Source organism: Dermacentor variabilis, chromosome 1, assembly GCF_050947875.1.
Source record: "Dermacentor variabilis isolate Ectoservices chromosome 1, ASM5094787v1, whole genome shotgun sequence".
Taxonomy (NCBI): domain Eukaryota; kingdom Metazoa; phylum Arthropoda; class Arachnida; order Ixodida; family Ixodidae; genus Dermacentor; species Dermacentor variabilis.
This window is the reverse complement of record NC_134568.1, coordinates 43,796,596-43,857,543: the sequence shown is the minus strand read 5'-3', so window position 1 is coordinate 43,857,543 and position 60,948 is coordinate 43,796,596. Positions and strand designations below refer to the sequence as shown.

The window sequence follows — 60,948 nt, the reverse complement described above, 5'->3', positions numbered from 1 at the left end:
TAACCGGATCAAAAGGACGGTGCTGGCGTCTGTGATTGGTCCGCTTTCCCTTACTTAGCTTGTGGTGGCTGGTCGAAAATCGCGGCGGCATGCAACGGAAGCTTAAGAATGACGCTGAAACGGATCCTCAGCAAAGAAGAGTTGGCAGAATGAGGGCGTAAACGTGCTGAAAGTGCTCGAAAACGTTACACGGCCACAAAAAAAAGTTGCTTTATACAAAAATAAACCCATGCTCTCCAGCAGGTGCGAGTCGCCAGTTCCTGAGCGATTGGCGGCAGCCATCTTTTATTTCCTTCTGAACGGGGTTGCTTGCGGCTATTCAGAAGAAAATTCAGTTTTGTTCGGCATATTAATGCATCTTTAACGCGTACACGTCAGTTTGACGCAGTGAGTTTTTGCGGTTTTGCGACGTCGCGTGACAGGCAGATGAAGTGGGCGCAGCCCACTTCACCTTGGGACCTATAGCCGAGGGCTAATGGCGAAAACGGGTCAAATCAGAAATAACTTTTTTTCTTTTGTTCGGTCAAATCATGTATAATAAGTGTGTGCACGTTATATCAGATGGGGAGCTATCACGGTTTTCGTGACGTCGCGTGACAGACAGGAGAAGTAGGGCTGGTCCAAAAAAGCTTTTGACCGATTGCGGTGGGCTGATTGCAGAATTGGAATAGAAAAGTTTGGAATAGTTTTAAGTTTTACGGACGTTTAGTTTTACGTTTTAATAGGACTCGCGGGTCATTATTAGCGACTCGCGAGGGGCCTGAAGAAACATCGAAAGAGGCTTTATTCCCTATTTTGCGTACCGCATACTTCAAGGCAGCAATTATCTCGGGGTCTCCGCGTACCGCACGATAATTTGGATTCTCGCGGACGAGGGTCTCGAGGGCAACGAAGCGGCCGACGCCGCTGCCCGAGCGCTCACTCTCCGGGCATCGCCCTCGCCTCCCCTCGATGTGGACTCCGACCCCATTCCGGCATATACCTTTAAGGAAGTCACCCAACATTACCAATACGGCCATGCAACCTTACCTAAGCCCTGTAAGGGCCTCACGAAGGCGTAGGTGCGTTTACTCCTTCGCCTCTATACTAAAACACTGTTGTGCCCGGCAGTCCTAAAGCATTTCGACCCTGCGTGCACAGAGAAGTTCCGCACTGTGAGGAAAAATCTTTGGACATTTTCCACATGTTGTGGTCATGCCAATCAACCCCGCACCTTTCCTCTATACCCAACCCTACCCTGGAGGACTGGGAGGCGGCCCTGCTCGGCTGCTCCGACGTGGCGAGCCTGAAGGTCCTCGTCGGCTGTGCCCGAGCCGCGGCTACAGCCAATGGGCTCCTGTAATGAGGAGCCCACCTACTCTTTATAAGGAACGGCCCTTTGAGGACTGCTCCACCCCCTCAGTCGGTTTGAGATGAGGGACTTGACCTTGCTGTTATTTTGTGGCCCAGTTTAGGCGACTACAGCAAAGCGCAGGACGAGCTCACACCTGCTGTATCATCCAATAACCGGAAACGAAGCACGCATGTGGGTTCCACGAAGAGTGCAAGCGGGAAGCACTCACGCGTGAAGAGAAAACGGATTAGTGGTGCACCGTAGAAAAGGCACTAGATCTGCACCCTCGATCGGAACAAAAGGGTAGACTGCCCGAGCTTTCGGGGAGCTTTCGGGGAGACGGGCGTGAAGATGAAAGTTGGGGGGTGCTTGAGGTCACCGCCACCGCTAATGCGCATGCGCTTCCCAAATGTCCCGTCGACCGTCTCGGTCACGGAAATTGGGCCAGGCGACGCTGCCCAGCCGGTTTGATGTTTGGCATCCACGTGCACCTTCTAAGAATGCCCGTGAAACCGGCGGTAGCTTTAAACCACTTAGCCGGCTACGACCGATGGATGCTTTTGTGTGCGATCGCCATCGGGTCCCAATTACGGTGTTTGGATTTCAAGCGAACCGGCACACAGCTGCACGGGAGACAGCTTTCTCAGTACTGGCAGGGTATCCCGCTGTCCGGCAGATATGCAGTCAATAAGCCGTAGTTTCATGGAAAAGTTCTCGCAGCTTGCATGGCGGCCGCTTGCAGGTGAAAAGACGAGGACATCAGGGGCCGATACTCGCAGCCCAACGTAGGGGAGAGGGAGGTGGCACGTGTCTTTGAAAAATCCTATCCCCTGGCGGGTTGTAAAGAGTGCCACTGTTTCCACCAATGCCGTGTGCGTCACGAAGATGATTGTGCTATTGGTTACAATGATGTGAACTCGCATGTGTGATTGGCTGGTTTGCGACTCCTTTGTGCAACTGAGGGCTTGAAAAGTCATGTTTGGTTGTGTGAAGAGAGCGGAGCTTCGTGCTTGGATTCGGACAGACGCCTTGGCGTTTGAATAAAGCGTCACTTTATAGGACAACGGCTCTTCCTTCGTGCTGTCACCGTGCACTCGAATCATCGAGGGTCGCCGACTTCGGATCTTCAACACCTTCCCTCCTTGACTAGTTTTGAACCTACCAGAGGACAAAGTGAAAGGAAATTAACTCCCTCCCTGTAAGTACTTCGACCAATAAAGTTTTTGTCAGTCAGTCGGTGCTTCAACGCGCGTGGCGTTTCCCTCTAAAAAAATTGCCTTCAGTGAAGTGCACTCTGTCTCATAAGCAGCGTTTGACAGAGCCAAGGCTGCAAGTTACGGGAACGCAGGCGCTTGCACAAGGTGAATATAATTCGTATATCAGCTACCACGCCTCATTTCCGTATTGTTGCGCAACGACGTACGCTGCGGACACTTAGTACGCCACAGGCGTCGGTAGCAGGTGACAAAATGCGGATGGAAACATTTTGATGTGTTAGCCTTCCTCATTGTCCGAAGCGCCAGTAGCTTGCACAGAGCTGGAAGGCGCTTATTACATTATTACGGCGCCGGTTTTTTTTTTTTTATGCCAGCTGCCGTATCACACTCTAAAACGTCGTCCTATGTCTTGGCTACGACTACGCCTTTTCTTCCGGCGAAAATCCGGCGACATATTTAGCGCATGCGCACTAGATTTGAACCTTTTGCATTATATTAAATATGTGAAACCTCTAGCCATTTAGCAGGTCACATGCAAGCAATGAACCAATTACAGACTCGAATGGCGTAGAAAAGAGAGAGTTAGCACGAGGTAAAGGAGGACGGCGCAAAGAACAATGAGTGTTGCTACCTTGTAAATTTGTTTTATCTAGGGACCTTAGGCGCGTTAGCCAGCAGCCACGTGATAGTTTTTTTTTTTAATTTTGGGCAGTTTAAAGAAAAGCTGGAACAATATTAAACAAGGCAGTTAGCACAGATGAAATAATCCGATGTTTATGAACGAGAGCTAGAACTTTCGTGTTGAAGATTTTTCGCTACGATTACTATTTAAAATGTAATTAAGTAATATTTGTTAATTAACCAGCTTGGCGGATTGGAAAAAAAAAATGTCGTGAGGTGCTCCATATGGCTCAGAAGAATACTGCGCCGATTCGGTATGCACAGTGCCTATGTTTTTCTTTTTTAATACTTGGCCCAAGTTAGTCCCTGTATGTCTAACTTACGCTACAACTGGTGAGAGTCTTACTGTCTAATTATGCAAATCGTGCTCGCTCCCTATTCGTAGTGTGCCTCTTTCTTTAGCAGAGCGTGTTCGGGTACTAAGGTGAAGAAATAACCCCCATCCTGGCGGCACCCGAGTCAACCTTGCGCCGCTATAGAGCCGACCGCTCTCGTAGATGGTTGAGTCTCCCGAGTTTGCGTTACTCTCTTGTGTTTGCGCTCCCTACAAAGGCGGGCACGCTCCACCTTGGTCAAAGGGGTCATATATTCCGGTGCCTTGCTGCCCGAGTCTCCTTACGCCATTTAGAAAGCGCACATGTCGATCGCAGGGTTGGTATAACCGAGCAAGCGCGAAATTTGTGCAAGAAATTGCTCACGTCTACTATATATATAGAGCACGAGGTCGCGGGATCGAATCCCGGCCACGGCGGCCGCATTTCGATGGGGGCGAAATGCGAAAACACCCGTGTGCTTAGATTTAGGTGCACGTTAAAGAACCCCAGGTGGTCAAAAATTTCCGGAGTCCTCCACTACGGCGTGCCTCATAATCAGAAAGTGGTTTTGGCACGTAAAACCCCAAATATTATTATTATTATTATTATTATTGTTATTATTACTATATATATATATATATATATATATATATATACCTCCTGACTAGCATCATCTAAAGTTTGATAAATCGTAGTTACTATTTAATGGTAAACACTCTCAAATGCGAACATTCCCTCTTGCTCGGTCAAACGTACTGCCGCGTTACGCCTCTCTGAAAGCCGTCCGTGAGGCTAAACTTGGTGTCTAATGCGTCATGCGTGGCTCGACAACGATGCCGTCTGCGCACGCAAAATATGCAGAATCGATTAGTGGCTTCTGTCCTCTACGCAATGATACCAAAGTAAAGCACATGACATCTATTCGCGCACTAGAAAGTTCGCATGTTCAACTTATCCTAGAGCCATTCCACAGAAAACTATTCGCGCACTAGTGCAGTTCTTCCTTTCTTTTTTAGGAACACCGGCCTAGCGATTGTAGCACTGCTGTGCGTCTTGTTCGCACTACTCATTCTCACTTTCTCTCCCTCTTATACTCTTTCTACTTCCCACTTTTTCTTACCCTTAGTGTATGGTAACGAAGCAGGCGTTCGTTTGGTTGACGTCCCTGCCTTTCATTTTCTTGGCTTTCTATCTCTATCTCTCTCTAGTGGGGGTCTTACGGTGTAATCTTGCATTCGTGCTCGCTATCTAGTCGTAGTTGACCCACCTCGTCAAAGGTAGTGGGCGCAAACTGGCATCCCTCTGTCAAGCTGCCCGAGTCTCTTCACGTCATTTGTGGACTCAGCGTGTCGAACGCGGCGACGCCGTAGCCGAGCAAACGCGAAATGTCGGCAAGAAATTGTGCAAGTCCAGGTCTTATAACCGCTGGTAAGCACAGCTCGCAGTTTGATTTATTATAGCTGTTATGGCTGAGTGAGCTCTCTCAAATGCGACCACCACTCCCGCTCGGAGTGGCAAACGTACTGCCGAGCTATGTCTCTTTGAAAGCCGACCGAGAGCCTAAATTTAGCTCCGATTGCGTCAAGCGTGGCGTGCCGACGGCGGCATGCGTTCACGCGGCGCATGCACGAGTCAATAATGACTTCTTTCCACTACACAAAGATGTCAAGGTAAGGCGCGTGGGTATAGTACAGTTACAAAGATGTAAACGATAATCCTATGGCATCTTTTAGTTACATGCGGTTTTAGCAAGCCACTCCCCTCTGACAGATTTTACAGACGTCTCACGTCAAAAGAGGAGCGAAAAAACTTTGCTGTCAGGTTAGCATATCATCTTCTTTCCGCGCTGCAACGCAGCCTTCGGAATTCTCCGTGACGTAGTGCCATGCGCATCGAGCGTCGAAGCAGTGTCAGTTTCGCAGACGAAGTCAAGCGATCTCTCCCCCACTAATCGCACGTAACGACGTTCCGGTTGCGCGGCGTTGGATAAGCGGTTCTTCCACGCTATTTCTGGGCAGCCGCAGGGACGTTGGACGTTCCGCGACGCAATCGAGGGGAAACGCATGGCGTCGTTTCCAAAGCGCTCGCGTGAAGTCAGCGTAGCGATTCCTAATCGACTGCATGCACCCAATTCGCTCGCGCGCGTATGAACGGCGCAATGACCTTCGGAAGCGCTCTCTCTTGCCCGGCCGCCACAAGCGGGAAACGCGCTCGGCGGCGCTCGCGGCCTTGCGGCGCCGCTGCAGCGCATTGTGAAAGCGTCCAGGAAAGAATGCGGCGCGTCGCAATCGAAGCAAGGAACAAGTTTCGTGAATCGCACCGGGTTGCGGCCCGTATACGCCTGGCGCCAGCATTTGCGGAAAAAAATTACGCCCTAACCACTAGGACCCGTCCTAAATCATGTTAGGCTTTTCGCCGTGGTGTCTCAACAATCTGGGCGCTAGACGTTGCGCTCTGGGACCTCATTACCGCACACTTTCGTTCCACGTTCTTCTTCCAGTTGTGTTTTGCGCAGCCTGCAACGGTGGGGCTGACCTGTTTAACGCTGCGGACACCACTCACCCTTGTCCACTTGTGTGAGTAAACGGGCTGGGCTTCTAGCTCCATGTAACGAACCGGACAATTTTTTCTTTCTTTCTTTCTTTCTTTCTTTCTTTCTTTCTTTCTTTCTTTCTTTCTTTATTACGCGATGAAGGATGGAAGCAATGAAGCGGGGTTAACTCGCAGTCATCACAATCCTTTCACTATTGCTGATAATACACTGGGGACCTTCTCTTCCATATAGTACACAGAAACTCAATCCTGTATGCGTGACTTCCTGCAAAACGATTGGTATTGTGTGCCGTAACTGTTTTTCGCATTACACCCTCACTAACAGACAGAGCTTCATTCCAAGCAGCTACGACTATGGTAGTAGTTAGTATAGTAACATAGTAGTAATAGTAGTAGTAGTAGCAGTAGTAGTAGTAGTAGAAGTAGCAGTAGTAGTAGTAGTAGTAGTAGTGGTGGTGGTCTGTATTAAAGGAAACTGTGTCCCGTGTTCGTATCCACTACAGGTGGGAGCCTACACCGACTTAAAGATAAGGAATAATTTAACATAAATTCAAGGAAAACTTATGTAAAAGACTAAATAAAATCAAAATGCCTATTGTCGTTTGTTAACGTCATGGTCTTCCTCTTTAGTGCATAAATTACTTTAACTATGAGAAAAGAACGTAAATCAGCTTAAAGCACTTTACTTTAATACGTATGCACGCTTGTTATTTAGTAGGCCAATTAAAAGACTGTGGCAAAAGGATATTTTGTTTTAGCCAAGTATACTAGCTGTCCCAGAATAAAGCGTCTTGAAGCAAGCTTATTTATTTTTGTAATACTCCACAACTAAATTTGGGTACCTGCTGCAAGTACCCAAATTCATGAAATTCGGGAATAAGAACAAGAATAAATGCATCAGACAGGGAATGGGCTGTCTGGGTAAGAACAAACGCTCAAAAAAGCAATAATAATGTTACAGTAAATTAACACCACAATATATCAGTAAGCAAGACTATAGAATGCGACAAACACTAACAGAAAAACAGGAATGGCTATTCAACAGCAGTAATGCAGATTAGGACGTTATTCGATTGTGCGTTGTCCAAGAATCAGGCCCATGGAAAAGGTTTGTGGAAAAAATACAGCACTGCCTACTTATCTGCATCATTGTACCAAATAGGTTATAAATCCAACTTCGTTATGAGCCAGAGGCAGAATTCGCAAAGCTTTTAGTTCGTAAGTGCCACTTTCCATTAGCCAGCCACCTTCGTTAACATATCTAGCATCATTATTGGCTAAAATTTTTGCTTAGGAATACTTCTAGCGTTAAGGTATTTTGTGAATGCGGGCCCAAAGCCTAATTTGCATCAAATGAGCAGCCACGGAATGCGTGCTTTGGAGCTGGACTGCTATCGCCGACTGGGACGTGTCTCTAATGATGAGATGCTTTCAGAATACGTTCACGGCAACATAACGAGTGTCACCAAAGACTGACAACCGTAAATACCCGCCAAAGTAGCTGAGCGACTATGGCGTTGCCCTGCTGAGTTCAAGGTCGCGAGTTCTACCTTGGCAACGTCGGTCGCATTTCGTTCAGGGCACAATGGGAAAATGTTGATGTGCTGAGCGTTGGGGGCAAATTAGAAACACCCAAGGGGGTGAAAATTATTCCCCCATCCCCCACTAAAAATCAGACGGTGGTTTTGGTACAAAGAAACCCCTAGAAATAACTTCAACAACCATAAAGTACACCTAACTCATACTCTTTGGAATACTCGACTGGCTGACGTGATTCCAATTTGTAAAATCGTAAATCTAGTAAACGAATATGCTGGCTCTCCTGTAATCTACCGCAAAGCAGATTGGTTCGAGTAATTAGGACGATTATTCACAGCGATCTCACAACCATCTCACCGCCATCCGCGATGCGCCAGACGCTGCCGACCTGGTCACGGAGTGTGGCGCCATCTCTCTAAGGAGGCGGCAAAAAACACGCGCCGCGGAACTCGCGGACCGCTGGCGTTGGGAAGATCACAGGCAACCCTGTATCAGCGCCAAAAGATGACAATCACGTGTATGGTGCACTGCATCTGACTTTTGAATGCCGCTATTGGAAATGATAAATTCAACTCCAGCGTACAAGAAGTTACAGCTTGAGTGTTATTGTGAACAAACATTAGGAAGAACTTGGAAGCGATATTTTTTTAAAACTTATTTGGGCAGTAACTACCGTATGTAATGTGTTCCTGTACAAGGGGTTGGGGGCCAGAGAACTCGTTTTCTGAAGTTTTGACTGGTTGCCCGGATGATCTCGTTTTGCTCTCGCAAAGGTGCCCAGATGTTCTCCTTTCGTTCTCGTCACGTTCTCGTCTTCAGTTCCTGAGTAACTGGCTCGCGATTTCGACTCACGGTCTCTTGAAGGTCGCCGACAAAGGGAGCTAAAAGCAGTTTATGCTTAAAATTCACGCAGGTGCTGAACTTCTATAAGTGTATAAAAAGGGCAACCGTGCTCCAATCTCTGCGGGGCCCCCAGTCAACGGACTTCGTGATTGCGGCACACGGGATTCCAGCCAGACTGGTAAGCTGACAATTTAAAAAGTACACGGACACTTAAGTCTCTTTACGTGCATTAAATGCGAAAGCAGTATGGCTCTTCCACGCGATACTTTTCACTAGGTCATGTGCTCGAATAGCGCAAGTCAATTTTGAGGGTGGGCCACCCAAATTGGGGGGGGGGGGGGGGGGTGAACCAAGTCAATTCTGGGAGCGGGCCAGGTTGATATTGAACTTGGGTCAACTGAATTGTCGAATTGGGCAAAGTAAATTTTGGGGTGGGCCACCGGAATAGTGGTTGTGGGCCAAGTCAATTTTGGGAGAGTGGTTTTGAACGTGGTTCAACTCATTTTTCTCGTATTCGGCAAAGTTAGTTCTGGGGGTGGGCCATCAAAATTTTCGGGGGGGGGGGGTCCAAGTCAATCTTGGGAGTAGACCAGGTCGACTGTGAACATGGGCTACTCAGTTTTCGAACTGGGCAAAGTAAAATAAATTTTTTTGCGTGTGGACCATGGCGTTCATCCGAAGCCCTTTGGAATTTCGCAGTGCGAGCCGCAGCAGGTCCAGCAGCCTTGAACGTGACGCTATCATTTGGCCACTTTCGTTTTGGTATCATCGGACGTTAACACCGAACGCCGAATTTTCCCCCTTGCGGGGAATATAATGTAGCATTAAGTTCTGGGGTTTTACGTGCCGCAACAGCTATCTGATCATGAGGCACGCCGTAGTGGGAGAGCCTGCTCTCATTTTGACTACTCCGAGTTCCTTACGGTTCCCCTAATGCCCGGTATCGCCGAGCCTTTTCGCATTCCGCCCTCATCGGAATGCAGCCGCCGCGGCTTCGTGACGTACGCGCGACTTCGTGCTCAGCAGCAGAACGCCGCAGCCGCTCACCATCGTGGCGGGTTCGCCGCGTATTTATTGCTGCCTGCGTGTTGAGCATTCCGCAAAGCTTGCGCTGAAGGCACCGGTGGCATAGCTTCATTAAACATGCATTTGCGGTGAAAGAGGTTTCTTTTAATAGACAGCAGCCGTCGACCTTCTCGCTTTCGCTGCCTCCTATCGTCTGCAGCAGGAGCACGGGTGGCTAGTCACACTGTATACACTCGAGGCGCCGAGCAACGCTGACAGCGGTGCTCTCGATTTTGAATATTTTCAACAAGCATCAAAATTGCACTGAAAGGTGACTTCTTCTGTTCCTTTAACATCTGGAGTCCCCCAGGGCAGCGTCCTCGGTCCCCTACTTTTCTTAATTTTCATTAATGATCTACCCAAATGTGTCTCATCTCGAATTCGATTATTCGCAGATGATTGTGTTATATATCGTAATATTAGTAATGACGCTGACCGACTTTCCTTACAAACTGATCTTGATTCTGTGAGCGCTTGGTGCTCTTCGTGGTTCATGTCTTTAAATACATCTAAAACCAAGCTAATATCATTTACCAACCATTCCACTCGACTTCCTACCACCTACTTTCTCAATATTGCTAGAGTAGAACTTGCGCCAACTTACAAGTATCTTGGCCTTCATCTTCAGTCTGACTTAACTTGACATTACCATATTAACACCGTCTTAGCATCAGCTAACCGAGCACTCGGTCTTCTTAAACGTAACCTCAAGCACGCACCTTCTCACTTAAAAAAACTTGCTTATATCACGCTGATCCGCCCAAAAATTGAATATGCTTCTGCCATATGGGATCCCGATCAAGCATACATAATCAACAACATTGAATCTTTGCAAAACCGTGCTGTTCGCTTCATCTTTTCCGATTATTCACGCTTCACCAGCGTCACATCGTTAAAACTACGTGCCGAGTTGGAATCACTATCACGTCGACGCCAGTTTGCTCGCCTAACCTTATTTCATAAACTTTATCACCATTCCACGCTTCACGAAGACTTCTTTTCACCACCCCCTGCAGTTTTCCCGCGCCGTGCCCACGCTAACAAAGTAAAACGCATAATGTGCCGCTCGTCGCTCTACGCAAAATCATTTATTCCTCGCACAATAATAGAATGGAATAACCTACCATCACGCACAGCTACTGAAGTTAGCCTACCATCTTTCCAAACTTTGTTGCAAGAAAACGGTTAGTGGTAGCAGATTAGATATTACTTATGCCTATATGCACATATTAACATATTATGTAAAATGTTCTTGTGTTTTCATGACTAAGTGCATTTACCCCTTGTTCATATCTATATATTTTATGTTCCTTGTGTGTATGTTTATTTTATGTAGTTTTATTTCTTGTGTATATTTCATGTTTGTACCCCCCCCCCTATGTAATGCCCTCATGTGAGGGCCCTTAGGGGTAATGTAAATAAAATGTAAATAGAAAGTGTGTCTGCGCTCATTAATCCTCTGCAACCCAAGCATTGCCCCACCAAAATGATGTAGCGGCGAATATTTACAATCCTATTTGATAGAAGAAGTTGACTAAACCGAACACCCGAAAAAAGCAAGACACCTCGTTGCTAACGATGCCTTTACACGCATAGACCTCGCGCGACGTTTGTTCTTCGGGCGCGCACTTACGCTCACGCACTGCGAATGCTTCCAACATTTTGTGCGTTACAAATGCAGTGCAGTGTTCTACAGCTTATTCTTATTCTGCAGCTTATTCTGCGATGCGAAAATAACTCGACAACTTCGGTTGAAAACATAAGAATAGTTTATTTACAATTTATGTACAGAGCGCAACGCGCATGGTTCTATGGAAAATAAATAGGTCCACATATGGCAAAATGCAACATGCCGACATTGTGAAAGTGATGCGTGCAATTTGAAGGTTTTCCATGAAAACAACAAATATTCCCGAAGTCGTCATTCATGCACAAGCTTTTTTCTCTACACACAACTTTCAACCTGAGCGAACGTGAAATTATGCTGACCAACCACTCTGCCTTTTTTCTGGATATGCACAGTCGGAGAAAGCGCGATAACTTTAATAGGACATTATTGCATTGTTCTAAATCATAGAGCGGTAGGTGTAGCCAACTGTTTCTACAAGGCTGCTTTTACGTATAGCAGAATCTCAACTCAAACCCTTTGCCCCGTACGGCATTCTTCTTGCAATTCATTGTATCTCATTAAATAGCTACGGGCTGCCGGAATGAGCAGTCACATTTTTCCTGCATAGATGAAGCCACCGAACACGATGCACAAAATAAAAACTGTTTTCGTATGTAGCACCCGTATATAGCTCTGACCCATCGGCAGACACGTACGTGAATTTAGTGTTTAACAATTGTGTGGTGCAATCAGTGATATTATCACGCATTTAAACCTTCCACTCGACCACTTCTGCGTCCTCTAAATAGAGAAAGCGTAGTGACTCAACGTGCTCCCATTGCAAATGGCGTGTAGCACTGACGTCAGCAAAAAAAAAAAAAAAGCAGCTTCAAAAACTTGGCACCGCCTTCACCGGCGAGAGTTCTTCGCGCGGTAACCCTGTTCAAGCACGGCGTAATTCTTTCCAGCACAAAGTTGCGCATCTGCGCACGCAATGGTGCCGATCACGCAAACCTATGTATTGTCTTTTTTTTTTCTCCGATAACGCTCGGCTCTCTGGTGGGGGCGCGCAGAAGCATCAATCGGTGGACGATTGCCACGCCTCGTACAGAGTGTCCAACAACGCTTCTTGGCGCGGTTTCACATCACAAGCGACAACTCTTGTCGATGCAGCATCCGTCATCGAGGCCCGTTCCTCCTAGACAAGGAGGCACTGCTCCGGAGAAATAATTCTTGATCGGGCCCTCCTCGATGATGCCGACGGGCAAGTCCTTGGCGTTGTTGTTGCTGTTATGCTGGACGCCATTAGCCGCGACGCCCACCCGCGACGGTTCCTTTCGCCGCTCGGGCATGAACACCAACTTCTCGAGGTGTCCCGTCGGAGCGTCGCAGGCGATGAAGAGAAAGTAGCTGAGGATGTAGCTCCAAACTATGACGGCGAAACACTGGGACACCTGCAAATTCGGGTAACAATTAACGTGGAACACCGTCACAAGGAACTGGTTATTCTTTTATTAAATATATAACTCGATACGTTTTGAACTCAATAGTAGTTAAATAAGAATGAACGAACGTTGCCGTCGTGAAAGGCTTGAATTTACTGCTAGGACTATCCTTTTTTGCAGAAATGTTGGCAGCCCTAAGCGAACAGCATTTACGCCAGTTGTGAAAGTGGGTTATAAGTGGCACTTGGATCGCAACATGGCTGAATTGGTGCTATGTTTTGGTGCTTTGTACTATTGAATAAAAGGAAGTCTGTGGCCACGCTCAGACAAATACGTTTTGTGAGACTTCATAGATAGCCTCGCAAAACAGGATTCCGTCTCACTGTATGCATTCCTGCTATTATCAAAGGTATGGCTACAATGCCATCACGCAGCCAATACTTCAGTAACAACAATAACGCACGAAAGCTGTGTCCATGTGGCTCCTCAAAGTTAATCAAAACGAGTGTGCTAGTCGACTAGGGGGGAGGCACACGTCCTAATTGACCGCTACACCTGTTTTAACGAACTTCGCTGTGGAAAAAGGCTGTTTCACATTATCGCTGGTGCACCGCGAAACTTTCAATACTAAAAGCGTGGCCTAATCCATCGCTCTCTTCTGGACCACCTTCAGGTTTCAGGGCTCTGTCTCCGAAGTCAATTGTCCCTTTCGCTCATAAGCGTTCTTTTACGTCATTTCAGCTTGGGCGCTATAACGTAAAACTATTCCAACTTTTCTATTCCAATTCTGCTATCAGCCCTCCACGATTGTTCAAAAAGTTTTTTCGACCACGCCCACTTCACCTGCCTGTCATGCGACGTCACGAAAACCGCGATACCTCCCCATCTGATATGATGTGTACACACTGATTTTGCAGGATTTGATAGAAAAAAGAAAAACAGTTATTTCTGATTCGACCCCTTTTCGCTATTAGCCCTCGGCTATTGGTAAAAAGTTTTCGGGCTGCACCCACTTCCCCTGCCTGTCACGCGACGTCACAAAACCGCAAAAACTCACCGCGTCAAAGTGACGTGTAGGCGGTAAAGATGCAATAATATGCCGAACAAGACTGAATTTTCTTCCGAATAGCCGCAGTCTGCCCCGTTCCGAAAGGAATAAAAGATGGCTGCCGCCGATCGCTGAGACGCTGGCTACTCGCACCTGCCGGAGAGCATGGGTGCATTTGCGTATAATAAAACTTCTTGCATGGCCGTGTAACGTTTTCGAGCCCTTTCGGCACGTTTACCACCTTATTCTGCCAACTCTTCTTTGCTGAGGGTCAGTTTTAGCGTCATTCTTAAGCTTCCGTTGCATGCCATCGTGATTTTCGACAAGCCACCACAAGCTAAGTAAGGCAAAGCCGACCAATCGCACACCCCGGCACCACCGTCTTCATACGGTTATCGATTTTCAGTGCACTGGCTTTGCCCCAGTGAATCCCTCTCCACTTGAGCGTTCTCCTCGCCTCTTGTCAGCCAATTAGATTCGACAAGCCCCTCAGTTTAGGCAACGTTATTCGTTCTTCTAACAAACAAAAGTGACCTCCTATGAGCGAGGAGAGCGTTTGATTGGTCTGTTCAGACAATCCAGCGGTTGAGCGCCCGGTGCTTGCGTCGGTGGTTACGTAAATTTGGCGTCAGGAGATTGGAATAGAAACACATTGGAATAGTTTTACGTTATAGGGCCCCTTGTATCTTAGCCTAAGACACGTGATAAATTCACTTACGAAAGAGCGCGCTGTGTTTCACGAGCTGATTAAATGAGAATTCCTGGCCGCTTGACTACATTACGACCAAAATAAAAGCAATTTTATAGAGTCGCCTTTTCAACCTACCAGCAAGGGAGGCATAAATCAGATACCATGTTCGGCCCCAGGATCTTTCAAATCTTATTAAGCGGCCTAATATGTACGGAAAAAAAAGTCGTATCATGTCAGTAAATTGCGTCGTGTGTATTTGTCCACCAAAAGAACACCAGACTTGATCTTTTAATGCCAATGATGTAATGTCTAATTACCCGATTGAACTCACGTGTCGAAGCGAAAGCAGAACAACCCATTTAACAAAAGTTAAATCCGTTCAGATGCGTAAGTAATTATTCGCGCTGCCAATATCGGAGCGCTACATAGAGCTAACCATAACTGGAACACAAGAAGAGTGCCCACTGGACTCACGAGAGTGAAGTGCGAGAAGAAAACACGTTCCCTGGCGATGTGGTACATGAGTATGTAGAACGGCGAGTGGATGAGGTACACGCCAAACGACAGCCGGCTCAGTGGCACGAACCCATTCCAGGACAGGAAGCGGTTTACGATTCCTGCGTTAGTTCGGAGTCAAAAAGAGAGAGAGAGGGAGTGAAAACGCGTAACACAGTTGAACGGGTGGACAAGAAGTCGAGTTGGAGTATAAGTTCATTCCGTTGGTCATTCCAAGTTTGAACAACTGGGATTGGTTTCATCAAAAATAAAAACAGGCATTCTTGTCCACCATACTTGGCACCATGCTTCGACTAGTTCACTTGTCGCAAGTATCTGTATTGACGTTCGCTTCAGATCAAAATCAATCCAAACTTATTTTTTGTTTGGCAGGAGAGGCTCTCCAATGGCTAATGACAGTGTGGCGACGATTTAGCGCTTCCACTCTTGTAAAAATTTATACGGGTTTCTTACCCGGCCGTAAAACCTACCTCCTCTGCCAGTAGCGCACGTGAAGACGAACCATGCCACACAGATGGACCAGAAAATGCGGTCGGTGAAGGCGTAAAACATTCGCTTCGTCTCGGAAGCCCGCTCGCTGCTTCGGTACCACTCGATCTTCATGAACAGACAGTATAGGCCACAGAACAGGCAGATGCACCACAGTGAGGCCTGGATCATCTGCGCAGAGGCACCAGAGACGGAATTAGTCACAAGAAAAATACGAGTGATAATTGGGATGGGGGAGGGGGGGGGCGGAGCGCAGGCGGGCAACGACGCATCTACATTATATTTGACAAAGAGGAATACTCGTTTCCTATTTCCTGCGCAGCCAGTTGGAAAAACATAATCTATTATTCATCGGGGCCACTGACATCGGCAATCTTGGTTTACGTTCCGAGTGACAGCACACCAGTTGTGCTTTATTTCTGTAATATGACCCGCCACGGTTGCATTAGTTATACGATATGACTTGCGGGATAAGGTTACTGGCTAGGACACGTATCTTCTAGCCAGTAACGTTTTCGCTCTGTTCAATTCCAAAGAAGAGTCAAAGAAGTTGATGCGGAGGGCTTCTTAAAAAAATTTTCGGGCGAAAAGTTCAGCGCAGTGCGACTCACCTTTGATATTTTTGCCTTGCCATATCTCTCAACGAGGAGGAATGTTAAGCACCCAGAAAAGAAGCAGACTCCATGGTAGAATGGAAGCATGTAGTAGTGATTCAGCGTGTCCATCACAGTACTGTACGGAAACCAAAAGCAAAAAAGGGCTCATTTAAACGGTGACTTGGCTCAATTGTGGTGTGATCGTTGCACAGTGAAATTGGAGGAAAAGGACTTGTGTGTAAAAAAAAAAAGCAAGCATGTTTTTCAAAAGTAGCAAGAGAAAAAATAGAGCCGCATACGGGGTTAATAAGTTATTGAAGATAAGGCATTTCAGATTACCTGAAAGCTTGAAATATTAGTGAAACAAACGCAAGGGGGCCACACTTCATAGTTTTGAGGCTTTAATTTAACGTTACCTCCTCACAACTATCGCAACTATATGTGACAAACATAAAACATGTCTACAAAGAATCGCGCGTAATTAGGAAACGCTGATTTGCTCTCCATCAGAGGGTCAATTTCGTTGCTGCGACCGCGCTCAAATCATCATACTCTTATCTTTGCCGACTTAAATTGTAAACTGAACTATGATGGCCACAAAATAACGGGAATCCTAAACGAAAATGTCCGCCTTACATTAAACTGGTCAGAAGGTTCTCAGGAGTGGGGAATAGAATTTACAAAGCTTGGCGTGAATCGATTGGGCCTTACCCGAACTCATTTGCCAAAGCCACAAGGAACGGTGTCATGTTGGTGCCGTATATCTGCCAGGCAGCGATTCCGCATGACACGATGGATAAAACGCTGAAAATTATTGCGATGAGCCACTTCCTCCTGTAAAAAAAAGTTGAAAACAAATGGTTCATGCATTGCATGTATAGAAGAAAACATTCAGAGACGTGCACCAGGGAGGTTAATCGCAACAAACATGTGCTCGTGCATCTCGGTTCTGATTGAAACATGCAAAAACGCCACCATATCAAAAGTCGCTGACGTGTAGAAACGATTTTTTTTTTTTTAGAAGGACATGCACGCAATATTCGAGCCGAAATTTTCATTCATTGGATCTTGGGTAATTCCACAGTACACCTCAATGGAAGTTTATGTGGTGCAAACTGTGTTGACATCATTGTCAAGTTAGCATAATAACAAAAAAATTTGATTTTGTTGACTACATGTGAGGCTCCAAGTTTATAAATGACGTATTCTGCACCAAAGCACCAGAGTTGTTCTCAAATCCTATATATTTCGCTGCTTCCTCCATTACCATAGTGTGTACACAATCTGGCTTCTAAATATATAAACAGCCGCTCGCCAGAAAAATGATGTTCGCGAAGAATAATTAATGAACGGCCCTATCAACTTATAAATGATGCTCTGCCATTATCAGTCGCATGTAAGATTTCCTAATGAAGAAGACTACAGTCTGCAATGTTTATGTATATATAGCTGTTGAAAGTTATTAACGGATTATTCTTTTTTATTATTTTGTTGATGCGTACGGCACACTTCGTGGGTACATAAAATGCTGTTTCAACCTTCTTCTCTTAATGATTATTTCACCTTTATTTATAACCTTCCTTTGGCATTAGAGTCACTCACAAATTAACAATGTTTCGAAATATCTTCTTTGGCGCCACCGCAACTGCAGAATATGTTTGCGCTGGTATGCTTACAAATGCATATAGCAATACTTACGCTTTAAAGATCTGGATAATCACTACCGCCACCAGGAAGAACTGGTAGTCTGCAGATAGGTACCACAGGTGTGGCATGGTGGACTGAAAAGGCAAAGAAACAAGAAATAACATGTACTGAGAAGCAAAGCGCCACATCTTGTAAAGGAGGAAACGCAATTTCCTCCGTAACTTCCTCGGTAGAACTCTCTCGTCCAGGATATATATATATATATATATATATATATATATATATATATATATATATATATATAGATAGATAGATGTATAGATAGATAGATAGATAGATAGATAGATAGATAGATAGATAGATAGATAGATAGATAGATAGATAGATAGATAAACAGTATAGAGAAAGGGGAGGGCGGTCAACCATACGCACGTCCGTTTTGCTACACTGCATTGTCGAAGGGTTTAGAGGGATGAAAAGAGTGAGGACTTTAATGTAACTACCATGCTTGCATTTTTTTATGAAAGCCACTCTGCGTTTTTCTTTAGCTGCGTTTCATTCCTTTTCCAATCCATCTTTTTTAAACTTATTATTATTTCTAATAACACATAGTAATACTTCCCCTCCGACTTATCGACGAACACTGCCGTGGCTGGCACATTGTTTTGAATTACGAAATACATTCCGTCCCTTTAAAATATACTCTCTCGTCCTGCATGCAATATCCCCTTTATTGTGAATGATGCAGGTACATAGGGCGCCTAACGCGTATATTTTGTAGACCCTGCTCATGTAAAGTCTGCTTTTCCTTGCTGTGGTTGTAATACGGGTTATGACTTTCTACGCTAAGTATTACTTCGGAAACGGAGAAAAAAGAACGAAGCTACTTTGTCTGGGTCTTTCAATTAGTCATGCCGGTGGTCTCTTCTAAGGAGTTCATATTGCATCTGCTACGCTACGTGCAGCTGGGTTGTACTGGTGTGACCAACTTATCAGTGAGCTGGTGCTCGCAACTGCTGAGCTTTCAGAAGAAGGGCACACTCACCACTTCCTCGTCTGCCCTCCAGTTGCGCATCTGAAACAACAAGTCCCACCAGTGCTTGCGAATTTCTGCGTAGAATCTGTTGTAGAATTCTTTGGAATTGGGTCCCGTTGCAATAAGGGGCAGTAGGTACATGCACATGATCATGAAGAAGAGGGGAACGGTGGCCCTGCGAGTGGAAGAGCATTGCATTTCAGTTTAAATGTCCGCGCTCGACACTTCCTGATGTTCGCAGTCTTGAAGGGCGTCTGAATCAGAACGGCACTGGCAACACTCAAATTCTCCACACTGAACTGGCTCAGGCACTTGCACTATTAAAGATATTGCGCATCTAAGGCGTTATAGTTACATTATTTTGTTACTCAGAATTTTTCCTTGTGCATCAGATGCTCGAAATGCGATCTCCATTTCTTACTATACAATTCCATCGTAAGTGTTACTTATGCAATCATGCACTTTGATCCTCATTCTGATTTAACAAGTTGCTTTCAAGAGCCAACCCTAAAGAAAGCGTAAATGTTTTTCTTTATATAATTCAAATCTATACTCAGCAAAGAGAAACGAGTCATGAAGAAATCGGCCCCATAGTTTAACTCGACGCAGTTATTAATGTAAATAAAGGAACTTTAATTGATAATGGAATGGTAGCAATCAACTTTTTATGCTACTGATGGAATCCGAATGCATTTTACGTACGATCTTCAATGAAAAGAAGTCCAATAGTTACTAATACCACTTTTCCTCTCACCTGATGTATCTTCTGATGATTGCCACCACAGCCACGACAACCCGATTGCGCTTTTGCTTGTTAAGTGTGTAGTACAACAAAAATCCACTGCACAAAAACAAACAAGGAAAAGAGATTAGCACTCCAGTTATGAACATCTCAATTTTTGAAGTTTGTACGGCTTTGATTTCTACGCGAAACATGAAGAAGCCCCAGTGGGATATTTCAAGACAACATTCATTTAACCAAATGACTTGGACACTTAGACATCAAAGCAACAAATTTGCAAATTTCCTCCAAGTTGATATAGTGACTTGAGGTTTACCTGAAGAAGAAGAAGCTGTCCACAGCCAAGTAGCCTGCTGTCACGATCAGTGTTTCCCAGCGCTCAAAGTAGTGAAGGGCGTTAACGAGCCTCGCTGAAAAGATCACCGCAGCACATTGTCAGAGCAGCATATAATCTATTTGTACGACAAAATAATGCTTGGTTCGCAGGAGAAGAATATGCGACGATGGCTAAATGATATTTTATTCCTGAGAAATATACTCAAATATTAACAAACGTTTAAGCGCATTTACATCAGACTGCGAATGATCGGAGTAAGATTGTAACAACAGTGCATTATGGATACTACACGACGTGCTCCTTAAATTGTGTCGGCACTTACAGTCGTGTTCGAATTCACAGCAGCATGGTTGAAACATTATCTCACTTGTTGTACATACTCCCTTAAGGAACACAGATAAAGTTTATTATCGCCTTATAGCAAAGAACTGATACTGCTGGTTAACAAATATTGATCGTTCAGGCGTGCGAATTAAAAAAAAATTGGTAGACAACCTCCCTTCTTCCCACCTTTACTACACTGCTGATAACAGTCTGCGTTATTGCCGAAAAGTACATTTTAATCGTCAGACAATGTGTAATGAGGCTTTCACGCTTCCTTACAGTGATAATAAATGCTTCAAGGAGGCTTACTTATGTTTTCGGTTATTGTTCCGTAGGAGTGGCCAAGGCAAATCCAGAAGATGCTCAGAAAGCGGATGCCGTGCATGAAGCGGTACGAGTAAGTTTCGGAATTTTCGTCCTTGTTGACGCTCAGAATGAGCCGTGTGTTTGACAATGCTGAGAATGCCACCGCACACCTGTATGGAAAAGCTAGAAAACAAGAAGAAAACACAGTAGTTGAAATCAGTCTTAAGTACGCGTAGACAGTCTGTCATATACTTTCGGAGGGCTGTAATGCAATAAGCCGCAAATTCTGTTCTAGTTCTCTAGTTGAACGAGATGAATAGTTTCTTCATGGCAGATATTGTTAAACCAAATGAACACGGATGAATTAATTCAGTGGTTGCCTCAATAACACCAAGAAGCTCTTGGTATTCCTTATTCTGCAAAAATTTTGGGACATGATTTTATAGCTTTTGTTGGCCATGTTCTTAACTGCAGAAACTCTGCTAATATTTGCCGTTAGCTTACAGTGAAAATCGAGGGCGACCTTGCTTCTGGTTCTTTCTTTTCATTCTTTTTTCTACTTTTTTTGCGTTCTCACAACGTCCTCAGCAACTACATGTTTGTCATTGAAAAGCAAATTTCTTGAATAGTAAGACTGCCGATATATTTTCTTACCTTTCTTGTGGCTCTTGTCCCAGTTTTCCGTGAGTAGCTCAAAGCCTGTTGCAGAAACAATCACAGCCGCGAGGACAGCCAAAAAACCTCTGAAAATTCGTACAAATGAGTTAGAAAAAAAAAACTCGCATTTACCAACGATTCACTCGAGTGACCGCAATACGATAGCTATACGCGATCCTAAGATTTGATGATTATTCATCATAATCCGCATGAATTCTCATAGCGCATGATAATTTGTACCTTATTATTACATTATCAAAGCATTTATGTATCTGCTGCTGTCTACGAGTCTATGACGTCGTCTTGACATGACGTAGACACGAAGTTAACATCCCAACAGGCGTATCCTCACACATATAGAGATGTTATACTTGAAATTTTAGCTACAAAGACAATGCCAGGTATAAACACTTACATTATCCAGGCTTGTGTGGCGTTTATCGCTTCATACTCGTTTGTGACGCAGTTCTTGACAACAATTTTTGCCACGCTTCCCATCACTGTAACGGAAAAGCCAAGGCGAATAGTGAGCATGCGCAGAGTAGGAGGAGGAGCAAAAGAAAGGAAGGAGAGGTAGGGAGGTCCACCAGACGCGCGTCCGGTTTGCTACCCTACACAGGGGAAAGGGTTTAAGGGAACAAAAGAAAGGAGAGGGAAGGAAGAAGGTACTATCGGTGTGAGTACGTGCGGATGTCCATAACTTCGCGGCTTATAATCGGTCACTGAGGCCAGCCGCTTTCATGAAACGAAGCAGCGCCCGCGTCGCTTTGTAAGCCTGCGACGCCGTGGGGCTATGGTGCGAGAATCTTAGTCTCCGAAAATGGTCTGTTATCTTATCGATTTAACACCCTCCGAAGAACGTCGCGTTCGTTGTCATAGAGATTACAAAAAACACAACACGTGCTCGATCGCATGCATGTACACACACCTAAAGCTTTCCTCTTCGGGCTCTTTTTTTTTTTTAACGCAGTTTTTTATGTTCCTGATAGGGCAGGAAGTGAAGCGCAGGCATAAAGTCTTTCCAAAGAAGAAGCGGTAGTGCATTTTTTTTTCGTTTACTACGGAGCATTAACTTACATGTTCCACGAAAGCGAATACAGAATTCATAGATTGCACCGAAAGGACACTACCTTATATAATGTGCATCAGAAGGCATTGTATGTATTTGCGGTACTGCTCTTCTCTGTCTCAGCACACGCCTGAAAACGCCTAACTCTTCCCTTAAGTCGGCCGTGAAATTCTCATGTAACGATAAAATTCATTCACAGAAACATAAAAAATCTCTAGCGAGTTAACTTGCATACATTGTCCGAACAAAAAAGTTTAGGCAAAGAGCAAGAAAAAAAAAGAACTTAATTTGCTTGCAACTTCACCAGACGGTCATAAATCGAACTGCTGCGTTTGCAGCCGCCCGATTTTATGACCATTCTGTTTCATTTTCCAATCTTCTTGCATTTCATTACACTCCTGCTGTGGCCGTGACGGTGCCAGTCAGCAAGACGTAAAGAATTAACAGAGTACGCGATGAAGGACATTTAGAAGACATTTCTTTAGATCACCATTCCGAAATGCCTGCAAAGGTAACCAGGAAATTTTGAATTTGAAAGATTTTTTTTAACGAATACGAAGTCGGACACGTGTATGCTCTACGTCAGCACTATGCACACGCCGTAAACGTATTCCGTATTCTAAACTCACACACAGACAAAGAGAGAGAGAGAGAAACAGTTCTGCTGTACGTACGAGTGTGGGCGATGTTGGTGAGGTCTTGGGCGCTGCACGAGCTTACGAAGCACAGTCCGAGGCGGAGACCAGGAAGCCTTTCGTCCATGACGTATGAAGTAAAGTTTTGGGCCTAAAAAATTAGTAACATATAATTCAGAACAAAGAAAGGGAAGATAATGCAGTGCGACTAAATAGCGGCCAGATTTTTGCCAAGAGTATCAGGAGGGTGGCTTCGTAACGCTACCCTGGACCTAGCGGCCCAGCGCGCTGTCGAAACGACATGGCAGGCTGCGTCTTTCTGCGCAGAGGGCGTCTCTATGGTAACTACAAATCACGAGATATCGTCAACTAGCGCGCAGTGCTTCAGCCTCATTGGAATCATCGACTGCACCGCGACGTTGCTAGCACATAGTGCTTGAAACCTTGTGGAGCAGAAAACGTATGCGAAAAGGTTTCGTTGAACGCGCCTTGGTGGGAGGCCTTTACGCTCCGTCGGCAATGAGTCTCCGGGTAGAGGTGTCCGGCTCGGTTTAGAGCCCACGAATTGTCGGAATTAGGGCACCTCGGTCTCGCCATCCTTGTGGCGTCATTTCGATGCATTCATCGTCGTAATGGCCATCACAGCTGCATGCAGATCTGGCGGCTGCGGTGAAACAGTGGAACACTCTTTTTGCTCTGGCCTTAACGACAGAGTTCCTTTCCGCGTTGTCGCAAGTCGGATAAACGAGTGCTCGTTCACAAGGATGTAGGAAAGCGAAAATGCACGGTTTTGGAATCTCAGGATTTACCTAGCACTTAAAAAAAAACGCAGGACAAGAATGAGAAGCACGCAGAACACGTGTTCTACGTTGTCGCTTGTTGGTGTCCTGCGTCTTTCTTGCGTTAAGTGTGACTCATTCGAACGCTTCACCTACGCTAGTTATTCCCATGTTGTTTTGAAGTCTCTTATGCAAATAGGTAAAGCACTGAATAAAACTAAAATAGAACAAAAATGCCGGAGAAAGCAGGAATAAGCACCATTAATATATATCCGAAATTAACTCGAGCACGAACACGTCATGCGCCCATTCCAAGAATAAAGTGCGTTGTCCTTGGACGGGAATAGTTCTGCAGGTGAACGAAATGCAGCGTTTAATTCCCACGGCACGTAGCAATGCCTCCCTGCTGCCAAGTGAGATAATTCAAACCTTTGCTTTCTTCTAAGTAAAATGTGTTTACTAACGTAATGTAACCACACTTATAGATGAATTTTCAGATCGTAAGCAAGCCTAGCACTTTGTGCGCTTGATTATTCCCGCTATCATGCGATGGAGCGACGTTGAACCTTAATAAGAGCAACGGTGAGGAGACTAACAGTTCATCCTGAACCGGTTAGTCACAGGGGACCAACAGATAATCTTCCAGAAGTATAAGTCGCCAAAATGATTAATATTTGTGATACATCTCTTAATCATCGAAAGAATTATCCTACCTCGATCCCGTTTTAGTTGTCATTCCGTTTTAGTTCAACTTGAGCTGTTGTCAGACTAAACGCCGCACGCAACAGCCACGTCACATCAGGGAGTAGCTTCGCGCCGATCCTCACTCTCTTGCATGCGTAATCATGCGAACGACAATTAAAATTTGGAGTCGGATATCTCGGAGCACAGACATGCTAGAAGAATTATTCCAACTGATACTGTGTACGAATGCCTCTAACTTTCCAATACATACATACCTGCTTACTGCAGTCAACAAAAAGTTAATTATTCAATTTTAGTCAATTGGGCTGCTGACAGCGATAATTATCATGTCACTTTCTGTCCCATTGGCCACATAATGTATTTGCACAGGTGGTCTTCGCATGCGTCCCAATGCCTAACTTTAAGGAAACCATAGAGCCTAATTTTGAACACCCGGTATGTCGTGCTAGCACTTTTTAGCAGCCCACACATTTTCTAGAAAAAATTTGCCACAGAGAAGCACCTATTCGACGAAGGACATTTCTTTTCTTGTCGCTGAGGTTCGCAAGTGAAAAGAACTCTCCTTTCGCAGACGGCACCGATGGCGATCTTTCTCCAGTGACGAATATTTTGTCTGTACTGGTTTTATTTTCCAACCATCACTTCAGCACCATGGTTTAGCAACACTTCCTAGGTGCTTGTATGGTACAACTTGCGTCAGACACATTTAATCACATAGCATACCTTATGAGTAGGCTACAGGAGACAGGGACGAATGTTCCTGGCCCCTGTAGAAAAAAAAATTATAATTTCCGCATCGCCATTTGCCGTGTCGGGCTCATTCTTGCAAAGTCAAATGCATCATGTGTGGTTCCCTCGCATTTGGACACTCATTTGTACCTCGCACCACGATAGAGGGGAATAATCTGCCATCGCACATTGTCAAGGAAACAAAAGCCTCGAAATTTACAGACGCTCTATGCAGAAGCATTGCATACCTAATATATAACGTTTCACTCTCTGTTTTGTAAACTGATTTTTTTTTCATGCGCCGATAACCAAAGTCTCCGTGACGTTGTCATAGTTTGTGCAAATCATTTAAGCTTGCTGTACTGATAACTATTTTTATCCAAGTTTTGTTTTTATGTTGTACTTACATTTGCACACTGTTCTTTGCCTCACTGATGTAACCTTTACCCTATGTAATACCCTCCCTAAAGGGCCTTTAGGGTTATTGTGAAATAAATAAATAAATAAGAAATTTGAATCACGACATAGAAAGCAGAATACTCACCCGCTTGTGTGAGTAGAGGAACGCAGGGACTATGTCGCCTATGAAAGAGTGGTCGTCGCCGAGCGACACGTGGACGTTGCAGTACTGGCCACGCACTTTCACGTCCCCGTATTCGTCGTGCACGACAGTCTCTATGCACTCGTCGTAAGCGCCCAAATCGGCTGTGGACGCCTGGAGCATGCCGTTCGGGTACTTGGCGGTAGAGTCAACCACTGCATCAGTTTGTGGGTCAAGACACGAAAAGTAAGAAACACGTGAAAACGTATCTGCTGGACAAACAAAAAAAAACTTTGCGAGCCATTGAGCCGCTTCGAGCCGTTTCGATCCGTATTGAGACGTTGTCGCAAAGAGTTGTGAATTACGTGCGGCCGGCTATATAATTTAGCTTGCACAAGAAAATATAACGCGTGCACCTTACGCTCACCGCTGTAGCTTTTTGAACTAGGGACCTCGTAGGTGACTATCGCTCTCATATGAGTAGCGCAACGTTGAGTCAAACAATTTAGCCTTAAGGAAGCCTATCACGACATGTAATTTATTTATTTATTCTATGCTTTATCGCAATATCTCCAACTAGCATGGGAACTAACACCTTACTCTAGCCTTTCTCGGAGAGCTGAACTACGGAGAAATATTATGCACAAGCTGTAGACGCTTCTAACGCTGGCAGTTCTTATAAAACGCTGCTTTATACAGTGTGGTCCACTGAGCACTCATGTTTGCCAAGAGATTCGAAAACACCTATCGGTGTTTTCGAATCCCGTGACAGACATTACGCTTCGCGGTAGAATCTGAGCTGCCCACTAACCATTATATGGGAATCGAGCCCGGCTTTTACAGATGCGGGGCTGTTTTAAAGCATGGTGTCTCAGTTATTTGGGAAAACCAGGAAACACTCACGTCTCAGGGCCCACGGCTCCAGCTCCTGAACTGCACGCATGAACTTCAGCACGCCGAGGCTGCATTCCGTGGATATATCAGCCTGCAGTAGCCTCCGCGCGAGCCCACCGCCCATGGTGGACATGATATGCTTGATAGTGGCCTTGACGTCTTCGATAAACTTCGATTTTCTTGGCTCATGTGAATCGGGGATCGAAGATGGTACTACCGGCTTTGTATCCAACGCGCTACCGGTAGTGGAAGTTGTGGCTGATGTCCCGGTTTTTGCGCCCATCGACTCATTGAGCGTTGTTGACCGCGTCGCTCTCGAAGAAGTCGTCGCTGTGGCGGTGCGTCCATTTTCACTAGGCGGAGGGCGAGCAGATTCCGTCGACCCAGTCGGTGCAGGTAAGCGTCGCGGTACACTAGTGAACTGCGACTGGCGTAAAACTTCTTCAGTTCCTGGAGAAGTTGTGGCCTCAATTGGATTCAAAGAGCTTAGGATATCAGTCTGTCTAGCAGTGCGAAGACCAGAATGAGCAGCTATGCTAGCGCATTTCACAGTGGGCGTCGAGCAAGCCAGAAGCAAAACCAGTAGGCCACTAAATATATGGAGCCTAACTTGCCGGATTATTCGAGGCACCATCACCGTTACGCAAGCAAGTAAGCCTGCAGTTTGACAAATATTGCAGTCGTACTTGCTTTATAGAGACGATACTAGCGAGATAACTAATTCTCGTCTAAAGCGACAGGCTCGGCGAGGATTCAGAAGTCTCACAAAGCTCTGGCAAGTTCAAATAGATACAGGCACGATTTGCTGGAGCTATCTAGACAAACCCGACTTCTGCTCCTCGTTGACTCACTGTTCTTTGGAATGAATTCCCTGCTATAAGGCAACGTTGTAAACGAAAACCAATTCTTCAGTGCCGGTGGCGCATCGAACCGAGCGCTTGAATCGGATCGCAGGCTTGTTTCGGCGACTAAAGCTTCCGGGAAACCATACCCGGCTGTTATAACCGAACCGTCCCTCCCTTACTTTTATTTTTTCTTCTTTTTAGCCAACATCTTTCGACGTCACCACTCGCGGGTATGACGTCACTGAAGCGGCGACACCAGAGCAGCCAGCGGACGTCGGGGGCTTTTTTGGAAAAGAGAGCGAAAGTCGCCGTTGCATCGGATGGAGGAGGGGCGGCAGGAAGGAGAACGACCATTGACCGTGAATTCCATCGGCATCGGCGTTTCTTGGGCTGAAGCGGAAGGGGTAAACAAACGAAAAAAAAAACAAAGGGTATCGCCGGCAGTCCAACCGAACTCGCAATAATAGTCATCGAAGCGTTGCGTGTTGCCAAACCCTTTTCTTCATCTCGGTAGAAGGCAGCGCTCTCGTGCGGACGACGGCGGGCGACGCCGCTGACGGGTGAAGCAAATCCGAAAGCGGAATGCTTTGTTATGACGTAAAGTCCGGACCCGCTTCTAGCAAGCAGCGAATCCGCGCCCCCTAGAGAGGGAGAAAGAACAGAGATCGAGCGACAGTGGAGAGAAACGTTGTTCGAGAGAAACGGAGTAACTTCGGAGGCTCGCCAACTGTCGGTGCGCTCCGTCTCGCACCCTTTCGTTTTTCCGGAAGGCGAGGAGGGTGAAAGTGCGGGGTGGGGGATCGCTTGCCAATTTGGCATCTGGCGTCGCTTCGCCAGTGCAATCGGTCTTCGCGCGTGCGTTTCCAGCGAGCGATCCCAACGTCCCAAACGCGCCGAGACGCGCGGGCGGAGAGAGACGCCGCCGGCAAGCAGCGATCTCGAGCGCGTCCTGGGAAGAGCGCGTCCGCACCAGTCATTAGCTAATAGAGAGGCTCGCGGTGACGTCGAAAGCACGCCATCATGACGACACTTCGAACGCAGCCGCCACGCCCGCTCTCTCATGATCGCCGCTACTTTCTCCGGCTCCTTTATGTTTTGCAAGGTAACATGTTGCCCACGGTCGTGCCGGGATTGAAAAAAATTGCATTGAAAGCGTCTTCTCCTCCTCGCTGTCTACCCTTCCTTGGCGCCTTGCGGCTTCAGGCTTCATGTTGATGGGCGAAAGCACTCCGATGGGGTGGCTTGAGTACACGCGGCGGCAGTCTCCTTTTCATTTTTTTTTTTTTTATGGCATAGAAAATTGTTCTCACGTTACTCTCTTTTTTTTCGTTTTCTTCTTGTATTTTTTTTCTTTTTTTGGACAGCAAAACCCTTTCTTTGCAAGAGATCACGTTTGGTTCACACAAAAACAAAACAAGAAAGGTACCAGCTCTGCGACAGCATAGTTGGGAAAGTCCAGGTAATTGCCAGTGGTTGTGTTGCTCGAAACCCGCGTTCCCTTTTATGCTGACTCCGGTGGTTCGGCTCGAGGGGATTCGGTGCGGCAAACTTTCTGAACGACAAACCATAGTAATAGTATCGCAGGTTAATGCCCGGTCATAGCTGCACGGAACCGTTGCCGTTGAGCCCAGCACGTGCTGTTCATCGTTATGATTCCCGTCCTGAGCGAATGCGTACAATTCGAAGCCCGACGGCCATTTTCTGTTTCTAAATAGTGTAGTGACAATAACGCCTCAGCTTTTAAGGGAAAAGAAAGAAGCCTTAGCTCGCGCACAGCATGTTTTCTTCTTCTTTACTTAAGCAGATGTTAAAACACGTGCTGTCTTCAGTACGCAACGGCTGAGCTAACACTAACGGAATTTTGCATTCAGAGTGAATTGTTAAACAGCAGTATTTGTTGGGGGGCTTCTGAACTTCCATTGAAGCCTGGACGTAATCTATAAAATCGACTAAAATAGCAAGACATCAAATCAATGCAACTCCGAGTATAATTACAGTTCCACGACAAAAATAAATTGGGCAATCATCTGTGCTGCACGAGGCGGACATTTTACTTGATCGATTGATTAATTAATTCATTCAATTATGGGATTTAAAGCACCAAACCATCACTTGTATTATGAGAGTCGCCGTCGCGGAGGGCTCCTAATAAATTTTTACTGCCTGGTTTTCTTTAACGTGCACCTAAATCTAAGTGCACGAGCGTTTTTACGTTTCTCCCTCAACGAAATGAGGGTGTGGCGGCTACGAATTGAACCTGCGACCACATACTCGGCAATTTCTTACGCATTAAACTCGGTTCGTGCTCTTCATTTATATCGCTAACATCGATTCTGCTAAATACATGCACTGGAGGTCAGTGGCACACGTGAACTGTGATTTCTCGACTTAATTTTGTCAACCTCAAGTGTTCTTTCCGTCGTCATAACTGCATCACGGTATATATTTTGCCATTGAGTAAGAATTTCACAAACGTGCCAGTCCAATAATTTTGCAATTTCACAACTTTCTTCAGTCCTTACGATACTCCCCTAGTTCCCAAAATGAATTTCTGTGACAAGAAGTTACCACAGCTTGGCACTTTCTGTTTATGTGCACTCCAGCAAATTTTGGTATCGCATTACCCTCGCATCTGGTTCATGAAATCCGAGTTGGTCACCCGCCAAAGCTTCTTCTTGAGCAGAAGAAGCCTCAGCTTCAACTCATCGCTTCAACAGTGGGTCTTGCCTTCGAAAGGGCAATAGGTTCCCTCATCTAAATTGTTTAAACGTTGGCCTCAGCATGTGGCTTTTCTTGTTTAACCACTATAAAACACTTGAAGCCTCCATCTTGTTCTGGCCCCATTTGTCCTGTTCGGTTTCTTGAGCAGTTCAGAAACTTTATCTTCAGGGGTGTTTCCAAGCAGGGAAAGCTGGTGGTGGTGGTGATAAACTATACTGAAAGGGGGAAGGTGAAAGGGGGACGTGGCTGAGGGTTTGGGCTCAAGTAAGGCCCGGGGCCTGCTTTGCCTTTTCCGCCCAGTCCACCAGTTCAAGTTGTCGGTCGACGTCCCCGGAACTGAGCCAGGCTGTCCAGTCAGTCTCGCTGCTGACGGGGGGATGAAAGAACGGGAGCGAGGTGCATTCCCACATTATGTGTGTGAGTGTTCCTGTTTCTGAACAGAGCCTACATTGGTCGCTTTCCATACAAGCTGGTTTACGCTGAATATGGTGAACAGTGCAGAACACAAGACAAGCGACATGCACAAGACAGGGCTCGTATTGACAAAAAAAGATTCCCTCGTCGTCCTGGCCCTACAAAAGTCAATGTCCAGTGAAATAGTTGAACACCACCACTGCAACTGCTGAGGGGGCTATGCAATACTTTATTGCTTCGGACTCATGGTAGTTACGGTAATTTAGAGTATTGCGAGTTATGGTATTTGTGGCAGCACGCCGCCGCTAGGCGTATTGCCGTTTCTTTTTCCCTTTTTCGCTCCTCGTATTCACGCTGCTCCTCGGAAGTCCCAACTATGCATTGCCGGCCCACAGCAGTGCTGAAACAACAATGGAATCAGTTGCTAGACTGGTTCTTTGTCAATTACTAACATGTCGGACCAAATCTCCCTTCAGGAGGATATTAACCGCTTGCAACAATGGGGCGATTGCTGGTTAATGACACTTAACCGAAATAAATGTAAAGTAGTGGTATTCTCCCGCCGACGTAACCCACTAGCTTACCCATACACAATAAATAACGTAGACGTAGAAACTGCGCAGTCTTACAAATACCTTGGTGTTACCCTTACTAATGACTTGACTTGGAGTACACATATTACTAACGTCATCTCATCTTCTAATAAATCTCTTGGTTTCTTAAAACGAAACTTAAAGAAAGCACCCAAGCATGTGAAATTACTAGACTACAAAAGCATAATCAGACCTAAACTCGAATATGCATGTGTCGTATGGAGCCCTGATCAAGCATATCTAATCGACGCACTTGAATCGATGCAAAACCGTGCCATAAGGTTCATCCGTTCAACGTATTCATATGATGTCAGCGTGTCATCATTGAAAAAAGAATCCGGACTGGTTACACTCGCTGATCGCCGTCGCATCTGAACTCTCTCTCTTTTTCATAGGTTTTATCATACTTCACCTAATCAACCACCATACATTATTCCCGCTGCCCTTATATCACATCGCACTCGGCACGTGTACCAAGTTGGCCGCCCTCGCACTCATAGTACCACTTCTTGAGGCTCATTCTTCTTTCGCGCAGCAACAGATTGGAACAACCTGCCCCACCAAATTGCCGCCATAACCTGTGCACCAACATTCATGCAAAAACTAAAAGAGCATTTTTTAGAATAAAAAAATGTACGGGATATGCTATCTATGTGTGTACTAGATGGAATTATGTACTTAATTTTCACGTGTGTTGTAACTTATGCTCTGTTATTCTTAAAGTGATGTATAATAAATATATGTATGCCTACCCCTTATGTAATGCCCCTATGGGGCTTTTAAGGTAATAAAATGAAACGAAAATGAAATACGAAAGGCTGGTGACGTCACTCCGCTCATTACAAGCTGCCGTCGCTGCGCCAACTTGCGACGTGCGCTTGCTTACCATCAATTATGTGGTTCGCATGCTTTTTTTGTGCTTCTTTATTGAAACGCATGCTGTTGCGTATGCTATACGCGTGATTCCAAAGAATGTATGCACTTTTCGCTTCACTTTGCTGACTGCTTGAAAGTTGCTTCGGCTTCAAGCATGCCGCGACTCGGCCTACATTTTTGCCCACAGAAATGGGCGCGAAAAATTCCGACCAACCAGAGGCTAATAGCTTCGCTGTAAACGTTCCTATGGTAAGATTGCTAGTAACAGTAAATTCCAGCCAATCCTGATGCTGGACACCGGCCAGTGGGAAAAAGCATTTACGAGAGGAAGTCTTTATGAGTTGGGCCCAGATGTGTTGTTCTGTCCTGTCCCTTTCACTCGTCCCGCCGTCTGCGCGGTTCGCCATATATAGGCACTTTATCAACTTAGCTGGGTTTTCGGGAGGTTGTTACTGTTGCCTAAGTGTTCCGTCGTGCTTACCTAAAACCATCTCTTCTTCAATACACAGACATTCTCTATAAAAAATTGTGGTAATGTTTCACTTTCGAGAAAGAAAGAGAGAAACTTATGAACATCCATTTCACCCGACTCCATTATTGTTATATCGATCGACGACACGCTTTTCTTCTTCACTATGTAGATGACGTCGCTCTAACCGTTGTATGGATTGGGGTCGGGCGTGAAATAAATGGTAGTTGGCCCATGCCATCGTCCGACTCATCCACGCTGAGGACGTTGTTGAATGGAGGGACTTGTTCTCATCGAGAACGAGGAATTCGGGTTTTATGTACAATATCTACATAAAGGGCGGAGAACGTTACATTTCATCAGTCTAGCATGACTGAAAGAGAATGCACACTGAACAGCCGGAAACGGCTGCTTAAGAACACTCTGTTCTCTCTAGATCCCTAGGTAAGGGAAACAGTCGTTCGACCTTCGACAAGTGATCGAAGTCGACCCGCCTTTGAGTGCGAGGGTTCACGCTCACTTTCGCACTTTGATTTCACTGAACACACTGAGGTGAGAGGGTTCTTGTAGAGAGGGGTCTTGACCCAATCAGCCGCCCCTTGATCACAGAGTTGACCCCGCAGTCAGTGGCCGACGCGTCTGTCCATTAACTGAAAGCACCGCAAAACATCATTTTCCAGGAGTTCTCTTCCTCCAAGCGAACCGTGAAGGCGGCAGCGAATCAACTAACAATACTCGGCCCGCCGAACGTGCAGGCGCCGTCGGGCGGTTGACGAGGCGCATTGTTGTCTTTATAAAGCGAGTCGTCGCAGCGGGCTGGGAAGGGTTCGGAGGTCGCTTCTCCGAAGATCGCCAGCCCCCGCAGGCCGGTCGTAACACCCATGAATAAGATGGAAATGATCATGAATATAGTGTATTGTGGCGCAACGGCCAAGTATGACCAAAGAGCGCCAGGCCAAAATAATAAGATGGGAAGATAATAGATTGGAATTTGAGCCTAATCGAGTTTGTCCGAGTACGGCTGACTCAGATTGCGTGTAGGTATATCTTTCGAAGTATTGAGCCAGACATGATACGACTGCAAGAGCGTTTATCCCGCAAGATTCTCAAGATTGGCTACTGGCAAATAGAAGTCGGCGAGAGGGATCACGAGAAGTCTGCCTTCATCACGACGATCGGCCTCAACGAGTTCAACGTTATGATATTCGGACTCTGCTCGGCACCTTCAACGTTCCAGCGTTTGATGGACAAGGTATTAACATGGTGGAAGTGGTAGGCTTGTCTCAGCTAGTTGGATGACGTAGTTGTCTTCGCCGAAAATTTTGACGATCACCGTAGGCGGCTCCGGACAGTACTAGAGGCCTAAAGTCATCGGGGCTCATACTGAAGCCTGGAAACTGTCGCTTTGCCTGCGATCAGTTTTTGTTCCTGGGCAGCGTCATCGGCAAATCTGGAGTCCTTCCTGATCCGCAGAAGGTATCCGCCATCGCTGGCTTTCCGCAGCTCGCAGACAAAAATGGAGTGCGCAAGTCCCTTAGCCTGTGTGATTGTTACGGGCGCTTTGTCAAAGACTTTTCACGCACCGCCGAGCGACTGACATATCTCACAAAATATGCTGTCGAGTTCAAGTGCGAAACACCCCAAATCGAAGCATTCGAAGAGCTTAAACTGCGTCCCCAGTCACCACTCGCCCACTGCGATGAATACGCCGGCACCGATATTCACACTGAAACAAATCGCCTAGGCCTCGCCGCCGTCCCAGTCCAAAAAAAAAAAAACGATTTCAAAGGGTCATTGCTTACGCTAGCCGGTTGCTGTCGAATGCAGAAGCCATTTATTCGATGACGGAAAAAGAATGCCTTTCCACCATTTAGGCTACCATTAAATTCCCCCCTTCCCGTCTACTGACGGATGTATATCTGTGCAGTCCTTACAATGTGAGGAATTATGTACAGATCTTTTTTTTTATCGCAGACACGTGCCTCACCGTGTTTCGCAGATTTGCTGTGGAATGTTTTTCTCCTCAGGCAACCAGCTCGAGCCTTCTGTGTACTGCCGCTGTCCCTGTGCCGTCTGTTTAACGTTAGAACGATGAACTCGAATGAACTAAACAAACTTCGACCACTCGTGGAGGTACCACGGAGCGCCTCATCGGCCATTTTCTCTGCTTCAGCACCACACGTCTTTCTCTTCATAACCTCTTCAGTTTGTTGGACACCCGATCTTGTAAAAAGAAAACAAGGTGCGGCAGCGGTGCATCGCCAACATATAATCAGTGTCGAAAGCTTCACGCCGCTCTGCTGACATTCTCCAAATAAACGGGCCTTAGAGGCCACATGCAACTACCTCTGACCTTTCTACTGGGCGTATGACCTATCTGTTCTCATGAATTTTCCTTCTTTGTATGGCTTATCCCCCTTCAACTGTGCAGGGTAGCAAACCGGATGTCAGTCTGGCTAACCGCCGTGCATGTGCTTGTTTTTTTTTTACTCCCCCTGTCTCTGCAGAGTATACGCCTGTGGGCTTGGCTAACTCTGATGAAGTGATCTTGTCCTTGTTCCTGCCTAATATTTACGCACGCTATAGAGCGGTGTCATGCGAGATCTTCACTGAAGCGCGCTTATTACTGTATATAGCTATTTGTGCGGGCGCGTATGTCTGGTATGTGATTCCGCAACGCATTCACACCAGGCGTACTTGATGCGTATAGATACTTTGCGCAGTTAAGAAAAATGCAGTACTACTCTATATATCTGCCAACTGTCGCGTAATTTAGCAACTGACGTTGAAGCTCGTTTTGTATACGTGACGATGACATTGTCTAACCACGAGAAAAGGGAGACTGCTGTACTGCGATCTCGAACATTCAAAAGTGCCGTAGTATTTGGCGATATTGTTTAAAAAAATATTCTTGTTCATATACCGGCTGAAGGCGTGCAATTGATGGAATGTGCTGTTGTTTCGGTCTTAAGTCTCATGCTTACCACTTCGTAGACTTGCGTCTTCTTTTACCTTTCGTTGCGCCGTTTATTGTATTTATTTCCTTTAAGAGCAGCAGGATAACAAAGCAGAAGCGTACTCGATTAGCAGTCAAGCTGCCTATGCGTCTGAACGGAACATACCGTAAGTGCACAGCTAAAAATCTCCTTCGTCGTCGTGTGCGTGGAACAACAGTGGAGAAATGTTCCAGTTGTGGGTAGGCGGATGAAAATGTGGAAGGAAGTAGCTCCCATAGTAGTTGAACGTGGTACTAGTGGTCATAACAATTCTAAGGACCATCCTCCCTTTGCCGCGCTTCGCAATTCATCGCGACTTGAAAAGAAAACAAAAGTCCAGTCCCCACGATAGGGCCCCACGGCCGGTTAGACACCACGATTACACCACAGCAATTTTGCGCTAGTGGCGGAAAATAATTTCGTGAGAGTAAACTTCAAGGCCTCGCAAACAACTCGGCCGTTCGCCCAGTCCTATACTTGTTCCAGTCTTTCGTAACCCCCTCGAACACATTATCCTTAGGACGTACGCCATTACGTCATTCGAGATGACATACCACAATTGGCAAGTTGCAAGTTTCCTTTAGCGACAGATCAAAGCGCAGTCACAGGTCCATCGGCGAGAATGTTCAACATATTTGGCACAGTATCTTTACGTCAGCCGTTGCACGCGCCGCAGTTGGGACCGATCTGTCGCTATTGCGCAGATTAGAGGAGAGGAAAAGCAGGAGAGTAGCTTCAGAGACGATGGGTGACGCGAAGCGACGACCGGCGTGCAGAAACAACTCGCCTCGTTCGGAGTGCATGCAAGCGACGCGGCGAGTTTCCTTCGAAGAAAAACTTCTACCAGTCCGAAAGGGGTATCCCCGAGTCACTGAAGGGATATCCCGGAAAATGAGATCAACTGATTCTTTCTTTCTCTCTCTCTCCCGCGCACACTTGGGGTGCGCAGGTATTGATTCAATGATAATGTGTGGAAAGAACTAGGTGGAAAAGCCGATTGGAATCGGAGATTATGCTCCTGTTGCAAAACGAACGCGCTGCTTCCCCATGCTACGTGGAGAGCTGCGCTGCCGTTTAGTACGTTTTGACGGTATTTACCCAAGCCCGCGCGTATATCACCTAGCCTTGAATGTTGTGCATACGGGTCGCCTCTGACAATATCCTAGAACGAGAAATGTCTGCACCTGGGCAGCTTCTCTGTATGTGAAGCAGAATAGAGAGGTACGTGGGTTGGCATTGCAAGCGCGAGCATATTTTCCTTACACGGGGCGGGGTTTCAGTTTCCTATGTTAACAGCTTGAAGCTTTCTTTGATACATGCCCACTAATAGGTTACTACGCCAGAAGTGTTCAAAACATGCACTGGTTACCTATAGCACAATAAAAAAAAGAAAGTAGACACAGGAACACATGCAGATCAAAGGTGTGCGTATAGTTCACAAAAGTACTTAAGGGTCCATATCAACGTGAGGGCAACATAGGGTGCGGCTTAGGTCCCGTTTGTTTGGCATCATTACGATCAGCCCGTAAAAAGAGTACGACACAAAAGAAGCTAGACGCAGACAGGTGCCTGCCCGAGTCTTATTGTGCGCTTTGTCTCCCGTGGCGCTCTGGTCGTAATAATTCAAGTAATAGCGTTCTACATATTAAAGAAAATAATATACTGTAAGGGACCGATTCCGGAGTATTAAGAAACATTATATGTGTATAAATACAAACACTACAGACGCTCACAGTAAGCTGTAGTCTTCAACTTATTAAAGTGATCGAAGGAGATATGTCTGAAGCTAGAGCCAACGTTTCGAAAGGGGGCAGGGGTCAAGGGATAGGAGATAGGGGGATAGGGATAGGATAGGTATAGGGGTCAAGGGATAGGGGACAAGGAGTCATGTCGCCTTGTCGAAATGTTGGCTCCAAAGGTTGACGTTCGGACTTGTACGTATAGCATTCTAACAGTTGTAAAGGCTTTTACAAAACGGAGACGAACCGGAAGGACACAACACAAATGCTACAGCTGTAGAAATTGTGGCGAATATCTTTTTCGGTGCTATCTTATTTATCCCTTAGTATGTGCATAAAAAATTCAAAAAACAATATTCTGTAGCCTACAATGAGAGCAATTACTGCAAGAGAGAATGAAAAAAAAATCGTTTTTCAGAGAAATAGCCGAGCAAAAGCCAGAACTAGATATCAAAAAACAAAGTCAGCAATCATTGTGCTAGCAAGCATTATACAAGCTAATGAAGACCTTGCACCGTTGTTGGTTGCTCTCTCTATAGTCTTCCGCCATTATTTCGCTGAGGCCGAAGAATGAAACTTCTGGGCTCCGCCTGCATAATTCACTCTTCTCGAAGTTTTCCGTCCAAAATCCGCTGAAAGGTCTTCATAGTAGATGTTTGAACCAAGTATCTATTGCATTAACTGCAGCCCTTAAGTAACCCTTGTCGTTTTCGATTAGGACAGTTCTTGTAATAACAAATGTGCCAAGAATTAAACTAACAATGCATCGAGAATTATGTTGAGACAGATGCCTTCCCGAAGCTTAATTGCGCGGAAATATCGATCGCAGTTTCAAGCCCATCAACACAGCAGTACGTGTGCGTTACGGGGATATGTTAATAAGTTCATGTAGGCTGTGTTTTTTTTTTTCTGAAGTAATTCGCTCACTCTCTAGTTCAGTAAAACATAGCGAACACGCAGTGATATCTAGTAAACTAAGTGATCTAAGAAACTTGGCGGCATAACATGTTTTATTGTCGAATAGACTGAGCTCGAAATTAATTAAATTAAATTATGTGGTTTTACGTGCCAAAACCACTTTCTGATTATGAGGCACGCGTCAGTGGAGGGCTCCGGAATTTTCTACCACCTGGGGTTCTTTAACGTACTCCTAAATCTAAGTACACAGGTGTATTTGCATTTCGTCCCCATGTAATTACGACCGCCGTGGCCCGGATTCGATCCCGCGACCTCGTGCTCAGCAGCCCAACACCATAGCCACTGAGCAACCACTGCGGGTAGCTCGTAATCAGCATTTGGTACACTAAAGTCGTTTTTTTTTAGATTTCATTCCATTGGAACAATCAGTTTCAGATTGATCCTCAGGAGTACGTTTAGCATTCAACAACGCAACTTAAGACGAATACTGAGCCGAAGTGCACGCAGCACTGTTTTCCAAGAAATATTGATTTAGCACAATATATCTGACTTGCAAGGGAGAAACTACAGTGACAAAAGATAACAAGATACAGGTGAAAATGACGACAGTAAAAAGACAACCAACAGTGAGAGAAAAGAAAAGCATATTAACTCTTGAGTTGACTGCACTTCTTTAACGGCGTGCTGACGCAGCTCGATGCCGACAGGGCTATTAATAACTCCTACAACATTTACTCTGTCACCTGGCTGTGCACAAGGGTGCGCAACTTTAATTTCTTTGAGCCATGGCTGACATACGCACTGTCTGCAATGGTTCGATAATCTCATACTTTGCTTTGTTTTTCTCATATTTTCCTAACATTCCGCTAAGCATTCAATGATGCAACACCCTCTCTGACCAATATAATGGATAGACAGCCTTACAATGCGACTCCGGACACGATGCCTTCCCTTCCAGAAATAATGCATGGTATTCTATTGCATCTCAACAAACATAATATTGAAGGCGATAAAAGGTCAACAGTAACACAACAGTATTTCTGTAATAATTCTTGCAAGGGTTGCGCAAATTGAGGCAATGAATGGAGTGTTGTGGAGGCTGCTGCCAATAGATTCACCACTTTGACACAAAGCTGCCACTTTATCGAGGGCCGGAAATGCAACCTGCGTATCGACATGGTGCACTGTCTTCTTTATGATGTGTCACGTGGCGTCAATATGCTGTAACGTGCGCTTCTCTCTCAAAAACATAGAAAAAAAGTTTTAGTCACAGCTTTTTTTGTCGCACAAGTTGTGCAGCGAGGTCGCATTTTGCTGTCCGTATCGTTCAATATAACACTTGGAACTGTAGTTTGCCTATTGCAAATTAAGTTGTCTTCGTCTGCCCTCCCCAAATCAGAGATTTCCTAGAAATCGCAACATCTAATGTTACCTGGTCACTTCCGGCGTCTCCCTCACAGGAAAGCATTGCCTACCAGATGCGTTTTAATCGATCGCTGGGAGTGCGATGTGGATGGAAAAAGGGGCGCAGACGAAAGTGAATTCGCGTGTTTGTTTCCTTTTTCTTGTCAAGGCAGGAAAGTAGCAGTTCCAAATTTTATATTGAACAATCCTGACAACAAAATTTATCTTTCAGCGAAATGCATGCAAGAACAATTCCTGAAGAGACGTAATCGAATGGACAAGCCACGCCATTATTTTTTTTTTCGAGCAACCTTGAGTCAAAGCACTGCTAGTGTAATGAACGTGAAAATTTCTTATTTTGCTTTTTTGTTTCATTTCATTTATTTTTACTTTCCACTGAGTGTGCATACATTCGAACACAAATTTGATTCGTTTTGTTTGGTCAACCTTGTGTTTAATTTGACAGCACACCCTGCACAATTCGGTTCGTTTTCATTTTTTCCACGTTAACTGGTATTTTAAGGAGCAATTGACATCCCTTCAAGCACAGACCATAAATGAGAGAAACGGAGTAGGAGGAGGCACGTGCTTCAATTTCCCCAACTCATCCCCTAGCTAAACGTATCCACCTAAACGCAGTGATAGGCGCAATAGCTTTTTAAAAGGATAAATGCAGCTCACTGGGTGAGATGACAGCAAGCACTTTTCCTTTTTTGTGTTTATGTTGCTTTCTTTTTGGGGCTGTCTCACTCTCTTTGTAATTTCTACCGTCACCGACATTTTCACCTGGGTTACAACAGTGGGGCCATGACTTTTTAACTGCATTCGTAAAACGCAATTTCACTCTGCTCCGCTTACCCAACTTCCGGTGCGCAGAAATCAAAAGGTGGTACCACCTTTGATCTGTGACTTAAATCATCAACACAGATGGGATTCTTACAAAATGAGCTCAGGGTTAGCACACTTGAATGACTGAATATGTGTGTCATACGTAAGAATTATACTGGTTACAGGCATTTCTTCAAATATTCTAAAGTATCAATCCCGACATTCTTAAACGAACCCGCGTTACTGTGAGAAGTATAAAAAATCAAAATTAAAAAAAAAATTTTTGCTTTCGTACTGTTTTATCATAGCAACAATTTGAAATCATCCCAAAGTGAAGGTCTTTAACATGATGATGTTATGTTGGTCCTGCGCCATGATCCCGGATGCATATATACCGGGTGTTTTTTTTTAGCTGCACCAATTTTTTTATATTGCCCATGGCAGATATTACAATTCTAACCCTTGATCTAAATTACTCGATGAGGCGGCCATTACTTAGTGTTTAACTGAATAATTAACGTGATTACGGTAATAACCTTTTTTAATGATTACTTTACGTCACATATTTCAATCTACGAATTATATCCACTGAGTTCGCACGGCGTATCCACTTGGAAAGAATTCTTTGCACGGCACCAGTTCCGAAATAGTAATTTTCGAAGTGTCCGATGAAATGCATTGGCGTTCCAGTTACATTTTTACAAAACCGCTATTGTATGCATTCAAGCAAAAATATAAGTGGAACACCAATGCATTTCGGCGGACACTTTGAAAATGATCTCGGAACCGGTGCTGTCCAGTTGTGCCTCCGGCGGCAAGTCGCGCGGCAATCTTGCGCGTATTCGCGGGCTCCTTTCACGCTCGGAAAAACACTTTTTTATGTACCACGTATTGAGGAACAGAAAGCTGTATGGGAAGCTTCTCTCGTCGCTCTACAATTTTCTCATTGACACTTTTCCTGTAATTATAATATTCGAGAAGTTAACTAATTATTTATTTAATTAAGACGAATTATCGAATTAGGCGGAATGAACAAATAATTTGAGTATCTCTAAGTGACGACAAACATCAATACCTTGGTGCTGTCCAGCTACGTGGCTTTCGCATATTTTTAAACCCTGGCTAAAGTTAGCTGGGACAGCCTGCAGTATACATGTGCGGGCGTATGTCGTGTAGTAAACCTTGCGTGCAGACAACGACGTCGTTTCTCTTAAAAGCCGGCGTTGGCTCCATGCTTATTGAAATGTCGCCTCACGACGCTCCGCAGCAGACGTAGCTTACACGCAGCGAGAGCTACTTTCAAACACACTTTAGAAACTTCCCACCATGCAGCATATCGCCTTGGAACAGCCGTCACTTCTGTCCTCGATGGCCCGAGGGTAGCTGCAGAGGAGGGAGAGGCCACTTTAGTTTTTTTCCCTAGCCTACGGAAGCCACGGTCTACACGTGGCGTAATCGCAATTTATGGTGTGCTGGTTGCTTCAAGGACAACGCAATACTTTTTTCTTCTTTTTTTTCCTTTCTTCCCTGAAGCTTTGTTTATCACCGCGAATGGCCAGGCACGTGAACGTAGAATGTTCGAGGCTGACATCGTCACACCGTCTCTAGGTCAGCAAACAAACTGGTCACAGCAATAAGTGAGGTAATGTCCGCTCGAATACCCGCCAAATTAATTAGGCTGATTTTGGGCGGTGGTTTTAGCGTTGTCCTTGGAAGCGGCCTTCACATAGGCGTCTGCTATCTGCAGCTGCAAAGAAGCCAATAACTCGACGGCCAGCACCCCTGCCGTCGCTACCAAGTAATACTACATACATATCGCGACCTTAACGACCGTATATTGTTTCAGATTGGGTCAGATTTCATAATATGTTTCCTATGGTACCTACAGCAGCACAGATGTTCATGTCTGTCATGGCGACTTGCGCCTCGAATGCTTGTTACGGCCGAAGTCTCAGCCATACGGATAGAAACTGCATTATTACTGAGGACCGCAACGAGGAACTCCAAAGGCGTTATCTTTGGCTGGAATTTCAGACCTATAGAAATGGGGACAAAACTCGTCTGCGATGTCTGTCGAGACGATTCGAACAGCAGTATTGTGCGATGAAAATGAAATCATTGCACACTGAAAAGGTCAGAAAACGCTCGCCAATCAACACCTACCTAAGGTGGAGCGAGCGTAATGCGCGACTCTAGCAGGCTGTGGACACGGAACTTTTTCGGCTTCGGTTCGGATTAGCTCTGGAACCAAATTATAATGGTTCTAACCAGTTCAGAACTTTGCGAACCGGTTCATCGAGGTAAACAACTTCAAATAAAAAAAATCATTCACGTGCCTCCTGTTTCCACAAAAACACGTGGTACATTTAGAGAGACAAGTTCGCTTCGGTTAGAACTACTATGAATCGTTTCCTTTTGTACGAGCATTTGCCAGAAGGAAAACAACAGAAATTAGGCGACTTGCACTGTTCTATATAGGCATGCCCTATTTGTAAGTGCAGAGGACATTGTGAAGCACTGTTAAACTATCAAATGCGTTTTTCAAATGCAACTTTCGTGACGTGCAGGAGTCCTTGTAATCAAACCCCACGCCAAAATGTCATGTTTTATTTATAGCGACTCTTAAGCAGGGGGGAATTTTATAAATGTGCCCGTAGTGAACTATACATTTCGGCTGCTGTTGAAGTCTGCATTGGCCTAGCTGAAGTACCGGACTGAAGAAGGCAGGGGTCCTAGCCTGCCGGCTTCTCACTTGTACGGCTCCAGCCAGTCGCGTCGAAATGGAAAGTCCACCACGTCATCACTTACAGAATTTCGCAGAAGTGCGCAGTCGCACCTACCACAACTTTACAGATACTTTCTGATTCCATAAATATAAAGATAAAATATTTAGATGAGCCAAAGAAGTAAGCTTGGGAAAGCGCTCAACAAGTGTATAATATTTTAGCTAAGGTGGGAAGGCATCGCAAAAATGCAAATAAAGATTTAATTGCCAAAAAAATAATTTGAAGTTATTGATTCCGACAAAAATTGAAAAAAACACACAGAAAACTTGTGCGACAATGCAGAACCTCAATTTCCAGCGAGGCTGTTTAATTGTTGTAGTTGCATTAACAGTTTCAGTGGCGCGTGTAATTCAGTCAGATACTTTAAAAAGTTGCCCGCACATAACGCTTTCAAGAACTTGCTCGAGATATTTTGAGTTGATGCCGTACTTCACCCACACATATGACCACATTTGCTCCAGCCATAATTTTCGTCCATTTTCACCGAAATTTACCTTGATGGCTCCAGTTCTTCCTGTACAGCTAACTAAATTCTACGTCATTCTTGAAACCCATTTATAATGTTCTGAAGCTCTTGCACAAGTAATATACTACAAAGGCAGTAAATAAGCAGCACGCTTTGAACTTTATCTACATGTCACCCATAGTCCGAGTCTTATTTCCAGGAAATATAAACAAGGTGACTAGTTCACCGAGGAAACCGCAGGCGCTTCTTGTAAGGTATAAAAATTGGAAGATGAGGGCTAAGTAATCGTTTGCAGAGATCATAAGTAAACAAGAAACGTTATAGTTTCATCACATATTACATTCATGATGATGATGATGATGATATGTAGTGTTTATTGGCGCAAGGGCCAAGTTTGGCCAAAGAGCGCCAAGGCAGTGGTGATAAGTTCGCAATGTAGTTATGAGTTTTATGGGGTTAATGTAAAGTGGCTGTATAGGGGCCTTAAAAATAGTCGCTCTAGAGTGCGTAAAATATATCTGTAATAAGATTATGTCGATGACAAATGACGTGTTCAATGTGCAATAAAATTCATCGTGAAAGTGCGATGCAATATAGAAAATATATTGGATGGTGAAATTACCTGTAGCACCACTGCCTCGCCAGAGCGCTTGCAGCACAAGGGCCTAGAGGCATGTACTATATGAAACAGCTATCGCAGCGGCATCCTCTAAAGAGAGGAGACGCTACGAGTGTGTGGGGCTAATAATATGTATTACGACATCTTTCAGGAAGCCCAGGACTGCGTTGGTGTCAAACAGTGGTTCTGGGCCGAATAACATTACTGGATGAAGGGGGATGTGCTGCCGGTATGCTAAGGGAAAATGTTTCTTTCTTTCAGATTCGGCTTTCCGACACTCCAGAAGGACGTGGAGGACGGTCAGCCTCTCCCCGCATCTACCACAGGTTGGAGGCTCGTTTCCGGTGAGTAAAAAGTTGTGTGTGCCGAATGTGTGTCCTATCCTTAGACGACAGAATAGGACATCTGTCCGGCGTGATTTTGTTACGGAAGGCCAGAATCCTAACAGTGGCTTTATCACGTGGAGCTTATTATTTGTTTCCGCGTCCCATAGGCGTTGCCAGTGGTTCTGTAGTTTCCTCCGTAAGAAGGGCTTCAGATCTGTCACAGGGACTGCGGCGGTGGAATTAACATAATGCGATGCAACTGACGTGGCCATCTGGTCCGCCAGAACATTGCCTTCGATGCCCCTATGACCTGGCACCCAGCATATGATGACATGCAGGTTTCCTGTATACGCTTTACACAGTACGGAGTAGAGTTCATTAATTACCGGATTTTTGTGGCTACAGAAAGACATCAAGGCCTTCACAACACTAAGGGAGTCCGTATACATAACTGATTTCTGGAGTTTTAATTTATTTATATGCTTTACGACCGACAGCAGTGCGTAAGCCTCAGCCGTAAAGATACTAGTTTCCGGATGCAGTACATCGGTTTCCGAGAAGGATGGACCGACGGCTGCATAGGACACCCCGTCGTGTGACTTCGATGCGTCTGTGTAGAACTCCGTGCAGGAGTATTTGTGCTGGAGTTCCCGGAAATGCATTTGGATTTCAATCTCTGGAGCGTGTTTTGTAACTTGCATGAAGGATATATCGCATTGTATCAGCTGCCACTCCCAAGGAGGTAGCAGCTGGGCTGGATGCATTGGGCGAAGCTCAAGGATTGGGACACGCATTTCATCACTAAGCTCCCTCACACGCAGCGAGAAAGGCTGTCTTACGGAGGGACGATTATGAAAGAGTGTAGCATATGTCGTATCGTTAATGGTATTAAAACATGGATGTTGAGGATTAGAGTGGACTTTCAAAAAATATGTTTGGCTGATGTATGTTCTCTGCAGATGAAGTGACCACTCATTTGATTCTGCATATAAGCTTTCAACAGGAGTTGTTCTGAAAGCTCCAGTTGCCAGTCGGATTCCTAGATGGTGGACCGGATCTAGCATCTTTAGCGCGCTCAGGGCTGCAGAATGATAGATCACGGCACCGTAGTCCAACCGTGATCGGATGAGGCTCTTGTAAAGATTCATTAAACATTTCCTGTCGCTGCCCCATGTTGTGTGGGATAACACTTTAAGTAAGTTCATTGTTTTTAAGCATTTGACCTTGAGGTACTTTATGTGTAGAATAAAAGTTAATTTCGAATCAAGTATGATGCCTAAGAACTTGTGTTCTTTGTTCACAGGAATTTGCTGACCATACATTTCGATACTGGGTTTTGCAATGAGGCCTCTCTTTCTTGTGAAAAGCACACACGAACTTTTGTTGGGGTTAACTTTAAATCCATTTTCTTCTGCCCATTTGGACACTTTGTTCAAGCCCTGTTGAACTTGCCTCTCACATACTGTAAGGTTGCAGGATTTGAAACCTATCTGTATGTCGTCTACGTAAACAGAATAAGAAATGGCTGGCGGTAATGAAGCACGAAGGGTGTTCATTTTCACGATGAAGAGCGTGCAGCTAAGTACACCTCCTTGAGGTACACCAGTTTCCTGTATAAAAGGTCGCGACAATACATTGCCGACTTTCACGCGGAATGTACGGTTGGACAAATAGCTTTCTATTAGGACGAGCATATTGCCACGGATGCCAATTCCCGACAAGTCCCTCAAGATTCCATAGCGCCACGTAGTGTCGTACGCCTTCTCCATATCGAGGAATACGGATAAGAAATATTGTTTATGTAGAAAGGCGTCGCGAATGTTTCCCTCACTGCGCACAAGGTGATCGGTTGTGGACCGCCCTTTTCTGAAGCCACACTGAAAGGGATCGAGCATATTGTTGAGTTCCAGGAAATGTACAAGTCTGCGGTTAACCATTTTTTCAAAAAGCTTACAAAGACAATTTGTAAGAGCTATCGGGCGGTAACTTGCCGCCAAGGAAGGGTCTTTACCCTGCTTAAGAACAGGGACCACAATTGCTTCTTTCCATGTGGATGGGAGGTATCCCGCAGCCCAAATAGTGTTGAAAAGTGTGAGAAGTGTAAGTTGTGTGTCAGTATGTAAGTTTCTGATCATTTCGTACATGACTCTATCAGGTCCCGGTGCAGAACTTTTGCATGTGGTCAAGGCAGCTCTCAACTCAGCAATACTGAACGGCTGGTTATAAGGTTCATTCTGTCTGGATTTTCGTATTATTGGCTTACATTCTTCTATTTGTTTGTACTTCAAAAAGGATTGCGAATAATGGTTTGAACTCGACACGCTCTCAAAGTGTTCTCCAAGTGAGTCTGCCTGATCTTTCAGTGTTTCACCTTGTGTGTTCACCAAAGGAAGTGAATATGTTTGTCGCCCTTTTATCCTATTAACCCTGTTCCAGACTTTGGCCTCATCTGCATAGGAGTTGATACCAGATAAAAACTTCTGCCAACTCTCTCTTCTGGCCTGTCGGCGGGTTCGCCTGCCTTGGGATTTTACTTGTTTAAAATTGACAAGATTCTCCGCAGTGGGGGAGGCGCGTAGCAACCCCCACGCTTTGTTTTGTTTCTTACGAGCGGTCCTGCAATCGTCGTTCCACCACGGGACACGCCGTTTGCATGCCAATCCATTTACTTGTGATATACATTTAGTTGCGGCATCTATTATGAAGGCTGTAAAATATTCCACAGCAGCATCAATTCCTAACGCGGACATGTCATCCCATGATATGCTAGTTAAGGTTCGGAATTTCTCCCAATCTGCTGTGTCAGTCTTCCACCTAGGAGCCTGTGGTGGATATTCGTCTTCTTTAAGTGTTCTTAATAGTATGGGGAAATGGTCGCTTCCGTAAGGATTGTTCGTAACTTCCCATTCGAGTTCAGGCAGTATGGACGGGGAGACTATGCTCAGATCAATTGAAGAAAAGGTATTGTTTGCAAGACAGTAATATGTGGGTTTCTTCTTATTCAGACGGCACGCACCAGAAGAAAGAAGGAACTGTTCAACAAGACGACATCGCGCATCTATACGAGAGCCGCCCCAGAGGGAGCTGTGCGCATTGAAATCGCCAAGAACAACATAAGGTTCTGCCAATTGATCTATAAAGGATTGGAATTCATGTTTTGTTAATTTGTAGTTTGGGGATACGTAAAGGGAGCAAATGGTGACGAGTTTATTTAGAAGAACAGCTCGAACCGCCACTGCTTCGAGGGGCGTTTGTAGCTGTAAACGCTGACAGGAGATGCTTTTATGAATTAAATTGGCAACACCGCCTGATGATACGACAGCATCATCGCGATCTTTGCGGAACTTGACATACGGTCGGAGAAAGTTTGTGTGTTGTGGTGTTAAGTGTGTTTCCTGTAGACACAGCACTTTTGGATTGTGTTTTTGGATAAGCTCTTGTACGTCATCAAGGTTCCTAAGGAGACCTCTGACATTCCATTGAATTATTTGTGTAGCCATATTGGAAGGAAATAAGTGCTGTGTGTATGGAAAGGGAGGTGTTGCGTTAGGTTACAGAGCTCTTTCGAGGCCCTGTAACAGGAGTTCTGCCCTTTCTGGAGCGTTCGAGGGAGTCTCGACGCTCCTTAGACGTTTGGTGCGCCTTGGGGATAGGTGTAGTGTCCATTGCCTCTTGTGAAGCGCCGGACACGTGCTCTTGCGAGCGAGAAGTTGCAAGAGAGAGTCCTGCCTTGGAGGGCAAGACCCCTGCGCCCACCAGCCCGAAGGTCGATGGGGCACCCTGCGGGATTTGGCTGCGCCGGCTGTTGCCAGCGCTGGAAGGGGCCGGGGAGGTTGGGACAGCCTCGGCTGCGCCCGCCTTCAGGGTCGATGGCCCCATTTGCTGAGTAGGCGGTGCAGCGCTAGCTGGAACCACCGTGGGAGCAGATGGCGTAACTGCCGACTCACTGCCTGTGGTTCGGACAGCCGCCGGAGACCGTTGTGGCGCTGCCCCCTGACGCGCCACTTCGGCAAAGGTGTTCTTTGGCAGGAAGGACACCCGCCTGCGTGCCTCTTTGAACGATATGTTTTCCTTAACTTTGATTGTGACTATGTCTTTCTCTTTTTTCCAGGACGGGCACGACCGCGAGTATGCGGCGTGCTCGCCTTCACAGTTTACACAATGGGGAGTGTTCTTGCAAGCTTCAGAATTATGCTCGTGGGCACTGCACTTCGCACAGGTTTGAGGGCCTCGGCAGCTCTGCGAACTGTGGCCGAAGCGTTGGCATTTGAAACATCTAAGGGGGTTTGGGACATATGGCCTAACACGGAGCTTGATGTACCCGGCCTCTACAGATTCGGGCAGAATACTTGAGCCGAAAGTCAATATAAGGTGTTTGGTTTTGATTTCTTTGCTGTCACGCCTGATCTTAATTCTTTTAACATTGATAACATTCTGATCACTGAAGCCCTCCAAGAGTTCATCCTCAGTGAGCTCCAGCAAGTCATCGTCCGAGACAACACCGCGGCTTGTGTTCATGGTACGGTGCGGGGTTACTGTTACTTGGGTCTCTCCAAATGACACAAGTTTCGGCAGCTTCTCATACTGCTTCTGGCTTTGGAGCTCCAAAAGGAGATCACCACTTGACATTCTCGACACCTTATATCCTGTACCGAAAACTTCGGTCAAAGACTTGGATACAAGGAACGGTGAAATGGATCGCACTAGTTTGTCTGGCTTTTCTGAGTGAATCACGTGGAATCGCGGAAAGTTGTGGACTTGTCGTCCGAAAAATTGGAAGAGATCTTCGGTGCGCCCCCGTTTCTGAGGGCGATCAGGAAGTTTGGGAAAAGAAGTTTCCATGAAATATATAAAAATTCGGCAACAGCGCCGACCGCCCACCACGGAGCCCAACGAGGGGACGCGGCAGAGCTTGCATGCAAGTCTGCACGACGCCAGCCGTACGCCGCCACTATAACCAAATATGGTGTACCCGAGGTTGGATAGCTACACAGGGTTAACCCTTGCCGCCAAGAAGAAGGAAGTGAATAGAAGAGAGAAGGAGACAGGAAAGGTGGAAAGTAAGGGAAAGACGAAGGTTGTAGGAAGAGAGAGACAGGAAAAGGCGACTGCCGATTTCCCCTGGGTGGGTCAGTCCGGGGGTGCCGTCTACGTGAAGCAGAGGCCAAAGAGGTGTGTTGCCTCCGCCGGGGGCCTTAAAGGTCCGAACACCCGGCATTGGCTCAACCCCCAGGATCCCCCTTTCCCCGGACACGGCTAAGCCGCGCACGGCTACACGCGGGAGGGTCCAACCCTCGTGTGCTCGGGTACGTGGTGTCGCAACACACCAAACGCCTGCTTACGCAGACGCCCCTGCGGGGACAGATTACATTCAACATGCGCCCTATTTTCAGACTAGTACACGTTACACAAACAGTAACCGATTACAATTTACCCGATTTTGAAACGTAATTGATTGTAGTTACCAATTACCACCACACGAAGTAATTGAACAATATCTAGAACCTAATCAATCACATTTGCATATTACTTTGCTCCCAACATTAATGGTGATAACCATTGCACAAATACAGTAAATAGAACGATTCGGCCTGGCTCTTTCAGTGCGTCATCTGCAGCTCTTCACGCGTTGTTTATCTTCACTAACAATTGCTTCTTAAAACTTTATTGGTCATATTTCCTCATTTTCCTTATAAGGCAGGAGAAGCGATACTGAAACTATAGCCCGATTTGCGCGCTGGATGGAAGAGCGGCGACGTAACATCTGAACGAAGATTACAACTACTCAGTCCCATGATGCACGCGTCCGAGTCCCCTATGAAGAGCAGCGCTTCCGTTCGGAGAAGGCACTCCCGGTATGGGACAATGAAAAGCTGAATTGCCCGTAAGTGATTTCTCGTCTCAGGCATCAGCATCTGAAGTAGACATCACTATCGAGCCATGTAAGTGCCAGTTCACATCGTCGGTCAACATCTGGGAAGTCGTTAGGATAACGAAAGAAATACTGATGCCTCAATTTGCCGGCCTGAATTGATGTTCATCCGTTACACTGCTGCTTGGCTCAACCGCGGGTGTTCTGATGTAGTTCATACTAAATTAGAGTGCTCAAAGCTGCACCTGTTACAGCATTTGTCATCGCAGAAGTACTGATTACTTGTAAATGCTTACTGAAAGAAATGTAGTTGAATTACAGCGAGCGTTACAGCGCAAAAAAGGTTATTAGGTAATTACGAAACTACCAAGAAATCTAATTGAGAACAAGTAATTAATGACATGCCGGTTGTTACGTTAAAATCTGCTCATATTCAGCAAATCGAAGCTCATTGTTGTTGCGACTGGGGGTCCGAAAACGTGGGATCCTCTTTCCTCTTGGAGGGGTAAGTGAACGTTAGGCTGGGCCCGATATTCAGGACGTTTGACAAACACGTTTATATTTACATAAGTACAAGAAAATGCAAAGTAATACAGAAACGTTGATGATAAAGTTGTAGTCGCCAATCACTCCAACCGTCCGTTGTTCTTTTTATGCCTTGCGTGATCATTGTTCCGTCACTTTCCCCAATCCGGAGTCAGGAGACCGATGACATCAGGTCCCACCAATCCGGAGGTCGGTTGCCCTTTTCCACAAACAAGGAACTTGATGGGAAACGCACGCATATCACTGAGCCCAAACAGAGAAAGATGTGGAACGTACTCTGACTCCGGTCGTATCCTGACAGGTGATGGCCGGATCATCGCACTGACCGCGTCTTCGGCTTGCACAGGCCAATTTGTGCGGCTGACAAGTGATGGCCGTATCATGCTAATTGCTCAAACCTCTCCTGAACGACGTACTCCCGTGCTGGTCATAAATCATCCCTGTCGAGAACCATTTTGACGAGGCCGTCGGCCCGTTGACCATAATCGCGCGAGCCGTGACCGAAGGGTGTCGCGGCGCCAACGGCCGATCACAACAGTGTCGTGACGCATAGTTTTCTCGGAAACACTTGGTTAGTTCACCGAAATCACTGCATGTGTGTGCCTCGTATAACGTGAAAATGGGGAGAAAACGATGATTCAATGCTTATTTATCTCGGAGCTCACAATTAAGCCTGAATCGTTAAACTTTGGTGACCGAATACCTTTAACATGCCCCTCATTTCTAAGAAATCTAAAGTTACATGTAGTACAGTTCTATCGGGACACTGCGAAACGTAGCGTATAATGGCCATGTAACGCTTTCGAGCACTTCCCGACTTAATTTTGTTCACAAAAATCGTAATTCCTTCACACATTTTACCTCACATGCCCATATGGGCTAGCTTCAATGATCAGGCGGCGCAGCGATCGGCTCAGCCGTCAGCATCACCGTGTCAAGTTTCGCAAAACACCGAGGCGGCCATTGCTACGGAGGCATGCTTTTGCGGCGCTCGTTTGGAACGTGTCGGTTGTTCTAAATTGCGGTTTTAAAGCAATCGAAGACATCGAAGCCCATTTTGGACCACGGACGCTTGAGAAAGGACGTGAAATTTACGACTTGCAACCATGTATATCGTGTGAATGAAGTAAACAGCACGGACATAGCAGCGAGGTTATAGGTGCCAGAACCACGGTCTGATTATGAAACACGCCTTAGTGGGGGACCCCGGAATAACTTGTACCACCTGGGATTCCTTAACGTGGACCTAAATCTAAGTACACAGGTGTTTACGCATTTCGCCCCCATCGAAATTCGGCCGCCGTGGCCGGGATTTGATCCTGCGACCTCGTACGTGCTTAGTAGCCAAACAACGCAGCCACTAAGCAACCACCGCAGGTCGCGAAGTGTTTGTCACGACAGAGCAAGCATGCTTATGACGTCGAACTCAACGTAAGTTAGCAAATCGTTACTTGATGCCACTAAGGTGAGCAAATACGGCCGTGGACGTTTTTCAACTGTCATTTGTAGCTTCATTACTTGGAGCGGGCCTTGCACCTCACACTTGTCGAGGTTGTGGCGAAATGGCAGGTAAGTGCTTTTTCCTCCGTTGAGAAAGTGCCTCGAGCGTATTGTAGTATTGTCGTGCGGGCTCGAATGCGAGATGGCATTACCGCTGAAGTATAATAGAGAGCATTCAGCTGAGACTAAACAACGTGATGATTGAACGAATATGCGCCAGCATACGCGAGAGAAAGGTTGATTTTCGAATACTCGACATGTGCTACAGTGTACTCCAACCTTAGTTCTGTTGTTCTAAGCGCGAGAAAGCATCGGCACGAATGAGCCCAGTTCCAGCAGCCGCGTTTTGATCTTGGCGCAGGAAGTACAGTGTGTACAAAGCTCCCGCACGGAGGGCTTGCGAAGCTAGATTTGGCACGCAACAACCACTGCGCGTTAGTTTTGTAGCAAGACGAGCTAAACAACTATCTAAACTAATTTACAACAGTGGGAATCAGTTCTCGCCTTTTTATGCAGTTGGTGCTTTATTGTGTATTTTTACGGATGCTGCTGCTGGTTCTTTTTTTTTTGCATTTACGTTTTAGTTCGTTAAACAGAAATTCGCAAGACCGACACGAACCGCGACGATTCACTTCAACCGCCGGGTTGCTTCCCCCGGTTTTGAAGGAAAGCGGTACAATTTGATGCCGAAATCCCCTTCGCGGTTGTGACAATCCTTAACGCAACAGTATCTGCACTTGTTCTTTTTATTCGCACTTCTTATGGAGGAGCTGCCAAGAGGCCCCGGTGAATGCATTGGAAAAGTGAAAAAACAGGCTTTCAGGCGGGCCTGGGTGCACCTCGGATAATGATGAAATAACGGTGAGGGCCCACTCGCGGGTGCTTACCGCCGCTGCTAGGTGGCGCGACATGTAAAGGCAAACTTCATTGCAGGGTGCCCATAGGCCACATCGTTCTCCCCATTTTCACTAAATTAGATCTCGGCAGTTGCTATAATTTTCACGGGAAAGTGGTATAAATTCTGCGCTGTTTGGAAAACACACTCACAACACTGCGGACCGCTTCCGGATGCAGTGTACTGCAAAAGTCGCATATTAACCTACATAATATGAACTTCGCCTACACATCATCCATGCCATGCCCCTTATTTTAACAACTACAAACAAGGTGGTTTGCTTAGTACACCAAGGACACCAGTGAAACTTGCTATGAACTTGGTAGAGCTCATCAAATTCGGGAGAAGGCGAGGGTTCAGTAATTATTCACAAGGCTGATAAATAAACCAGAAACGTTTAACTGATTCAACACAGGATCCCGCTAACAAGGCCCCTGCTTCCATTGAATATTAACTTGGTGACACGTACAGTTCTCTCTGGAGACTGGGAAAGAGCGAGCTTAGCAGTCGTATAACGCCATGGGGTACTTGCTTAAGAAATTTGATTACAGGCAAAACCTGTAATCAAATGACGCTCTTGAAACTTTCCCTAACGCTCACCCATTGGATGCCCCTTGTTCGTTTGAAATGGTATCTTTGTGGCATGTCGAAATCTTTCAAAACACTGGGTTAGCTTCCTACTCGGTTCATAAAACACACTTGTAAAGCTCTGGCCCGCTTGTATAAGCTACTGCAAATGCTCTAAACAACCGACACAGTTCAAACTTTCTATATGGATCATACACAACATAGCCCATATTTTCTCTGAATATAGAATTGCTACCATTTTCTGGTTCTGAGCGGCAGCCAACATTCTTGGTTCTCCCAAGGCAGCGGGGAAACTTTGTAAACGTCCGGTATAACGTCTCTTAAACAAATACAAAACGTGGATTTATAATTTTTTATTTAGCTCCTAATGGGGTGCCCCTCCCCTTAATTGCTTCAACTATGAACTTGGTGAATGATCTAGTTCTTTCAAGGCACTCAGAAAATACGCCTACAACGTTTCCGAACGCTTCTATAGTTGCGCTAAGAGCGTCGCTGTATAAAAAGCAACTAAGTATGTCTAGCGCGGACAGTGAGGCGAACGCGAGAAACACCGTGTGACATTTTTAGCAAAACGGATGGTTGGGCTAGTTGTGTGTACGTATCGTAAAGCGCAAGCAGTTTGTTGCTCAACACAGCAAATGGTCTGAGCACAAGTGTCCTCCACGGCGAGGCAGCGACGGTCTGTATAGACAGCGCGTGCCGACCCTGTGCACAGTTCATTGAGCCTACGATATCAGTGTGGCGCGCCAGATGACTATTCCCGAGGAAACACACCGCGCGCTGCATCGAACTGACGCAAAAGGCGTCGACGGCTTTCGAAATTTCCGCACCGACCCTGGGCTAGAACTGTGGTCTGTGGAACCTGTGGAACGCTGGTTCCGGAATGGTTATTGCAAAAATTTCAGGTTCGGTTTGGGTTCCGAGATGTCGGGCAGAAGTATCGGTTCGTTTCGGTTTTGGTTTAGCTGAAAATAGCGGTTCAGCTCTGGTGGTTCTGTTCGACACCCCGATTTTTAGAATGTTATAGGAGTAACCCAGTAAGCCGAGCAGAGCGGAACCGCACTCAAGTGGACCCTAGCACTGCCACAAGTTCAGCTATTTATTTTGACGTAAGCCATTAATTATGTAAGCTGAAATGAAGAATCATATTTCAGCCGACTGACACAAGCGATTCCTGCCTGCGGTTTCTTTATTCAAAACTGAGATCTGAGATCTAAGCGCCTAGTTTTGTTGAACACTGGCACTCCCTTCAGTTTTGGGTGCTTCGCGAAAACAGTTCGACACATAGGAAGAACGCTGCTCTGATAATGCCAAGAATGCGATTCGCACTAAAATCTTTTGTGCGCTGTTCACCGTGGAATGACTCATACGCTAAATCAAAAACTTTTGGTCAACGCTTTGTGTTTATGCCACACAAGCGCGCGAGCTCACCATCCAGCATCAAGTTTGTTGAACCAGAAGAAGCAGAAATAATAGCTTTGAATATTTTTTGCTAATACTCAGCGGGTGCCTACTGAACTTGACACTTTAACAACGTCGCCACGAAGTGCAGCGCAACCTCTTTAAATAACGAATAACGGCGCTTAATTCATTGTAAAACTGAGCTTGAATAGACAAGCCTGCGGCAGTGATAGTTATGGCCTGTTAAGATGGCATTTCTAAGAGGATGGTCGTAGCGTAGGTACAACCTCCCCCCCCCTCTCTCTCATAAGAAATAAAGCAGTAAACAAGCAATAATCAAGAGCTTAGAGAGAGAGAGAGAATGGGCATGGGCAGGACATGTAATGAGGAGGGAAGATAACCGATGGTCATTAAGGGTTACGGACTGGATTCCAAGGGAAGGGAAGCGTAGCAGGGGGCGGCAGAAAGTTAGGTGGGCGGATGAGATTAAGAAGTTTGCAGGGACAGCATGGCCACAATTAGTACATGACCGGGGCGGTTGGAGAAATATGGGAGAGGCCTTTGCCCTGCAGTGGGCGTAACCAGGCTGATGATGATGATGATGATGATGATGATGATGATGATGATGATAGAGAGGGACCGAATAAGGTGACCTCATTAAACTATGTGACAACACTAACGTCAAGACAACAAGAAAGGGGCTCTTAGCTTTTTTTCGATATATAGCAGCACTCCACTACTTGTTTAGAGATAAGAGTCCTGTCTTCCTACGTGCACATGCAGACAAACTATCACACAATTTCTGGGTGCAAAGAATCTCGATCGCCGTGCGTGCATGTAATCACGAAGCGCAAATTATTTCTGCGTCCTGTTGGGTGGCGCCACTTGTTTTTTGCCTCGAGTTGCGTAGCAGCGTTCATGCCGCAGTTTGCACAATGCTGTACCCCGTGAGAAAACTTCGTTCGCTTAAGGATCGCCGATGTTGCTGAGAGCTTCGCAACATCTCGTGAATTGCTGCATAATGCGCCGCAAAGGAACACGTGCCGTCAAGGGTTTTTGAACGGTAGCCAACATTAATTGAAGTGACGTCATTTCGCACTCAGTAATTCGAGGCTTCTCTGACCTGGCGAAGAGGACCAGCAGGCCACAAGGACGTCATTAAACGAAGATAACGTTAGCATCCTGTCTGTCATAGCCTCTACGAAATACATAATAAATTCTGGGGCTGTAGTTACGTGCCAAAACCACGATACGGATTTGACGCATGCCGCGGTGAGAGACTCCGGATAAAATACTGACCACCTGGGGTTGTTTAACCTGCGCCCGGTGCATGGTACATGGGCTTCTTTTTTGCATTTCGCCAGCATCGAAATGCGGCCGCCGCGGCAGGGATTTGGTCACGTGCCCTCCGGCTTACCAGCGAAACGCCAAGGCCACTACACCACCACGGCGGGTCGTCTCAACCAGAATGTCATGTAGCTAAGCAACTCTGTAAGCACTTGCGAAGCTTCCTTGTTAATTGCACCTCATCACGATCTTGCAAGAACATTCATTCGGTATTTTAAGGGCTAGCATACCATGAGTTAAATGGCGTTTCAATTATGTTTTAAAGCTTGTCAGGGTAAAAATGTTTTTATTCTTACCCTCACGATTAAGGTACGCCGGCGAAAAAAAACTATAATTTATGGCAGGGGGCCAGAAAGAGTTTCTTGTTGCAAAAAAATTAACAGAGTCCCGTGAATACCCGAAGTGTTTAATTTGCTTATTCGCACTATATAGCGTGTACTATTACACTGTTCAAAATACACATGAAAGGCGTAAATGGGGCAAAGAATCGGGCTTCGAAGTGACTTCGAAAAGGAAGCTTATCGTATAGACGCCAGAAAGAGGATTTTCCGCTGGTAAAATTGTTTTCAGCTAATGATGTGTATAATTTACTCATGCCGGTTTAAAAGAAATACAAAAATAATCCTGCCACCACTTGCTTGTAATGACGCTTCATAGTAGCCCCAATAATAAAGTAGCCTGCAAGTGGGTGACGTCACATCACGTGAACGATGGAAACGCTCCAGTGGCCCCAGTGGACACTACACTGTATATCAAAATTTGACCCGTAACGCTGTTTTTATGTGTCCATAGCACACACCCTTACAGCCATCGAAATGCACATTTGGCATGGTAAAATACCCTTATCCAAGGTTGAATTACGAACATTACACGCTTGGCAACTTCAGACTTTCATATGGATCATTACAAAATTACGCCTTTCATACAGATTAAAATAAAATGAAACAAGACACCGTTAATAATCAGAGTAGCAATATATGCTTCACCTCTCTGTTCTCTTGTAAACAAACGATATATCCTCTGATTCAATGGCTACTAGATAAACAAAATCAACAGCAAGAACACTTTGCGACCATGCTTGCCTTTTGGCGTCTACATTAATTGATAACAGTCGCCAATATGTAATTTGGCAACAATGTTACTAGCGCACACTAGATGGCACATGACATCAAATAACAAGTAGATGACCCAATGGAACAGATTACCGTCAACTTCACGAGACGTGTTAAAAGCCACTTAATCACCATAGGCAAACATTGGAGGGCACCGAACAGAACAGTGTGGCGTAGAAAAGAGCTGGCGTAAGAGCTTGTGTAACAGTTCTTTCCGCGCGTAGTTGTGGAATAGGCAAAGTCGGGCACAACTGCGGTGTAAGGAAATGTCTGGTAAGTCCATGGTCGCTTTTATTAATTTAACACTGGAATATGGACGAAATGGAGAGAATAAAGTGAGTAGCATTAAAAGCACGAACTGCGCATTAGGAACAAATAGGCGGCCATTCCACATACTGATGATTCTTAAGAGGAGGCTTTAGCTCGGGTGCTCCTATCTAAATGCATCTAAAACGATAATTCGTTTTCCTCGGCAACCACTTCACCAAATTTAACGAAGTTTGTTGCATTAAAAAAAAGACTTAAAATCTAGTGACTATGTTTCGATTTTTTAATTTATGTTGTCCATTTTTTATTAAAATTCGAAAAAATAGAAAATTTTCAGAAAGCGAAGCCATCAACTTCACAACTCTGTAACTCAGCAATGAAAAAAAAAACTCATTCCCTTGCACTCTGTGAAGAAGGATGACCAGCAAAGCTGTATATTTGGGCCTCTTAATGGCGAACTGCACCACCGCCGCGGGTCGGCCCGTCATTGTATTATCTTCGGGATCGGCCCACGTATGGGGAGTGCTTAACGCCTGCTTCACCTCCACCGCGGGTAGGGCCGGTATTGCACTAACTTCGGGATCGGCCCACGTATGGGGAGTGCTTAACGCCTGGTTCACCTCCACCGCGGGTAGGGCCGATATTGCACTATCTTCGGGATCGGCCGCGTATGCGGAGTGCTTAACGCCTGGTTCAACTCCGCCGTGGGTCGGCCCGGCATTGCACTATCTCCGGAATCGGACCATATATGCGGAGCTTTTTCTTACGACATGAAAATTTCCTTGCACGGTAGAGGTACACAGCTTCGCTGTAAAACAATATCAAAATTGTGTGAATTGCATTTAATAGTGCATGTAGAGCGGAAAAATTTGATATGTTACACATAAATCTCAAAAACATTTGTAATATGGAAATACAGCTTTCGCAGAACCCTTGTACACATCGTAAGAAATTCACGTAATATATGAAATGACATGTCAAATTTGTCCGTTTTCAATGATCTATTGGATGCTCTTTACAGAACCGCGATATCTGTTCTTCCTGCAGAGCTATTGATTTGGAAACTTCGTGCTTCTATCTTTTTCCCACTTCCGAATATTTGAAAATTTTTTAAACAAAATTCAGGCCCTAAATCAAAATTCGCCTACCTATAGTCACTATAATTTAACTTTCTGTCTCAAATGCAACAAATTTCATTAAAATCGCTCCAGGAGTTATGTCAGAAAAACATTCTTGCGTTTTACATGTATTTGAATAGGCCGCGTCGGAGTTGGGTCCGAGCTAAAGCTTCCCCTTACGAGCATATGTGATCGTGATTTTAGAGAATCAGTTTCTAAAACTTAGTCTCGTGGGTGACTTAGCATCTCCGTCAAACCTTCAGAGCCAAATCGGTGAAGGGCGTCATGTACAGTGGTGGCCGGGTGACAAAAGCCGTCTTTCTCTCTAGTTAGAATGGCGCGACAGATGGTGCAACTGGTATATACATACGAGCGTTCATCAATTAACGTTGCAATGAGGCGTATCGACATTTAATTTGAAGAGAACACGCAGAGAACAAGTACCCAAAAACTACCCCTTTCCGAATGTCACGTCTCACGAAACTTCGGAGTAATTATCGTGATTTAGGCAAAAAAAGTCTGGCTCATTCAACAACGCTGACGTGCTCCACTATGTGTATATGTAAGTTTTCATGCTTTGTGATCGCAATAATCGGGATGATAGTTTCCTTCTTTTTAGATTTGATAATGCACAACTGACGACGTGAAACACGCGATAGCTATTTCAAAATTATTCGAATACACAAATAGCTACTACTCGATTCGAGGGCCGTATCAAATACAGCCATATTCTATTCGATTTTCAAAGATTTTAAACAAATCAACACGCCCTTAGTAACTTGAGACCCTGATTTATACTTTTTTATTATGTGTGCAGCTATTGACATTGTCATTTCTACTTCGTGGTTTGGCTTCATAAAAAATTACCATAGTAGCCTACTTTGTCAATTCAATCATTTAAACAGTAATATTACGCTCAATTTTCTTGGCTTGAAACTTCATGTTCACACTTATTTCACGGAGACGGTCTGGCTCGTGCGATAACAGCTGTGAGAGTGCGGCCTCAAGGAACTTCCGGTCACTGACCTTATCAGACTACTGCTCCGGAACACACAGCTCGTTTTAAAGATGTTTCACTATGAGGAAAGTCTATTTTTAAGTTTTGAGATGAAAGAAATGCGCATAATGCCTCAAGACTCACTCATAAAATTTTTTGTATGCAATATGACAACGTCGGCCTGTAGAATTGTCGTTAAGTACAGAGGAAGAGTGTTGACATTTTCCGGGCTTAGACTTTAACATACGCCTGCTACTGGATATCACCTCCAATGCCTTTCTTGCTCGCTACATTTAGCGTACTAAGTCCGTGAGCGAAACCGGAAGCCGTCTAGGGCCTATGTTGGTAAAGAGCGAAAGGGCCTTAACGCGACTGCATATGTGCAGGTAGGTGCCTCGAGGTTCTTAACTTTCGGCTAACGAAACCTATCTTAAATGTTTCCCCTTGGCAACTTTTTTATCTGTTTTTATTCTTTTTTGTTATGCGATGAGGAAACATCTACCTGCAGCTGACCTTGTACATACTAGCCTGCTGCGACACCCAAATATTTTGCGCGCGTTGTTCATTTGTTTAGCTTATATTTCACATCCGCAAAAACGTTTCATTGCCGCCAGGGTTGTTTTAGGGGTCCATTAAGGAGTACGGTCACGCGCAACAGCCAACGCGAGATCAACAGTGAAGCGTCAGGGACGAGATCACAGATCTCCTCCCTGACACGCGTCACAGTGATACGCTTCTCAACGGTGAGATTGGTTGTGGACTTCAACATTTTTTTTTTCACGCCTAAAACATCATTTACCCAAATTCAAATTTCCAGATCACAAGATTAAAGGTTGGTACGTACGAAGGGTTGGTACCCGTATTTTTATCTGGACGGCCTTATTGCTGAAGCTAGGACTACACATCGTCAAAAAGTGACTTTCTGCCAAATTGGGAAGTAATCTTCTGGAAAAGTACCTCGTTTT

The 60,948-nt window shown here is 45.5% G+C and overlaps 1 protein-coding gene across 1 annotated transcript; it reads right to left on the bottom strand.

Moving 5' to 3' along the window:
• Window positions 1-11,296: 11,296 nt before the first annotated feature.
• Window positions 11,297-27,857, bottom strand: LOC142576764 (nose resistant to fluoxetine protein 6-like). The gene is made up of 15 exons (XM_075687043.1): window positions 26,350-27,857; window positions 25,450-25,661; window positions 22,732-22,843; window positions 21,404-21,488; window positions 20,986-21,074; window positions 20,335-20,514; window positions 19,681-19,774; window positions 19,377-19,463; window positions 18,632-18,797; window positions 17,638-17,720; window positions 16,651-16,773; window positions 15,955-16,075; window positions 15,325-15,514; window positions 14,813-14,955; window positions 11,297-12,608 (listed from the first exon to the last, which is right to left on the bottom strand). Exons 1-15 carry the CDS (start codon window positions 26,972-26,974, stop codon window positions 12,300-12,302), a joined length of 2,619 nt encoding a protein of 872 aa, XP_075543158.1. The 5' UTR covers window positions 26,975-27,857; the 3' UTR covers window positions 11,297-12,299.
• Between the last annotated feature and the right edge of the window lie 33,091 nt (window positions 27,858-60,948).

Coding starts and splice junctions, on each gene's coding strand:
- LOC142576764 (XM_075687043.1), bottom strand. CDS start 26,974: ATGGTGCCTCGAATAATCCGGCAAGTTAGGCTCCATATATTTAGTGGC. Junction 22,844..25,449: donor TCCTCTACTCACACAAGCGG/GTGAGTATTCTG, acceptor CTAATTTTTTAG/GCCCAAAACTTTACTTCATA. Junction 17,721..18,631: donor GGAGGGCAGACGAGGAAGTG/GTGAGTGTGCCC, acceptor TTGCCTTTTCAG/TCCACCATGCCACACCTGTG.